Source organism: Rutidosis leptorrhynchoides, chromosome 9, assembly GCF_046630445.1.
Source record: "Rutidosis leptorrhynchoides isolate AG116_Rl617_1_P2 chromosome 9, CSIRO_AGI_Rlap_v1, whole genome shotgun sequence".
Lineage (NCBI taxonomy): Eukaryota > Viridiplantae > Streptophyta > Magnoliopsida > Asterales > Asteraceae > Rutidosis > Rutidosis leptorrhynchoides.
Window position 1 is genome coordinate 302594300 of NC_092341.1, and position 72089 is coordinate 302666388.

General features: G+C 31.7%; 2 protein-coding genes across 2 annotated transcripts; one reads left to right on the plus strand and one right to left on the minus strand.

Moving 5' to 3' along the window:
- The first annotated feature begins 14978 nt into the window (after nucleotides 1–14978).
- LOC139868924 (uncharacterized) lies at nucleotides 14979–15812 on the plus strand. The gene has a single exon (XM_071857260.1). It carries the CDS (start codon nucleotides 14979–14981, stop codon nucleotides 15810–15812), a length of 834 nt encoding a protein of 277 aa, XP_071713361.1.
- A 19246-nt stretch (nucleotides 15813–35058) lies between these two features.
- Nucleotides 35059–39682, minus strand: LOC139867200 (cytokinin riboside 5'-monophosphate phosphoribohydrolase LOG5-like). Its single transcript, XM_071855531.1, has 7 exons — nucleotides 39411–39682; nucleotides 39114–39211; nucleotides 38674–38704; nucleotides 38484–38583; nucleotides 38006–38076; nucleotides 37136–37279; nucleotides 35059–35352 (listed from the first exon to the last, which is right to left on the minus strand). Exons 1-7 carry the CDS (start codon nucleotides 39516–39518, stop codon nucleotides 35254–35256), a joined length of 651 nt encoding a protein of 216 aa, XP_071711632.1. The 5' UTR covers nucleotides 39519–39682; the 3' UTR covers nucleotides 35059–35253.
- Nucleotides 39683–72089: the final 32407 nt, after the last annotated feature.

The window sequence follows — 72089 nt, forward strand, 5'->3', positions numbered from 1 at the left end:
GAGTTTCGTTCAAAAATAAAAGTTTCGACCAAATATAAGTTTAAGTTCCAAACGACACTAGAGCATGGTGTTTGGGGTTAAACTACCCAATCTCGGTCGAACTCCAAAAGCTAACACCCAAAAGCATCCCCTAACAAAACAAGCGGGAGATCACTAATCCAATTGAACGCTCTTACCCTTGTCAATGCCCAAGCCTATAAAAAAAGGTAAACAACGAGAGGGTAAGCAAAGCTTAGTGAATGCAATAATTATACGAATACATATATAATTATACCTACTTGCATACACTTACACAACCGCAAACATGCTAGCAAACAACATTAGCTTATCGTCGCAATAACAAGCTATAATTCACCAATACCCCCAAGCTAGCATAACATCCGCATATAAATATAACTCGAATAATATAATATGCTTACAACACAAATAACCATGTTAACCAATAGTACAAGGGAATGGCGCTCGCGAAAACGCCATCGGTGTTCATAACATCCGTTAGGGCACTTAACACCTCGCACCACTAACCCCTAGGGTGGCACCTTAACACCTCGGCACATCACCCCGAGTGGCATCTTAACACCTCGATGCAACACTCATTATTTTACGGAGTGGTGTCTTAACACCTCGACACTACACTCCTATGTGGCATCTTAACACCTCGATGCTACACCCGAGTGGCATCTTAACACCTCAATGCTACACTCTTCACGTGAAACGTGGTGTCTTAACACCTCGACACTACACCTTTCACGCTACAACAAATAGATACATTATATACATACGCATATAATTATTCCACTCACCTCAAAGTCTTCATGTAAGATAACCGAACTTGCAATGTCAATGTAACGTACCTATTACATTTTAGCACATAATCAATTCACAACTCAAGTCGTTCAAGCAACTCGCTTAACAATCTAGAGTCTTTTGACCCTAAGTGCAATCCCGACCCATTTTGCACCTTTAACCCTAATAATGGGTTAACTTCACCAAAAACCCTAACTTTAGCCAATTAAGGTCTTAACACACTTTTAACCACAAAGTTAACTCATTTTCATACATGCAAGACAACCTAGTCATCAAAGACCCATTTGACCCATTTCTAGGTCAACACACCCATTTGGGTCACCCACAACATTAACTATAAGTGTATTAGTATTTACTTAGGTCTTTAAGACCCATTTACACCATTTACCCTTTCAAAACCCTAAGTTAGCCACCATTTGGGTCTTCATGACCCAAACTTACCCAAAACCCCTAAATCACTCATACATGGGTTTTATGTACAACATTAACCCAAACCCTAACCCTTAAACATATTTACTAGAGAAATCAATTTTAGGGCTTACCACCACAATCAAAACGAAGCTAACGAGGAGATGAACAACTTCAATGCTCGAGCTAGAACCCGAAACAAGTTTCTTCCTCTCCTATTTGAGCTTTCTCACACTTAAGAGCACTCTCTCTCTAGAATTAAAGTAGATGATGTTTGGTGGTTGTGAATGGAGTAATGAGACTCCCAAAACTGATCTAGGGCTTTAAAATTCGTCCAAGAAGTGAAATTACCAAAATACCCATCTAAAATAATTAATAGCAAAAAGACATGCCTGCCAGCCATTCTGGACGGCGTCTTAAAATGTTGGACGGCGTCCAGGTCTTCAAACTGGGACGGCGTCCCAAATGTTTGGACGGCGTCTAAACCTAAAAAGAAAACAGGATCTTACACCATCAGCGTTTAACCATCTAAAAACACAATTCTTTTGAAACCACCTCGAATTGATAACCGACGATTCAGATAAGGCTGCATTAAATGCAGAGGAAACAGTAAAATTGTAGATGGCCTAAATGGCCAAGAGTTTGATGATAAAGAATGGAGTATTGGGAGCGCTCGATAGAAAATTTGGTACTGAAAAATGGATTGAGCTAACCCTAAAGGAAACCAAGGACAAATACAAGGACCAAATTCTATATTCAAAGAATCCAGGTAACGCTAGATCCAATGAAGTCTTCAACGAATATCTTGCTCCTTATTCATGTTAAAATCTTGCGAAAAATTTTTTCTTATCAACTTTTGAACTTAGAAATTCCAAAATATCATCATAAATATCTTCGATATTTCTGAGGATATTTTCATAAATATTCTTGTCCGAAATTACCTACCACTTCGAGTTTTCTGTATTTCATTATATTGAAAACTTCTATAAAATCTAAGTATAAACTATGAATGAATTGTGAAGAAGTGTTGAGAATTGAAGCATGAGTTAGTATAATATAATGGCGCTTGGCCAACGTGATTATATTACAGTAAGTCATGCTAAAAGTTCTATTGGAACATGATGATTCACAAATCATAACGTCATTATGTGCCATGTTACATAACTCTTTCATTCTACTTAACTTCTGAACATATCAAGAAAATGTATTCTTGATGGTTCTATCTTCCGTGATGTTGATAAATTTGAAAATCAAATCGTGCTATCACGTTCCTTTCTGATTAGAACATTATGATCATTTGAAACTCTATATTTATGAATTCTGAACCATTATTCGCTTGGTTTAAAAGCGGGAAGAGAAATTAAGAGCATGGAGCTCCGAAATATAAAGGAAAATATAAAGCCCGATAACTACACATCAATTACAAACCGTGTATATCAATGTTTATTGCAACATAAAGACATGGGAAAATTAAAAACACTATAACCCCAAGGGCGAAGTAGAAGAAAACAGATTCCTCCGGTGGAAGTTGAAAAAGGAGAATGATTGTTGTGATAGTAAGGATAAGGACAAGGATTAGAACAGGATTAAGCATTTTCACAATCTTTTAAATTTGGGAATTGAGTATAGAAGTGATGAAAATAATGGAATGGAAGAAGTGAATTTATAATGGAAATATCCGACAGAGCAATCGAGACAGATGACCGCATTTAATTAAAGAGATCCTAATTCCCTTAAATCCCGAAGAATCAGATCCTTTAGATTTCGAAGATTTTCTTTAAATCCCTTAAATTCTGGAAATCAACCGTGACTACGACACCAATTAAGACAAATTTGCATTTACTCATTCACACTTTTGTGATAGCTTCACTCGTACGTTTCGAGTAATCAAATCATTTTATCTATATTACTCACTAATGATAAAAACTCTATTTATCAACTCATATTCGTCATGAAAACATTTTTATTATTAGCCATGACCACCTCACTCAAATTTCGGGACGAAATTTCTTTAACGGGTAGGTACTGTGACGACCTGAAAATTTCCGACCAAATTTAAACTAAATCTTAATACGTATTCGACGCGATGAGCAAAGTATGTAGTGTTGAGTTTTGAAAATTCTGAACTGTTTACATAGATTCAATTACCCGTTAACTATTCCCGACGATTCACGAACTATTGCTTGTAAATAAATATGTATATGTATATAAATGTAATTACAAGTTAAAAATATATTTTGTATAATTATTATTAATTGTATTATATAAATAATAAATATTCAATGAAAGTTAATATATAATATATATTACATAAGTAATAATACATATATATATATATATATATATATATATATATATATATATATATATATATATATATATATATATATATATATATATATATATATATAATACAAATATAAATATAGACTATATAATAATACTGTTACTACTTCCAATATTAATATCAATATTTATGTTATTAATAAATTATAAATGTGAACTTAATATATATAGATTGATAAAGTATTATTATTATTAATATTATTGATATTAATAATATTAGTATTATTGTTATTAACAATATATATTAGTTATGCATTTGACGGTAATTATTATCATTATCATTAGTAATATTATTATTATAAATTTGTCTTATTTTAATATTAAGAGTATTATTATTATAGTTAAATTTAATATTAAGACTAATTACAATCTATAAAGAAAATAAATAAATATAATAGATATACAAATACGGTGATACGTAAATATATATATATATATATATATATATATATATATATATATATATATATATATATATATATATATATATATATATATATATATATATATATATATATATATATATATATATATATATATATATATATATATATATATATATATATAGGGATATATACAGATATAGATATTTAGGAAATCAGTATTATTTATTACTATTATTATTATTATTATTACTATTATTATTTGTAATATAATTGTAATTATTAATTTTATATATATATATATATATATATATATATATATATATATATATATATATATATATATATATATATATATATATATATATATATATATAACATCAATATCAGATTTAGTTCACATATAAATCATCTGCAGTTGATTTTGATTTTCCTGTCTATAAAATCGAATCCTCTTCACCTTAAGAAATCAATTAAAAACAAAATCAGTTAGGAGTCATATTCGATTCGTACCTTGTGATCTTTTTCAATTTCTGTCAATTTTGTCTGATTGAGAGATTAACACCACGTCCTTTATATTATCGATTAATCTCAGTGTAATTAAATTCATACATTTATCTAACATCAACTATAACACATACATTGCACCCCTTCACTTTAATTGGTTCGAATTAAATCAAGAACAGAAGGGTATCTAGTCACGACCTCTGTTCTTGACTTTTTTTTATCATCAACCCATTTTCTAATCAAATTACAAAAACTAAAAATGTAGAAGGGATCTAATTCAGATCGTGATTCTATCTGCAAAGTTTCAAAAGCCAAATCTTTATATCGTGTTCTAATTTCGAAGTCAAACTTTGGGTCAAACATGTGTTCATCACAAAATTTGAAATCAGTTTTGTGTTTTAAGTTTAAATAAAGTTACAGAAAGTTTTTAATAGAGATTTAACAACTTTTTCATGTTGTAAGTTTAATCTAAAACGTTTTAAAAATTGATTGTGGCATTTGAGTTCATTACCGAATATTACAGCGGTTTTTATATATTTTTTCTTCTTCTTTCGTTAGCTGATTAATCCCAATCAACTATCATTAATTATTTTGGTTTTTATTAACGCAGCTTAATAGTTTAAATAACTGAATTTTTATATTTGTTTCAATTTGGGTTCTTGGTCGACTGGTCCATCAAAAGGAGAAGAAGAAAGAACATTTTATAAGGGTTTAAATATAATCCTGTATTGGTATAAATCGGAAATATACTAATGGAGGAACGGTTAAGGAAGGGTCGGGTGTGCAAGAGGTCGCGGGTTCGAGTTCCGGCCTGGGCAGTTTATTAACTTTTTGCCTTTTAAGGTAGTTTTAATTATTTATTATTATTATTATTATTATTATTATTATTATTATTATTATTATTATTATTATTATTATTATTATTGTTATTGTTATTGTTATTCTTATTATTGTTACAAAAACTATTATTTTTGATTAGGATTATTATTAAATACAAAGGTAAAAGGTATAATTATTATTATCACTAATATTATTATCATTACTAGTATTATCATTAATATTATTAATTTTGCCAAGTATTAGTAAAATAAGTATTAAGGATCAATTATTGATATTATTATTATTAATCTCATTGATATTAGTAATAGTATCATTTTTGTGACTATTAATATTATTATTATTACTATTAAACAAATGTATTATTATTAACAATATCATTACTATTAATAATATTATCATTTTAATAAAGTTACCATTATTATTATTAATAAACCATTAATATCATAAACAATAACATTAATATTTTTACAAGTATTACTATTAATATCAATGTTATTATTCTTATTATCACTAATAGAGTTATTATTAACATAAAAATGATATAACTAATACACTTATACATATATGTATTTAATTACAACTATAAATATTAATAAATATACAAATGATATAGGTTCGTGAATCCGAGGCCAAACCTACAATTGTTCAATGTCGTCATATGTATTTTTACTACAAAATACAATATGGTGAGTTTCATTACTCCCCTTTTATATATATTTTTGGGCTGAGAATACATGTGCTATTTTATAACTGTTTTACGAAATGGACACAAGTACTAAAAACATATTCTACATTGAGTTGTACCACTTTGCATATTTTTCCCTAATAGCTTGGTAACTAATATTTACATGTTGTAAGAGCATGTAAGCGTGAATCCTATTGATAGATCTATCGGGTTTGACAACCCCAACCGGGCTAGTCGCTCTAGTATCGTAAATGGTTGCATAGTACTTCGTTTTTCCTACACTTGGTACAGTGTAGGGAGATTTCATAATAAAGGGAATATGCCACATTAATGGTTAAGTATGGTTACCGAAGCACTCAACAACTTATAGAATACTTTTATACACTTGCTAGTATACGGATATTTATGGAAACTGAAATTTTGTGGTCTATTACTATTACGAAAATGATTGATTATGATAAACTAATGAACTCACCAACCTTTTGGTTGACCCTTTAAAGCATGTTTATTCTCAGGTATTAAAGAAATCTTCAGCTGTGCATTAGCTCATTTTAGAGACATTACTTGGAGTCATTCATGACATATTTCAAAAGACGTTGCATTCGAGTCGTTGAGTTCATCAAGATTATTATTAAAGTCAATTATAGTTGGATATATTACGAGATAGTATGCATGTAGTCAACTTTCGATGTAATGAAAGATTGTCTTTTCAAAAACGAATGCAATGTTGGTTAAAATGTATCATATAGAGGTCAAGTACCTCTCGATGTAATCAACTGTTATGAATCATTTATAATCGATATGGACTTCGTCTGTATGGATTAGGACGGGTCGTTTCACAGATCAAGACATTGGTCAAGAGTATAAGACTGGAGGAAATACTGTTACAACAGTAGAGTACAGTGTTGATGTATTATAGGACCACTTGAGCATGGTCAAGGTTTGAAGCTGTGGAACCACTACAAGTGTAGTACATGGTGGATAACTAAGGGATTTATTGGGTAGATTTAAGTAAGGGCTGGTTTAAATCATAAATGGGAATTTAACGCACTACAATACAAACTAAGCTTATAAATCTTTAAGCATGACTGAGAACTATCAGAGGTTCTAATTTGTCTACAAACCCTTAGATTTTACCCAACCATTGACAGAAAGGAATTAAAAACACAATCATAACCACTCACTTGGGTGATACACTAAGGTGTTAAGAAAGGTTGGATATTATATCTATTTGGCTATGCTACTTTATTCGTGCGCCCAATGTATGCATTACATCCAAGATGGACCGCTTATATCCTTAAACCGGATAAAGCTTCGGGAGTTGAGCATAGTCCATCCGGTCAGAATCACGATAGCCTATTTTCTCGTGACATGCTAATCGAGAGATCAATTATTAGGGAATCTAGTGTTTACACTAAGGTATATCTATCCAATGAGTGTCTTGCAATCATCCAGACACTACGTTATCTTAAATCATGGTGAACCACGTCTTATCTGTCCTTAAGTGCATGTTAGCTAGCTTATTTTAATTATATTGCTTTAATATTTTAAATAAAATTATAAATCAAATCAACCCAACTATTGCCTTTACATAATTTGATATTCCGGATAAAGTGGTGTCTAGAATAAACTAGTTGGACTTGGTTGTTGGATTTTCCAAACAGTCGCCAATTTATTGGGACCAAAAGGATCATGCCTCTCCACACAAGGTGTACCTGGCCACTAGTCTTGGATACTAAATTGTGTACAAACCCAATCTTAATTACTAAATTATTTGAATAAGCTCTGTTTCAAATTCGACCGCTTAAGGAATGACCCTAGGTCATATTTTCCCTTGCTAACCTATGGGAAGGAATAATAGATTTAGGCCCAGCATATATAAATTAAACAATCAAATTCTTCTGTTAATATCCTGAATTGATGTTTTATGACCTAACGACACCGCATAAATAAACCATCTGATTCGGGCATATCAACCAGCTTAGCTTTTATTTTTCGGAGGATATCCCGGCGAGTCCCTGCGATTTTGAGCAGATTTCTTCAGCCTTTTCAGGATTTTATCCGAAATGCTCATCTTATTAATTAAACATGTATTGTTATCATTTATGTTTAATAATGCATTTTGATATTACCATGGTAGCTTAATTAATCTGTATGTTGCCATGATAGAAGTTTGGGTTAGCGTAATTATGTTAAATTAGTACGGTTACTATTGTTATCCTGAATCTGTGACCCCGATAGATTTGTATGCTAGCATCTTAAGGATTGACCAACCTAGGTTGTGATTAGGACTTGTCCACCTATATGAACTTAGCTACTTCATAGGATTAAGACCATTGGTTATACTGTACCTGAAGATTCTATGATCTCGGCATGGCGGGAGTTCCTGAGAGGCATCTAATGCGCTTTTAGGACACGGAACATAGGAATTGAGACATGAATGACCTAGTATGCTTATTGATTGTTCCAAAGAGACCTCTTAGGTGCCATTAAGATCTAGTTAGTACTTTAACTGTGTGACCCAAACCTATTGCATGTTCTTGTTTGATTGTTGCCCTAGGATTAAGTCATATCACATGTTTAGGTATCTATTAGGTTTCTATCTGCTTTACTTTCAGTATATCAATTGTAATGCTGTATAATGTTTAGATTGGTTTGATCTCATTACTCTGATGAAATGGTTGTTAGTTTAACTAATGTTTTGTCAACTTACCCTGACAGAAACCTTCCGTTTGTGATCAGTGTTCACTCAACACAGCACTTGTTATTCAGTTATCTAAACTGATAACGAGCGTTAGGATTAGAACTCAACTCACTAATAAACCTAGTGCTTTACTGAGGATAACCTCTCAGGTATAGTTACCTTTCAATTATACAACCAAGTGACATACTTTTCACTACTCAATGAGAACTCTGAGAGTCTAGAGATAAGTATGTCTGTGTAATTGGCTTATCCAACCAGATCTACACCATTCTAAGCATAGCGTTAACATAACTGATATCTTGGTCAACATTTCCCTGATCTGCATACTCCGGATATCCCTCCATTACCTTTACTATTATGCACTTAGGATTATTAGCTTAAAACCAGCAACTATCTTTTAACTAGGTAACTTAACTAAAGATAATTATCCACTTGATTTTCAATTCGTTAAACCATTTAAAAGTACGACCCTATGTTAACTTACACCTTCTACCTTAAAAAGTTAAAAGTAAATTTAGGTCCCGCAAAATATAAATAATAAATCAGTGTTACCCCTCTCGAATAGCTAATCCTGACGCCTTGCGGCCTAACGACACCACATAAATAAAACCGTCCGTTTCGGTCATATCAATCCATGTAATAGTTACATTGTGTAAGTTGTGGAACAACAAAGAAATATAACAAAAATATTGGAAAGAACTAAAGTTAACCATGTAGAAAAAATTTAAGTACCACCAGAACATATATATGGAATCATCATCAACTTGAAATATCCACTGAATATAGTTATATTGTATGATGATAAGCGACGTTAAGAAATATAATTGTTGTTTATTACATGTAAATTAGCATAAAACATACGGAGTAGAATTGGAACAATCAACAAATCCTATATTCATCCATTACGAAGTGTCAGAATGATTTTCGGGTAGTTATACTTGTTTCATATAAAGGTTCCTTATTTCGATTTCCCCGTACCGAACCGGTACCGATACTGAATTTACAGAAACTGAATTTTCCCAAAACCAAAAATCGAAACCGAAACCGAAACCGAAATCGAATCCCTTTCATTACAGTATTTTGGTACCGGTACTGGTTCAGTTTCAGTATTTCGGTTAATTTGCTCATCCCTAACCGGATTGATAACCTCCTGAAGCCTTGTGTTAAGTTTTTTTATGGGTGTTGATTTTTTCACCATCCAAATTACTCCATCTACCACAAACTGTGTATTAACAGGTTGTATTGTACAATTAAATAATGCATATTTGTGGTGGATGAAGTAATTTCGATGATGGATATATCATTACCCTTTTTTAATAGAAAATAAATGAAAGCAATTAAAGCTATCATTCTTCCTTTAATTTGTAACCAATTTTTCATTTTATTTCATTCTTCTTTTTTCTTTTCCACTAAAAAAAAGGAAGAATGATAGCTTTTGCTTTCGTGTATTTTCTATAAAAAAACTTAATTACGTCAATCTTTTGCAAAGTTTACCATTAATTTCACCATGGTATCTTTTTCATGATAACCCTTAGGTGACGTTTGGTTAGGGGATTTCAAATCCTAGGATGTAAAATCCCATAGGATTTGAAATCTCAAAGGACAATCCTAGCATTTGAAATCTTATCTTTCATTTGGTTCATGTTTTTCATTCAAAGGATTTCAAAATTCATATTCTATCTTTTACAAAACCTTTCATCTTCATTCATCAAAATGAATATATAGACTAAAAACACTTCAAGAAATAACAGTGACAAAAACTCACTTCACGAACTAAATTTCTATTTTATCATCTCTCTCTACCTGTGCGTCCCCTTCTCTATCTTCTCACTTTTTTAAAACACCTACTATTAAAGAAATAAACCAAACCAACATAATTATAACTATAATATTATTATTATTATTATTATTATTATTATTATTATTATTATTATTATTATTATTATTATTATTATTATTATTATATATTATATTTATTTATATTTATGTTTATATTTATATTTATTTATTATAAGAGGTGGGGACTTGTGTCGTCCCCTTTCTTTTTTTTTTGTCGTTTTACTACACCCATTCACACTAGGGATTTTCACTTTACCTCCCTCAATTATCTTCGCCTCTTAAATTTTGCATGGACTAAAATCCTAACTTCACTTTTTAATTTAATTTAAAAAATGATAACCCACCATAAACTTCAACGGGCCATATCTTCCTGCTCATCATGAATTAATTTCCCCCGCTACTACCATTAAACTTAAAATAATTTTACGAACAAAACAAGACTAACTACGTCCGAATGGATACCTTTTCAAAACAGCTAAATACAACGTCATCTAAACGGGTCTTAAGACATGGGTCGTTTCTCTCTCTGTACATACACAACGCTACTTAAATACGAACATGCAGAGCGAAAGCCCCTGCCGCATCGCGCGGGCTGCTCCGAACTAGTTAATATTAATATGACTAAAAATGATATGTAAACGATGAGAATTAGACAATTTCTATTAATAGCAGTGTTGTAAAAGTCGGCCGACTTGGCTGACGCGTCGGCCGATGCGTCGTTTTTTTGGGTTCCCCGTCCCGTTTTTTCTGAAAACGACTCAAAAGACGGTCAAAGCTAAAAGTTCGGTCAAAGTCTGTCAAAGACGGTCAAAGTTGGTCAAAAATGGTCAAAATCAGTCAAATTTTCGTCAAGATGTGATATGTTTTAAAATTAGGGTTTGTTTTCATTTTTTGGGCCGCTCTTTTCTCTATGTCCTTACTGATTATGTACTCGGTAACATTAATTGAGTTTAAAGTTTGATTGTATTTAAATTCAAGTTCTTATTTAAGAAATTTATGGAACAAAATCAACTATTTTATACATATATAAATATATATTGAAGAAATTATTAATAAACTCAACGTTGGTCAACGACCGATGCGTCCCCGACGCGTCCCCGACTCTGCCGACGCGTCCTTTTTAGGTCTCGACCGATGCGTCCCCAACTCGTGACTTTTACAACCTTGATTAATAGAACAAAGTGGGTAGTTTAGATTAATTTTTCCTAAACAGAGAAAAATAAACCCATTTGAGATAGAAGAAGATATTGGTAAAAAGAAGAATCTTAATTTGTGTAATAAATTATAATGAGGGAAAGTGGCGGTGGTACTTACTGGAGATGAATTTAATAATAGGGAAGAATGAAATTTTGTGAAGAGGAAGAAGAAAAAAATGTTAGGTGGGTTTTGTCTAGATGAGGCTACTTTTTGTTTAGTTTTAAACGTAGGATTTGAAATCCTCTCCCATCCTAAAAGATTTGAAAATCCCTTGTCTATGGTATTTCAATTACAAATCCCTCGTATAAAATCTCCAAACAAACATATCATTTCAGGGGATTTTAAATGCAAATTCCATGAAATCTCATAAAATCCTACCAACCAAACACACCCTTAATGTTTTGATTTGGTTTCATATTTGTCTCTAGAATTAACTGACGTTAAGTAATCTCTGTTAAGTTAGTTCTAGGGATGAATTTGAAACCAAATCAAAACATAGGGTTAGCATGAAAAAAATTACTTTAAAGCCTAGAGTAAAATTAATAGCAACATTTAAGGATGTTTGAAGTAATTAAGTCTTTATCATTATGCAATTAAATTTTATGTAACTTTTTTCTTAAATCATATCCAGAATACTAATAAACAAGTATATTGAATTTTTTATTCATGTAATACGTTAATAAGATAATTTTACTCAATTTATATCGTTAATTCTGAATCATTATCAAACAACTTATTTTTATTTAATATAAAGACTTTAGATCATTCAGATTATGAACCAATTATTATTAGTAATAGAAATAGAAGAGAGAGTGAAAATGTGTGAGAGAGAAAATAGAGAGAGAGTGAATGCAGGGACGGCTAGGGCAAAGGGTGGCTACAACGGCGGCGACTTCCAACACCGATTCAAGTTGTCAAGCAGAAACGATCTGACATCATTCATGTTCTTCAACTTTCCGAGAGACTACAAAGTGGTTGATCTTTGGAAGGCATTCAAGCCTTACGGATCTGTTCGAAACGTGTATGTTGCTGGTAACTGTTTAAAAGGTGGTGAGAGATACGCATTCGTTCGATTTGCTGATATTACCGATTCCGATCACATGTTGCTACGATTAGAAGGTATCAGGTTTGGTGATGCTCATATCAAGGTGTTTAAGGCAACAAATCGTAAACCTAAGGTTATCAATGAAAAGGCGAAAATAAACAACAAAAGTAATTCTGGTGATAGGGTTTTTAAGCACAGTTACCGTGATGAGAGAAGATTCGATGAGGTTTTAGGGGGGATGGATTATGACCTTCGTGAAAAACTGAATCACAACAAGGAGGATCTCCGTTCAAAGCTTAACAACAAGAAGGGGTGGGAGAAAGTCCATTCGACTTCTAGAGATGAAAAGCAATCTGGGGAAAAAATTGTGAATATGGTAGATGATGGTTGTAACATTGGTTCATTAAAGTATGCTGTTGTGGGTGATGCAATCAATATGATTGTTCACAAAAACCTTGAATCCATTTGTATGGAGGAAGGGTTTAGTGACATTCATATAAAAAAAACTTGGAGGTTTAAGCGTTCTACTGTTGTTTAGCTACGATGAATCTGCAAGTGAAGTTATCAATCATCTAAATCATCCTCTGAGAAGATGGATTCAAAAGGTGAGTAGGTGTGACCCTTCGTTATGGCCTGAAAATCGCATGACTTGACTACAAATTCAAGGTGTTCCACCTCATTGTTGGAACGAAAAAACTTTTATGTCAATTGCTGAATGGTGGGGGGTAGTATACGAATTGGAAAACTGTGATTTTGATAAAACAATCAATCTGAATTATGGGAGAGTCTATGTTAAATTGTCGTGTACAGATAAGGTCAAAGGGTATGTTCGCTTACAACATAAGAACAGTTCTTATTTTATCAGTGTTAATGAGGAGAAGAAGAAGGCTAATTCCTTTGAAGATCTAGAGAGTAACGATTATAATTCATGTGGTCATAGTACTGAGGTCATAAACTCAGATGAGTTTGCCAGTGAAGACAACTATATCGGTCCTACAGATATAGAAGATGATGATGATGATGGTTCCCTTAAGTCATTTGACGGGTCCGATGAAAGTGATTACCCAGAATCTGTACGAATTCCAGGTTTCAAACCAACCAGATTTAACGCCGGAATTAATGGTGATGAAGATTATAAGGTTTCATTGGGAGAAGAAGACCGACAGTCTAGATGTTATGGGATTAGGAAATTGTTTGAGGATAACATGGAGATGGTAAGTGAAACCCAAGAAAACAGTGAAGCAAACCCTACTTCCAAAAAGAGTAATGATTGCAAGCATGCGGCCATTAATGTTGATAATAGTCCCAATATTTCAATTCATGACACGTTCGATGCCCCTGACAAGACAAATGGGCCAAAAGAAACCTGTAGCCCAATTCTAAAAGAAAATGGGGGCCCAGTTTCTACATAAAAGGAGCCCAATGTGAAGACTAACCACGTTGACAACATTAACAGTGACCCAAATTATTGTAAAGTGGGACCCATTGAAAACCGTAATTCTGGAGGTAACTTAAATGGTGGCCCAGATGTTTTTTGTAATAATCCATCCCATAAGAAACGGGCCCATCGGTCGACTGGTAACGATTCACACATCATAAGGCAATCAAATAGGGCTACAGGTACTAGGACGAAAGTAAATAAAAATTCTGATGTAACAAAACCTCTTCAAAGTTCAAGTACGGCTGAAGTGTCAATTTGCAACGATTGCTATTGGGATACTATTGAAAATTGGAAAGCGTCTTCTCGTATCATGAAACTAAAAAGGATGGCACGTACAGGTAACAAGTCTGTTGATGGACGTTCTCGTATCAGCTGCAAAAATTGTCACAAGATGGGTGTTCCAAAGAGAAGCAAGTCAAGAAAATCGAGTAAGAGTAAAGATAATGGCGTTTCAGTGGGGGGTTCGATCAATAATGTCGAGCTTAAGGAATTTGGCGAGGATATTGGCCTCCAATGGCCTAACCCTTAGTAAGTTTCTAGTTATTCCATATCGTTTGTTATCTTTCTTATGAAGATTCTTTCTCTAAATGTTCGGGGGTTTGGTGTTGCGGGCAAGTTTAATTGGGTTAAGGGCATATGTTTTAGTGAGAAACCGGATATAACGGCTTTCCAAGAAACAAAGTGTAAAAGACTTAGTGATTTTTAGGTAAATCAATTGTGGGGTCATAGTGATATAGGTTATGTTCAAAAGGATGTGATAGGAAACTCGGGGGGGTATGTTAGTTATTTGGGACAATAATCGGTTCAAGGCTCATAGTGTTGTTAGTGGAGATTTCTTCTTAGCAATTAGAGGTAATTGGGTTGGGTTCGGGCATGATTCCATAATTGTCAATGTTTATGGTCCTCATTGTGATGCTGGAAAAAAGAAGATGTGGGAAGATCTTGAGAAACTCGTGGCAGGGGTAGATTCGGGATGTGTATTATGTGGTGATTTTAACGAAGTGCATGACCAAACGGATAGATTAAATTATGTATTCCATGAGGCTAGAGCTAGAAGATTTAATGAGTTCATAATTAGAAATAATCTTATTGAGATTCCCATCAACGGTAGGAAATTTACTCGTATTAGTGATGATGGTACCAAATTTAGCAAACTTGATCGCTTTCTTGTCTCGGACAAATTCATCAACTATTGGAATGATCTTTCAATTAATGTGCTTGATAGAATGGAATCGGACCATTGCCCCTTGATTCTCCGAGATGGTGTTGTTAATTTTGGTCCTAAACCTTTTAAGATATTTGACGAGTGGCTAAATAGGGAGGGGGTTGACAAAGTGATCATTGAAGGTTGGGGTAAAGAGGTTCGGGGGTACAAAAAAGATTGCATCTTCCGTGATAAACTCAAAAATGTTAAACATGTGTTGAGAGATTGGAGTAAGAAAGAATTTGGCAATCTAGATGAAGAAATTACATCATTAAAAAATGTTGCACTTAATTGGGAAGTAAAAGCAGAAAATGATACACTAACGGAGAATGAGCGTTTATGTTGGTTAGAATCTCGAAAAAATTGGATCACCAAAGAAAAGATTAAGGTAGGTATGCTAAGATAAAAAGCTCGTATTCGTTGGATATTAGATGGGGATGAGAACCCCAAATTTTTTCACTCCACTATGCGTCGAAAGTACAACAAAAACAATATCAGGGGTTTAAATATTAATGGTGTTTGGTGCGAGGATCCTATTGTTATCAAGTCTACTGTTCGAGCACATTTTGAAAAACATTTTCATGCAATAAAATTGAGCAGACATGTGTTCAACATCAACCGAAACAGTCCCAACAGTATGTCAACTTTGCAGGCCGTAGGTATTGGGCTGTCCCAAAATGTCTCTGGGCCTAATCAGGCCTCCACAAACAGTCCATATCCAACCATTTCCATCCCAAATCGGGCTGCTCATGTCCAGTTTAATCAGGCCGCTCACCAGCAGGCCAATCAGGAGCATATTGGCCCTGAACAACGACATTTTGGGCCTGATTTAAACACCATCTCAGCTGAAAGTGCATTGCTATTAGAAATTGTTTTTTTCGAAAGTGAAGTTTGGGAAGCGATTAAAGGTTGTGGAAGTTTAAAAGCGCCAGGTCCGGACGGTTTAAATGTTTTGGCAAAGAAAGCGGTTTGTAATGAAAGTTCCTTGGTGTTGAAATTGGCTCCGAAAAAGTGCCCATCTCCCACCTCCAATATGCGGATGATACGATTTTCTTTGGTGAATGGAGTATTACAAACCTTCGAAATCTTTTTAAACTCCTAAAATGTTTCGAACTCACATCGGGGTTGAAAGTAAACTACCAAAAAAGCAATCTATTCGGAATTAGTGTTGAGAAATCCGAAATTGAAAACTTGGCTAATATGTTTGGTTGCAACTCGGGTACACTTCCATTTATTTATCTCGGTCTTCTGATTGGGGGTAGAATGAATAAAATTGAAAGTTGGAATCTGGTGTTTGATAAGTTTTCAAAAAGGCTCTCGGATTGGAAGGCACGTACGATATCATATGGTGGACACTTGACCCTTATGAAATTGGTGTTGAATAGTCTCCCGTTGTACTACTTCTCTCTCTTCCGTGCCCCGCCATGTGTGGTAAAAAACTTGAGTGTGTAAGACGTTCTTTTTTTTTTTGGTGGGTCGGGTACAAATAAAAAAATTTCATTGGTTAAATGGGAGGAAACCCTTCTTCCTTTCGAGAAATGAGGGTTAAATTTGGGTTCTTTAAAAAGTAAGAATCTAGCTTTGATCGGCAAGTGGTGGTGGGGGTTTAAAACCGAGCCAAACGCTTTGTGGGTCAAAGTTATTTCTAGCACTTTTGGGTCATTGGGGGGTTTACTTCATAATTTTGAAACCATTTCATTTCCTTACACTTCGGTGTGGACTAATATTATTAAAGCAGGGAACTACATTGATGATCTTGGTATTCCTTTCCCTAACTCTTTCATCCGGAAGATTGGGGACGGGATGTCAACTTCATTTTGGAACGATATTTGGGTTGGGAATATGTGTTTAAAAAATAGGTTCAAGAGGCTCTCATATTTGGAACAAGATCTGGATGCGAAGGTGGGATCAAGGCTATCAGTTAACGGGTCTGAAGTGTGGTTAAATGGATGCTGGGTCAGAACACCTACGGGTCGGGCAGGCGGCGAGCTAGCCGAACTACAACAGCTACTGTTTTCGGTTCCAGTTAGTCCTGATCGGCCTGATTGGTGGTATTGGGACATGAGCAGTAAAGGAGTTTTCACAACTAAAATTCTTTCGGATCTCATTGACGAAAAGCTTCTTCCTTCGAATGCTTCTATCTCTTCGGGTACTATACGCAATTCACTAGTTCCCAAAAAGGTGGAGGTATTTGTTTGGAGGGTGCTAAAAGGTAGAATCCCGGTGTTAGTCGAATTGGATAAGAGGGGAGTCGACTTATATTCGGTCCGTTGTCCAATTTGTGACAATGACATCGAAAGCATTTGTCACTCCCTTTTATGTTGTGAGAAAGTTCGTAACGTATGGCACAAGATTTTCGATTGGTGGAGCGTACCACGTCCTCCAAATTTGGACTTACGATCTCTACTATTCGACAACTCGTGACATATTAATTCGAATTTAGGTAAACATATGTGGCAAGCGGTGACATGGACATGTATATACCATTTGTGGAAAAACCGAAACGAAAAAGTCTTCAAAAACAAAGATTGGACCGTTCCGGTTGCGGTTTGTGAAATTCAAGTTAAAAGTTTTGAATGGGTTGCGAGAAGGTGCAAAGAAAAAATCATCGATTGGAATGCTTGGCTTCATAATCCTTGTAGTATTTGTGCGTAATCACTTGTGAGATATTTGTATATAGTCTTCTTGTTGCCATCTTGCCATCTTTGTGTTTACTTGAGATGTAACCTTGAGTACTTGGTAGTTTTGCGTTATTGCGCTACCTTGAGTTATTAATAAAATTATATTGCCTTTCAAAAAAAAAATTATGAACCAATTAACGTTAACTCATTTAGCTTTATCAAACGCACCTTTAACAAAAACAAAAATAGATTTATAAACACAAAATTACTTTGATGAAAAATCTCAGATCTACATTTAAATCTTTATTAGTTACTCCGTATTACTTTTTGGCATTTAAGTAATAAATCCCTCTAATCATCAAATAAAAATGTCGTTATTAACCTTGTGTTGTAGCTCATGTGATAGTGACTTGTCTCTCTTAGCGAGAGGTTAGGAGTTCGACTCCTGCGAAATGCAGCATTGCACACAAGGTTGCCCCTTTACCCTTGCATTCCACTCAAGGATGCCGTTCGTACATCGCGTTGCAGGGGCAGTAGGGGAGAGGAGTTTCGCCCATGCCCTCGGATTGGGCCGGGATTCCTCCTGGGCAACAGTTGAGGATGGGTTATGCAACTATGGGAGATGAAAACGTGGATGGTTAAGTCCCCCTGACCTCATGGGTGATCTCGTATTGCTTTTGAAAAAAAGTTCTTATTGGTTACATTAGTATACATACAATATGTTTGATAATGAAGATTTTATTTGCAAAGTAAAATGTGCTATTGTAATTTTAGTTTGCGGGTCTATCCTAGTTCCTTGCTAGGATAGCTCGTTTTTGTTAATAATATTATGTATTTGGCCATTTCAAAAGGAAAAAAATGTGTTGCACTTGTTTAATTGGTTAATTTGCAAAGTCTAAATGCAGTGCACTAGTTTAATTGGTTAATTTGCAAAGTCGCTAGAAAGACTTAAATGAAAAACTAAAATACTCCTAAAATAATTTATTTTATGAGAATTGATATGTACAAAATTTATTTTTATACGTATACAACTAAATATGCATTAGAGTGTTGTATGGTACAACACTTATTCATATTAGTTATGGACATATAAAAATAAATTGTGCATATATAATCACTCATATATTACTTTAATTATTACAAGTCTGTATACCATTAAAAAAATGAGTCAACTACTATGCATGTGAACATCAAAAACCATTCTGTTACGCATGTGAAGCAATGGTACGTACTGCATGGAAACTTGTTTTCGGTGCCAAATACATTTGCACCTCCGATGCATAGATTAATTGTGGACCGTGACAACTTGTATGTTTGCAATGTTTGTTATTGTTTGTACATTTAATCTTATTATCTAATTTTATAAAACTTAAATCGATGTATAAAACCACTCGTAATGCTAAGAGAAATGCCCGTTATTGGTGCATAAAAGACCCAAGTTCGTATCAAGTATCAACTCATACAAAGAAGACTGTCGACCGACAGTCGGGTCAGTCGACCGACTGTTGGGCCAGTCGGTCGACTGTCAGTCCAGATGAGTATATAAGTGAGCTTTTGTATTCATTTGTGGCTAATCTTCTAATTAACCCTAAATAGCTCCTGGTCGTTTTCTCTCCATCAAGGTCAGATCCAAAACCCACCCAAGTCGAATAACAACTCTAGACATCGATCTAATCCTTCATTCATTGATCTGTTCGACTACATTGATACTCGAAAGTTACCGATTAGCTAGAAACATCGATCTCAAGATCCAATAGCTACAACAAAGTGGTATCAGAGCCAAGTTGTAGGATCAAATTGTTTACGGCGAAAAATCGTTTTTGAGTTGTTAAAAATTGATTTTGAGTGTTTTTCACGTTTTTATACTAAAATTGCAAAAATCTATTTTTGGGTGTTAAAATTGAAACTAATTGTTTAAAAACGTTCCTTATCATCATACAAACCTTCTCTAATTTATAGATCTCATTTTGGTTTTCAAAGCGTTGAGAAATCCAAGTTTTTCGGTTTGAAAAAGTTGTTTTTAAAGCAAATCGATTTAATAAAACTAGTGTGTTTTTGGAAAAATTAAAAATGTGGTTATGTTAAGAATTGAATAAGGATTGTTTCTGCATTTTTTTTACGTTTTAATTTTCTGTTTTGAGCCACTGTCATCTTAAGTGTATAGGTTTCCCTGTTGTCATCTACATGAACAATATAAAATTATCACTTTGTACAAAGACAAAACGTTAAAATGAAATCAGACAAAATCATGTATATATATATATATGTTATTATATGCCTTCAAAATCAAGCAAAACATATAAAACCAATCAAATCTGAACTCATAACCTAAAAAAAATCAAAGCCTAGACTAAAATAATTGAACCCTAACAATTCTCGATCATTAATCTGAATAGAATATTTAAGAAAAAGAAAATGAAATGTATTTTAAAATCGAAACCCACAAAAACGCAAAAATAAAAGTTCATGTGAATATCAACTTTTACCATTATCTCAATAGAAAATATGTTTTGATCCAAGACATGAATAAATAATCAAATAACGCCAATAAAAATTGAAACTTAAGAGATTGACTTACCGAATGAAATCGTGAAGAAGCTTAGAGAAGTCACAAAATTCTTTATGAAAAGATGATGAAAGCATAATATTTGTTTCTTAAATATATATACAAAGATAAAACCCTCTAGATGACATTTAAAATTCGTTTTTTTGAACAAGGAGATATCCATAGAAAAAAGCGTGCTTTTCAAGAAAAAATTCCTGAAACTAACAGTATATTTATTTGCTTCAGTATATATCATAAATATGTGACGACCCGGAAATTTCTGACCGAATTTAAACTTAATCTTTATATGTTTCCGACACGATAAGCAAAGTCTATTAAATTGAATCTCAAAACTTTTGAACTATTTTCGTACATTCATTTGACCTTTGACTGTTTTCAATGATTCACAAACCTTTAATTGTAAACAGAAATGTATGTATAGATAATTATATGTGTAAATAGTTATACATAATAAATTAGATATATTAACAAATTATTATGTGATTATGAAAAATTTATTTAAAACTAAAACTTGTCATTTTGAATGCATATAGTATATTAAATATAAAGGAGTTCGAACATAATGGATCTACGATAACGAAATATAAAACGTATAGTATTATATTATGAGTTTATTTATTCAAAATATATCTAATTAATATATTGTGATATTTAAAACATAATAGTTTGAGTTTACACATAATCTCTATACATAATTATTACTACAGGTATATTGTTAAAAGGTATAAATGTTATATATAATATAAACATAAACATTAAATGTTATATAATTAATAATATATAATATTAATATAGGTAATTACAAGTCAAAATATAGTTACTGCATTAATAATGTTATTATTACTTTCCTTAAAATAAATACTAATATTTATATTGATATTAGTATTAATAACATTATTATATGATATAAAGATGTAAAATTTGATACATGAAAAATGTTATATCTTTATTATTACTAGTATTATGAATATTATTAATTCTAAAAATATAATACATAGATATATATGAAAGTTTGATATGATCAAGTTGTATGTTATTATTACTATTATTCATATTAGTGTTATCATTAATAGCATCAATGATATATTAAGTAGTGTTATTACTAGCATTATTATTATCATTTTTTTATTTAAAATTATCAATTGTTATTTAATGTCATTATTAGAATATTTATTAGAATTAGTAATATTATTATTATTTTTGTTAATTAATAAGATTAATTAATTAATATATAAATACAGATAAAAAAGATATATATAGATATACGCGTAAGATATATATACATATATATCATTATCAGATTTACTTGTCTTCTACCTTCTGTACACTCGTGATACAACTAGGTAGCAACCCTACACCTGAATTTGAACGATATTTATTTTTTTGTGATTCAATCATTCGAACCTCACCAATATTCCCACTTCAGATAACTGCAAAATTAAAAGAAAATAGATACATTTTTTTTTCTTTTTCTCCCTGCTCGATACTTCTGTTTCACTTCCATTTTTATCAAAAATTGAAATCGAAGTATTCGTTAAAAATTAGAATTACAGAGTGATTAGGAATCATTCAAGTAATCTATCTGGAAAGTTTGAACACCCAATTCCTTGTATTGATTACGAATTTACGAGTCAAAGTTTTTAATACAAAAAGTCAAACATTTTTCTTCAATCGAATTCGAGCTATGTGTTACGATTAAAGTCAAATTGTTGATTTGGAAGGTTCATAGGAAGTATTTAAAACATATTTCATGTTATAAGTTTCGTCAAATACATGCTCAAAAATTGCAATCAAAATTTTTTTTTGTGTTACAAACAGCGACGGCCTGTTCTGTTCTTTTTTTTATTATTATTTTTTTCGAATTAGTTAAAATAAAACATATTTATAAATTGTTTCCTATTTTTATTACGATTTTAAAACAAACAAGTTAAGGTGGGTACGTGCTCTGGTCGAATTATTTGAGAAGAAGAAGAAGGAAAGGAAACAGATGGATATATGATACATATTTATTTTTTTGGGGTATTGTATCAGATAAAACAGAAGCGGAGTAATGGTTGAGGTTGTTTGTGGGCTAGCGGGTGGTCATGGATTCGAGTCCCGGCTTGAGCAAATTGATATTTTTTTTTATCCTTTAAGGTAGTAAACATTTTTATTGATATTATTATTACTATTATTATTTTCCTTATGATTATTATTATGGTTATTGTTATTATTATTATTATTACTATTATAATCATTATTATTAGCATTAATTAGTATTATTATCATTATGATAGATTTTATTATCAATAAAACGAACATTAAAATAATTTATGATATTATCATTATTATTATTAGTATTATCATTTAAAAATTAAGTAGTATTATCAATTCTAATATTATTGATATTATTAGCATTATTATTATTGTGTTATTATTGTTAGTCTTATTATTATGAGTTTAAGATTACTAAACATGTTAATATCACAATTATAGAATAAAAGACGTTATATTAAAGAGTAAGGAAATTAGTTATAATTATATGAAAACATGTAAAAATTATGATTATGATTACAAATTAATGTTAAAAGGAACTATAGTCACTAGTTTATAAATTAAACGCGGTGGTTATGATCATTATAACTACGATTATGCAGGTTTTAATAATATCGATAAGATAATAAATATAGAAATTTTAGATATAAATATTACTATGGATGGAATTATTAAAAGTCTTATAATTATTGTTATCATAATTATCTTTGTAAAACTTAGTATTATTATCATTATTAATATCATAATTTTCATTTAACATTATTATTATCACTTTTATCATTATATAGTATCAATATTTTTACTAATACTAGTATTATTATAATTATTAATTTCATAAACAAATGATCTTCATATAAAAGAAAAATTTAATATACATAACTTAATTATATTAACATTACTATATATAAAATAAAGATATAAAGATAAATAATGAAACAAATAAATTATTAAAAATAACAATTACATCACTAATAATAATATATAAATTGTTCGATTACAAATATACGTTTTAATATATATACAAATGATATAGGTTCGTGAATCTGAGGGCAACCCTGCATTGTTCAGTTGTTTAATGTCGTTATATGTATTTTTACTACAAAATACATTAGGTGAGTTTCATTTGCTCCCTTTTTAAATGCTTTTGCAATTTATATTTTTGTGCTGAGAATACATGCGCGATTTTTATAAATGTTTTTACGAAATAGACACAAGTAATCAAAACTACATTATATAGGTGAATGATCAAAATCGAATATGCCCCTTTTTATTAAGTCTGGTAATCTAAGAATTAGGGAACAGACACCCTAATTGACGCGAACTCAAAAGATAGATCTATCGGGTCCAACAAGCCCCATCCAAAGTACCAGATGCTTTAGTACTTCGAAATTTATATCATGTCCGAAGGAGGATCCCGGAATGATGGGGATATTCTTATATGCATATTGTGAATGTCGGTTACCAGGTGTTCAATCCATATGAATGATTTTTGTCTCTATGCATGGGACGTATGTTTATGAGAATTGGAAATATGAAATCTTGTGGTCTATTAAAATTATGAAATGATTCTTTATGATAAACTAATGAACTCACCAACCTTTTGGTTGACACTTTAAAGCATGTTTATTCTCAGGTACGGAAGAAATCTTCCGCTGTGCAATTGCTCATTTTAAAGATATTATTTGGAGTCATTCATGACATATTTCAAAAGATGTTGCATTCGAGTCGTTAAATTCATCAAGATTTTTGTTAAGTCAATTATAGTTAGATATATTATGAAATGGTATGCATGCCATCAACTTTCGATGTAATGAAAGATTGACTTTTCAAAAACGAATGAAATGTTTGTAAAATGTATCATATAGAGGTCAAGTACCTCGCGATGAAATCAACTGTTGTGAATCGTTTATAATCGATATGGACTTCGTCCGGATGGATTAGGACGGGTTGCTTCAGTTGGTATCAGAGCGGTGATCTTAGCGAACCAGGTCTTGTATTAGTGTGTCTAATTGATAGTCGTTAGGATGCATTAGTGAGTCTGGACTTCGACCGTGTCTGCATGTCAAAAATTTTGCTTATCATTTCTAGTCGGGAATCATCTGCTTATCATTCTTAGTCTAGACACATCTTACTGCATTGATTGCATGAATAGTGTATAGACAAAATCCATATCTTAGCGTATCTGTCACTGTAGACTTTATCTGACACGTTTCCTTAATTTTCTCCGTAATTCACGGGATCTTTGGAAGTATGTATAGATATTCTATATATAAGTAGAATATCATTCGATATTCGAAAATCATTTCATATCAAAACCCTTTAACTGAACGTGAGAGATGGATCCTACACCTAGCTTGGATTCCATTTGTTCCGGAAGTGATTTCGAGATGTATATTGAAGCAGACTCCGAAGTCAATGAACCAGAAGTGCCTCAACCATTTAGTTATTTTTTCTTTCTGGAGGAGATGGGGGTGGGTCCGAGACTTACTCACTCGATGGAGAAATGAAGAAGGCGAACCCTACCGCAAACCAAACTTACCTCCTAACATCGGAGAAAATGATGTACTCACCGGTGAACCTATGCGCAACACTGTATTCACCCTTCTTGCTAAAGTTTTCCACCTCGAAGGTCGCATTACTGCAATCTCAGAAAATATTCAACCTCTACTTCCGAATACCAATCGAAGGGGAATAGTAGAAGAAGTTAGGGAACTTCGAATTGATAATCAAGATCTATCGAATCAGATGAGTGGATGGATAGAAATGATAGAGGGTAGGATAGAAAACCTGACAAGAATGGTGCGTGATCTACAAGATATACTTACTACACCAACATCATCACCAACCTCAGCACCAACAACACTTGTAGCACCGACAGCAACAGTACCACCATCAGTAGCACCAGCAGCATAACCAGTATCAACAACAACAACATCATCACACGTCTCAACCTCGCAATCTATACCTCAAGTATAATTATCGTTCTACGAATCGTTCTACATAAACTATCTTCGTCCTTCATGACGATTATGTAATCTCTAATGTTTTAGAGATTATGTACTCTAGTTCTAGCCGTAAATCTAATGAGTTTAATATCACATTGACTCATTAAATCCATGATTACGACTGAAGAAAATATATATGTATATATATATTATTTCATAAAGATTGTAATTAAAAATTCTTTCGTACAAACTATTAATGGTGAAAATATTTTAACGGGTAGGTAATACCCGAGGAATATTTAGATTTCACATTAATAAGTACACTGTACATTCTTTCAAATCTAATTCAACAGTCATCTACTATCCTAATTACATCCACCGATATACAAATCCGTTCACCACAGAATAACCATATTCATCCAATTTCATATTTGAATTTTGATTTATCAGAATCCAACAAGTGGCATAATGAAGAAAATATTTGACACAATAAAATTTGTTAGAAACAAACAATTTAACTATGAGGAATTTTGTTAAGAATCCACGCTAACTGTTCCTAACTAATTGTTCATAGCTAACTGATTATATTTTATTTATCGCAATTTAATTATCGCAATTTACATTCTCGCAATTTTATTTATCGTCATTTAATTTTCTGTTATTTACTTTACGCACTTTATTTATCGTCATTTAATATCTGTTATTTATTTTTAAACACTTTAAATGTCAGGACACGTATACAAGGTTTTGACATATCATATCGACGCATCTATATATATTATTTGGAATAACCATAGGCACTCTATATGCTGTAATGATCGAGTTCGCTATACAGGGTTGAGGTTGATTCTACAATAATATATATAGTTTGAGTTGTGATGGAGTCTGAGACATGTACACGGGTCACGATACGTATTAATTAATTCGAATATTATATATTAAACTATATACGAATTATTGGACTGTCAACTGTGGACTATCGACTGTGGACTAATAACATTGGACAATTAAAATAAATTAAAATATTGATTATAATATATGAAACTAAACAATTCTTCAAGTTTGCCACTTGATTTCATCTTAAACTTCATTTGTATTTCGACGATTACAATCTGCGTTCAAATCTGTCATGATTCTTGAAATCTCTCAATTAAGAAACAACTGAGAAGATGAACCAACCGCACTTCATCTACAGAAGAAAGATTTATGCATATAATTATGCACCTGAAAATACTCGAAACCTGAGTAAACGTTTAACGCGTATCTGTGCTAGATCCTTTGGCGTTGTTATTACCGAAAATAATTTGCAATCCCTTTTCAAAATTAGCAAATTATGTCACAGCTCCAGCAAGTCAACTTTGACTTTTCACTCGAATTAGCTTATTATAACCCTGATATATAAGTTTACTTTTCGTCATCAATACTGGAAAACCGTTTATATCTCACTACATTAGCAGTAAACTTACCAGCAACTTCATTGATATTCGACTTTATGAAAATTTATTATATTCATTGGAATCCTATCATCTATTCATCTGCATCTGATAACGAGAAATGCCGTACCAAATACCGAGAATCAGCAATCAGTATTTTGAAATCTCGCAGCATGTCAACATCAATAGTTATATGTAAACATATAACATTTATCTCTTAGAATTATGATCTTTCATTCTGAAATTCTGAAAAGCACCCAGTCTACAAATCAATACCACAAATTCTGAAAAAGCTGAATACAGCGGTACACGACTTTAACCGTCGGAAGTTTGATGATAAAAATGGAGTATTGGAAACATTCAATAGAAAATTTAGTACCGAAAAGCGGATTATGCGAAACTATGAAAGAAGCCGTGGACAAATCACAAAGAATAAGTTTGACTTCAAAGAATCCAAATGATTCAATGCCTGTTAAAGTCTTTAGCGAATATCTTGCTCCTTACGCTAATCGTTGCGGACAATAATTCCTATCATCCTCTGATCTTAGATATTTTGAGATATTATCTTATCTTTCATTATAAATATCCTCCATATTTCTGAAGATATTTTCATAACTATTCTTATCTGAAATCATTAATCTCTTCATGTTATCAGTGTTACATCATATAGAAACTGTTAGTTTCTATATTTTGTAAACTTTCAAGTTTAAAATAGGAATGTTATTGAAATAATGTTGGAAACTGATGCATGAGTTAGTATAATATAATGACACTTGATCAACGTGATTATATTACAGTAAGTCATGCTGAATTTCTAAACGGAACATGATGATTCACAGATTATAACGTCATCATGTGTCATGTTACATAACTCTTTCATTCTGATTAACTTCTGAACACATCAAGAAAATATATTCTTGATAGTTCTATTCTCAGTGATTCTTGTAATATAACCAAATCGAGATCGTGCTATTTTGTCCCCTTTCTACTTAGAACATTAGGATTATTCGAAACTCCATACCTATGAATTTTGGACCATTATTCGCTTGATTTAAAGTCGGGAAGAGAAAACAAAAGAATGAAGATCTGAAATAAAAATGGGAATATAAATCACAGTAAATTGGAGAGAGTATTAACCGTGGATGTCAATGATTACAGAAGGACAGAAGCAGAGACATCGAAATATAAGGGAAGATATAAAACCCAACAATGACGCAGAAATTACAAACTGTGGATATTAATACGAATAGCAATATAAATACACGGTATAATTAAGAATAGTATCACCCAAGGTAATAGTAGAAGTAAACAGAATTCTCGAGTGGAAGATTGAAAAGAAGGATGACAGAAATTATAATTAGGAAAATATCATGGATTAGAACTGGATTAAGCATTTTCACAATCCTTTGGATGTATGAACTAAGAAAGAAAGTATAGGAATGGTGAGAATAATGGAACGGAAAAAGTTTAAATTATAATGGAAATATCAGACAGAGTAATCGATGCAGATCACCGTATTTAATTATAGAGATCTTAATTTCCTTACTCGCCGAAGAGTCAAATCTTTTAGATTTCGAAGATTTTCTTTAAATCCCTTGAATTCCGGAATTCAATCAAGACAATGTCAAAAGCTAAGACAAATCCTTATCCTTTCATTTCACTATTTTGTGATAGCTTCACTCGTACTCTTTGAGTAATTGAATTATCTTATCCATATTACTCAACAGTAATAAAACTTTAGTTATCAGCTCAAATTCGTCATGAAAATATTTTTATTGTTAGCCATGACGACCTTACTCAAATTTCGGGACGAAATTTTTTTAACGGGTAGGTACTGTGATGACCCGGAAATTTTCGACCAAATTTAAACTTAATCTTTATATGTTTCTGACATGATAAGCAAAGTCTATTAAATTGAATCTCAAAACTTTTGAACTATTTTTGTACAATTCATTTGACCTTTAACTGTTTCCAACGATTCACGAACCTTTAATTGTAAACAGAAATGTATGTATAGATAATTATATGTGTAAATAGTTATACATAATAAATTAGATATATTAATAAATTATTATGTGATTATGAAAAATTTATTTAAAACTAAAACTTGTCATTTTGAATGCATAGAGTATATTAAATATAAAGGAGTTCGAACATAATGGATCTACGATAACAAAATATAAAACGTATAGTATTATATTATGAGTTTATTTATTCAAAATATATCTAATTAATATATTGTGATATTTAAAACATAATAGTTTGAGTTTACACATAATCTCTATACATAATTATTACTACAGGTATATTGTTAAAAGGTATAAATGTTATATATAATATAAACATAAACATTAAATGTTATATCATTAATAATATATAATATTAATATAGGTAATTACAAGTCAAAATATAGTTACTGCATTAATAATGTTATTATTACTTTCCTTAAAATAAATACTAATATTTATATTGATATTAGTATTAATAACATTATTATATGATATAAAGATGTAAAATTTGATACATGAAAAATGTTATATCTTTATTATTACTAGTATTATGAATATTATTAATTCTAAAAATATAATACATAGATATATATATATATATATATATATATATATATATATATATATATATATATATATATATATATATATATATATATATATATATATATGAAAGTTTGATATGATCAAGTTGTATGTTATTATTACTATTATTCATATTAGTGTTATCATTAATAGCATCAATGATATATTAAGTAGTGTTATTACTAGCATTATTATTATCATTTTTTTTATTTAAAATTATCAATTGTTAGTTAATGTCATTATTAGAATATTTATTAGAATTAGTAATATTATTATTATTTTTGTTAATTAATAAGATTAATTAATTAATATATAAATACAGATAAAAAAAGATATATATAGATATACGCGTAAGATATATATACATATATATCATTATCAGATTTACTTGTCTTCTACCTTCTGTACACTCGTGATACAACTAGGCAGCAACCCTACACCTGACTTTGAACGATATTTATTTTTTTGTGATTCAATCATTCGAACCTCACCAAATATTCCCACTTCAGATAACTGCAAAATTAAAAGAAAATAGATACATTTTTTTTTCTTTTTCTCCCTGCTCGATACTTCTGTTTCACTTCCATTTTTATCAAAAATTGAAATCGAAGCATTCGTTAAAAATTAGAATTGCAGAGTGATTAGGAATCATTCAAGTAATCTATCTGGAAAGTTTGAACACCCAATTCCTTGTATTGATTACGAATTTACGAGTCAAAGTTTTTGATACAAAAAGTCAAACATTTTTCTTCAATTGAATTCGAGCTATGTGTTACGATTAAAGTCAAATTGTTGATTTGGAAGGTTCATAGGAAGTATTTAAAACATATTTCATGTTATAAGTTTCGTCAAATACATGCTCAAAAATTGCAATCAAATTTTTTTTTTGTGTTACAAACAGCGACGGCCTGTTCTGTTCTTTTTTTTATTATTTTTTTTTGAATCAGTTAAAATAAAACATATTTATAAATCGTTTCCTGTTTTTATTACGATTTTAAAACAAACAAATTAAGGTGGGTACGTGCTCTGGTCGAATTATTTGAGAAGAAGAAGAAGGAAAGGAAACAGATGGATATAGGATACATATTTTTTTTTTTCGGGGTATTGTATTAGATAAAACAGAAGCGGAGTAATGGTTGAGGTTGTTTGTGGGCTAGCGGGTGGTCATGGGTTCGAGTCCCGGCTTGAGCAAATTGATATTTTTTTTTATCCTTTAAGGTAGTAAACCATTTTTATTGATATTATTATTAGTATTATTATTTTCCTTATGATTATTATTATTGTTATTGTTATTGTTATTATTATTATTATTATTACTATTATAATCATTATTATTAGCATTAATTAGTATTATTATCATTATGATAGATTTTATTATCAACAAAACGAACATTAAAATAATTTATGATATTATCATTATTATTATTAGTATTATCATTTAAAAATTAAGTAGTATTATAAATTCTAATATTATTCATATTATTAGCATTATTATTATTGTGTTATTATTGTTAGTCTTATTATTATGAGTTTAAGATTACTAAACATGTTAATATCACAATTATAGAATAAAAGACGTTATATTAAAGAGTAAGGAAATTAGTTATAATTATATGAAAACATGTAAAAATTATGATTATGATTACAAATTAATGTTAAAAGGAACTATAGTCACTAGTTTATAAATTAAACGCGATGATTATGATCATTATAACTACGATTATGCAGGTTTTAATAATATCGATAAGATAATAAATATAGAAATTTTGGATATAAATATTACTATGGAAATGGTTAAAATCTTAATTAATGTATGTTTTACTGGAATTATTAAAAGTCTTATAATTATTGTTATCATAATTATCTTTGTGAAACTTAGTATTATTATCATTATTAATATCATAATTTTCATTTAACATTATTATTATCACTTTTATCATTATATAGTATCAATATTTTTACTAATACTAGTATTATTATAATTATTAATTTCATAAACAAATGATCTTCATATAAAAGAAAAATTAATATACATAACTTAATTATATTAACATTACTATATATAAAATAAAGATATAAAGATAAATAATGAAACAAATAAATTATTAAAAATAACAATTACATCACTAATATAAATTGTTCGATTACAAATATACGTTTTAATATATATACAAATGATATAGGTTCGTGAATCCGAGGCCAACCCTGCATTGTTCAGTTGTTTAATGTCGTTATATGTATTTTTACTACAAAATACATTAGGTGAGTTTCATTTGCTCCCTTTTTAAATGCTTTTGCAATTTATATTTTTGGGCTGAGAATACATGCGCGATTTTTATAAATGTTGTTACGAAATAGACACAAGTAATCAAAACTACATTATATGGTTGAATGATCGAAATCGAATATGCCCCTTTTTATTAAGTATGGTAATCTAAGAATTAGGGAACAGACACCCTAATTGACGCGAACTCTAAAGATAGATCTATCAGGCCCAACAAGCCCCATCCAAAGTACCGGATGCTTTAGTACTTCGAAATTTATATCATGTCCGAAGGAGGATCCCGGAATGATGGGGATATTCTTATATGCATATTGTGAATGTCGGTTACCAGGTGTTCAATCCATATGAATGATTTTTGTCTCTATGCATGGGACGTATGTTTATGAGAATTGGAAATATGAAATCTTGTGGTCTATTAAAATTATGAAATGATTCTTTATGATAAACTAATGAACTCACCAACCTTTTGGTTGACACTTTAAAGCATGTTTATTCTCACGTACGAAAGAAATCTTCCGCTGTGCAATTGCTCATTTTAAAGATATTATTTGGAGTCATTCATGACATATTTCAAAAGACGTTGCATTCGAGTCGTTGAATTAATCAAGATTTTTGTTAAGTCAATTATAGTTAGATATATTATGAAATGGTATGCATGCCGTCAACTTTCGATGTAATGAAAGATTGACTTTTCAAAAACGAATGAAATGTTTGTAAAATGTATCATATAGAGGTCAAGTACCTCGCGATGAAATCAACTGCTGTGAATCGTTTATAATCGATATGGACTTCGTCCGGATGAATTAGGACGGGTCGCTTCAAAATATATATATTTATTTCCTTTTTAGCTGTTAGATTTATTTGAATTATTTTATTTTAATGATAACTTGATTACTACTAATGATATCATAATTATATTTGATAAATAGTGAGAAAATGTCTAAGTGTCCAATTTTATTATTTCTAGCTTTGTTAGGGCTTTTCCATGATATCATCAAAATCCCTTTTTAGTAGATTATATATATTGATTATTGATTATTAATTTTTTTCACTCCATAAATATAATCACACTATATCATTATTATCACTATAAATGATTTAACAACAAGCAGGTTACTCAGATGCGCATTACAATGGTCACCTCTTTATTGTTTATGAAAATTTTGTTATAGTATCTAACTATATATTTTTAATAAAAAAAATTCAAAGTTAACGAGCTTTACATAACCTAAGATATAATAATTTGTTTCATCATATGAAACACTTTTTACAATTGTAAACAAAACGTAGCGTCGTTTTTATTTGTTCTCGTTAGTTTATATACTAGCTATTAATATATGCGATTAATGTGGATAAAAACATAAAAATTGTCATAAGTTGTAAAAAAGGTTAACTAAAAAATTATGATGCTACGAGGGTTTTAAATTTTAATAAATGGAATGGGGGCAGATATAAAAATATGAAGGGCTAAAATTTGGTCAAAAGATAATGGAGGGTTGAAACTGTAGTCAAAGAATATGAAACAGATGAAATAATTGTTCTAAAATGACTATTTATAAATGTTACTCTCGATCGATGAACACACAAACCAAACTCACCCATCCTTTTCGGCACACAGGTATTCAGTTTCTCTTATAACCATAGTAAATTCTGAACTAGTGAATTTTCAACTTAACATATAGACTATCAACATAATAAATTTTCGTAAACCAATAACTGTTAAGCAATTTCACGCAAAAATGGCGTGATTGATCCATCTGTGCTATTCTCTAATTGAGGATTCAAATCAGGCAACAAAAATTTAGAATGGGCAAAGTGTAACTTACCGATTTTTTTTTTTCAAAAAAGAAAATGGATGATGTATTGTGATGCTTGCAATGGTAAAACCGAACCTACTCAACCTATCTGAAGCAGCAACGTGGCATCCAGCCTAGCCCCAAGCAGTGACGGAGCTTGAACGTTGCGTTTGGAGGGGCCAAAATTTGTCTAATGTTTGCTATGTTTTTAGCAAGGAAAAAAACCAACTTTAGTGGAAAAAATTGCATATTTTATATGCATTTTAGGTGACAATATTGATTTTAATGTACATTATCTAAGTTAACTTCTTAACTTTAGCTTTAACATTGATTTCAAGATAAAATGTCCAAGAGATATGAAAGAATGAAGTAGATTGTTGATGAAAACAATTCTGCGGGTCTTCACCATTTTCGTCATATCTTCTTCCTACGGATTCCGATTTAATTGATTCAAAAGTCCAAAGGTCCGTAACTCAAAGGGCCACAAGATACCATTACTTAACAAAAATATTGGAGGGGCGAGGGCCCCCTCCTGCCCCTGGCCCCAAGCCTTTCTCATTTGGTTTTGATTATATGTATATTACACGGATAAAATACTCTCTATTCATTTATTAACCCTTTATCTAAATAATAAAATTCATAAATATACAATTTTTTAGTTTTTACAAAGTAACCACAAACTTTTTAGTTCTTACAATGTAACCACAAAGCCTTATATTATTATTATTATTATATATTACATTAAATTACATTATATTACATTATATTATATTATATTATATTATATTATTCTTTATATTATTATTATTACTATTAAACTTCTAAACCTCGTTATTAAAACTTCGACAAAACGTCTATCTGAACATAAACTATCGATAATTTACATTATATTATTATTTATTACCGTTATTATTATTATTATTATTATTATTATTATTATTATTATTATTATTATTATTATTATTATACCTTTAAAGTTAGTTATTAAAACATCGACAAAACGTCTATCTAAACGTATAATATCGATAATTTATAAACTTGACGCAACGCAAGGCCCTTCCACTTGTTAGTCTTTAGATGTATAATCTTAATAAAAAGAGAAAAAAACTACAACCAACGAACAAATTATTAACAAAATAAAAGATGAGATAGAAAGTAAATGGCATATGCTTCACGTCTCTTATCTTATATCTTATAACTATCATAAAAGATAAATTATAAAATGGGCCAAAGTGGACAATGGCAACATGTCACTACAAGATGCAATTTCAGTATGTGGGAGACCCTTCCCAAAATAAACAGCTAATGTTCGTATGCATTGTACTATGTTTTGTACATCTAAAATATGATAATTGAGATTATTTGTATCAATATTCCAATTTATTTCAAAAAAGAGTTCCAACCTAATTAATCAACCGTCTCCATATCCAACGAACTAAACTAAAAACTGGAAATCTTGGAAACACACTATTTACAATTAAATTTACCCTTAACTTTCTATATAAGAAATAGAAAAAATAAAACAAAACAAAACAAAAGGAAATTAAGTAAAGAAGTTAAAGTTGTCATTTTCATCATCGGGCTAACTCGGAATGCAAAGATGCATTTAGCTCCACTTGTTCCGCCTCCCATCTTGCCTTTGCCACCACTCCATCATGCATCGGTACGTAATCCTACACACCACAATTTTACCATGCATCAGCTAATTGTACCGAACAACTTTTTATAAGTTTGACACTTTGAGAAATGTATTTTTTGAACGGCAAGATTTGCATCAAGAGGGAAGTAACCAATCGGGGGAAGCGGTGGGAAGCAAAAATTTTTTTTTTTTTCGTTTTTTGAAAAAACTTTGTTCACGAACATTATAGATGAGATGAAAATATGAACATTTAGTAGAGACACTTTGTGATAAATGTTTTTATTTTGGCGGGAAACGCTCGAAGAAGTAATATATATCAATTATCGCGTTTTTCGAGCGTATATTGGGGTTTAGATATTAGGGTTTATAGGGTTTAGATATTAGGGTTTAGAAATTTAGGTTTAGGGTTTAGATTTAGGGTTTAAATTTAGGATTTAGATTGGGTTTTTAACACGAACGGTTTAGAGTTTAGGGTTTGGTGTTTTGAATTTATGGAATAAACCCAAAACACCAAACCCTAAACCCTAAATCGGGCTAAATTTTACTTCACAAAACATGAAAAAAAAATCGTTCATATTCTTCACGAACAATATTATCTTGAATGTTATTTTTGTCGATCGTTTTCCCGCATAAATAATAACATTCATCACGAAGTGTCTCTTCTAAATGTTCATATTTTCGTGTGATCTTGATGCCGGAAAAAAAAATAAAAAAAAACGAATTTTTTTTTTGTTGCTTCCCCCCGATTGGTTACTTCCCCATTGATCCTGCCCATATATATATATATATATATGTATATATATATATATATATATATATATATATATATATATATATATATATATATATATATATATATATATATGGGTCCAACGGGTCTTGCGTGTTGATAACACGGGTCAAGCTCTATAGTTTTCAATTTCCATTTTAAGATTCAGTTTTGCATTTCAGTTCTCACATTCGCGTTACTATAGTTTCGCGTTACAATTTCAGTTTCACGTTTTCTGTCTCAGTTTTCAGTTCCGCGTTTCAGTCACTAGTTCATTTTTCATTTTTCGTTTACAGTTTTCATTTTCGTGTTTCAGTTATAGTTTTCAGTTTCACATTTTAGTTTTAGCGTTTCAGTTTTCAGTTTTGCATTTCAGTTTCATTTTTCAGTTTCGCATTTTAGTTTTCAGCTGCGTTTTCAGTTTTGCATTTCAGTTTCAGTTTTCAATTCTGGTTATCATTTTTAAGCTCCGTGATTCAGTTTCAGTTTCGTGTTTTAGCTTCATATTTTAGTTTCACGTTTCAGTTTCAACTTTTTGTTTCAGTTATCAACCTCAAAGCCACTTAACTCGTTTTCAAGAATCACAATCCAACCTCCAATTAATAGAGTGAAATAAAAACTTATAAAGAGTTTCAATTTTCAGTTTCAATTCGCGTTTCAGTTATCGGTTTTTAATTTCGTGTTTTTATTTCAGCTTTCAATTTTGAGTTCATTGTAAGATTTTTATCTCATTTTATAATTTTAAGGCAAAAATTGCTCTCTACCCAAACCCGACCTGACCCGAGTGGGTCTATCCCTTTTGGTCCTTAAAAAAGCTGACTCATTTAAGTTCGATCTGTTTTAACCTAAACTCATTCGGATTCAACCTGAACTAATTGTCGGGTAATATAGAATGAAAAACACTTATTTTAAGATGGACGGATTACCCTATGTTAGATGGATGCCTTTAAACATTATTTTAAAATTGACTTTGTTATTAGACATTAGCTAATTTTGAAAATTTATTTGAAAACTTTAAATTTGTACTCCGTAAAATTTAAATTATTACCTCGAGCTTTTGTACTAGTTCTTTTGCGTTAGGTGCAGAAACAATGATATGACGTTGAGCTGGCATAATAAATCCATCATCCACTGCTTTGTCAATGAAGGTAAGTAGTGAATTATAGTAACCATCCACGTTCAATAAACCCACCTATCAACAATCAACAATCAACAATCGTTATTTATCTTATTACATTTGTACATAACAGAAATTGTGATGTGGTTCAGCGGTTGGTGGCCTGCCACCTTTAGGAGAGGTCAGAAGTTCGACCCCCGTTAGCTACATATTAAAAACACAATTTCATCTCTGTCATGAAGTATCCACCTATGACACCTTTCCCATATCGGTTGGGTTGGGGAGGTCAGGAGTTCGACCCCCGTTAGCTACATATTAAAAACACAATTTCATCCCTGCCATGAAGTATCCACCTATGACACCTTTCTCATATCGGTTGGGTTGGTAAAGGGGATGGGGTTTTACTTGGCCGTGCCCTTGGATCAGTTTCAAGATTTCCTCTCGGGCAGCGATGAGGGCGGGGTTTATCTTATTGGAGGGGCAACTGTATTTTAAGGGGAAAGAGAGATGGACCATTTCAATTGTTCAGTTTTGTGATCATCAGCATATAAATTCGTATTTTTTTAATAATATATATACATTCGTTGCATTTTAACAATATTCTGCATATAATGTAAAATACGTGTGCACCTAAAATGTATTGTTGCGAATTTAGACCCTTAAACAGAAAAAGTAACTAGTGAAGTGAATTACATATATACCCTCCTTATCTCTTATTCCACTTAAAATACAGTTAAAGAAATTATGTTTTTTTCCAAATTTGGAGAAACAAAAAAGTTGAGGGCTGGTTTGGTTACTTACAGGCTTGTCATGAATTCCTAGTTGGGCCCATGTAATAACCTCTAATAATTCTTCCAATGTTCCATATCCACCTACAAACATTTATTTAATATTAAAATATAGAATTAGAATTTAACTTTAAATTACAAGTTTATGTTTATAATTATAATTATTCTCAAAATCAATGATCCTTTGACCGTGACATGTTTGATATTTAGGTACGTGTGATTACTTTAAATTAAAATAAGTAACATTAGAAATTAATTTTGATTATATTAAATTGAAAATGAAGAAAAAAGTTTTAAAAGTGTTGATTGGACAAACAATTTTAGATAAATATCTCGTCATTTAAAAACATTATCCAACACGAATATTGCACTTTAATAAACATTACTAATACTAATGAGTAAACACACAGAGGATATTATCTTTATACTTTTAGAATTAAATTTAAATTTTAATTTATATAATGTAACAAGTAAAGCAAAATAATTAACACCTGGTAAAGCAATAAAGCAATCAGAATGGCGAGCCATCTCAGCTTTCCTTTGATGCATATTAGATACCGCTCTTACTTCTCCTATTGTTTCACCCGTTATCTACAATTTTTGATTTATAATAGTCAAAAGTGATGTTAAAAAAATATTTAAAAAATACGTAGTAATATTTATTATTTTACAATGTCCTACCTCTTTGCACATAAGGGTCTTAGGAATAATCCTGAGAAAAATAAAAAAGTAAATAATCATTAAGTTGAAAAAGAAGAAGCTATAACTATGGGGTGTTTAATTAGATAAGCTTATAATCCTTGTTTTGGTTTTATATATTTTCTAAAAAGCTAATGCACTTCATTTTCGAGATTTTTAACTTACACCAAATAAATAAGTTTATGTTTGGCTAAAAACTTATAACTAGATGCGACTTAATTGATTATGTGGAGCTTTAATACATAAAGTGACATATATAGACAAAGAAGTACATGATATATAATGATATACTCGCTAATTAATTATTTTGATTTTACCATCATAATAAACTTAATAGTTTTTTTTTTTTTTTTTTTTTAATTATACTAATTTCTTTCATAAATTATAAAAAGTTTATGTATATGTATGGAGGTACGTATTACCCTAGAACATGACCACCACCTCTATGAACTTCTTGTGAAACCAATCCCATTAATCCTACACTTCCTCCACCATAAACAAGATTTAATTTCTTCTTTACCTTCAATAACAAACAATCAAAATCAAACAAGAACTTAAATAAAAATAAAATCGTAAGAATTAATTTACTTCGAACGTTTTATGCAATGTGTAACGTACATACATACCAAATTCAAACCCCGTGTTTACTTTGTAATTTATTTTCTAGTATCTTGATATAGTTTTATAAATTGTGTGCCGTTTAAAAAAAACATACGTACCAATTCTTGGCCTAAATCGAGAGCAGCATCTCTGTAACAATCTCTTTTGCCAGCACTGCTACCACAAAAAACACAAACACTTTTGAATCTTGATCTTGCTACTTCCATATTGTTTTTGTTATTTTTATTCCAATTTGTTTGGATATTTTAATTTCTTTTGAATGTGATTGTGGTCAGTATGGTTTGAATAACAAAGGAATAACATAGGGTGGGTTGGTTTATATAAGAAACTTTGAGAAGCAAGACTGGATTCGAGTCTTGGAACTATATTGGGCCACGTATATACAGGGCAAATAGTTACTTCATTATATATTCTTCAAATAGTTAGATACTTGTTTATATATTAAATTAAATATATACTAGTTTATAACCCGCGTTTTCACGGGACTTAAACATAATAATGATCTACGGACGAGATTGCCAACCACTATTACATAATCTCGTAAGTAAGTTAAAGTAGTCATCTACGACAGCTTAGATAAAGTAGTTTTCCATGACGGCTTCGAAATCATAATTTTTATCAACTGTATGAATTATAGGAACCAATAATATGTTAGCGCCCCCAATAATTCTTCTTAAGCTTTCTGGACCGTGTACCCATTAATTGATTACTTTATGTGCCCGTACTTGTAATTCGCCGATACCAAATACCCGCATAATACAAAAATATATAATATAACTAATAAAAAAGGTAACGTAATAACAAAATCAAAGAAATGTATACATATGATTGAAAATTATAATTATAAGTATGATTAATAACAATGTGTAATTAAATAAAAGTTGCAGTTTAATAACCCGCAAATTTTAATGACTCACCCACAACTGTTAACGGACAAAAATCTTTGTCCGTACCCACATATAAAGAATTTTTTAATCAAATATATTAATTATTACCTTAAATTAAATATTAAAATAATTGATTAATAAACTGTGTATATATAAATTTTAGTTGATTGTAAAAAAATCTTTGTCCGTACCCACATATAAAGAATTTTTTAATCAAATATATTAATTATTACCTTAAATTAAATATTAAAATAATTAATTAATAAACTGTGTATATATGAATTTTAGTTGATTGTAAATACTACTTAATTATGTACGTAATTTTTAGATTTAGATTTAGTTGATTCGTATTCGTAATAGAAGCTCAATACAGTTTCAATTTGATATTAACATATCACTCCTTATAATATCTTATCTTATACTTATTTGTATAACTATAATAACTTTTATGAATTTAGGAAAATTATAAAGATAAATATTTGTGTTTATCCATGAAAGGACACTTTGGGAAAAAATAAATTAAGAATTACATATTGGTCTATTAGTCTTTAAACTTAATTTGGATGGTTAGATTAAGAGGGTAATTTATGTAATTTGCAAACCCAATTGTTGATGATGATTTAATTTATTAATAGTTGCTCTATTAAGATCAAGGTTGTAAAAAACGCTATTCGGAGATTAATCGGTCGGGACATTTGAAGGATTAATTGGCAATTCGGAGATTAATCAGAGATTAATCTAATGTTGACCAATGTTAACTTTTAAAAATAAATATAATAAAAATAAATAATAACTATAAATATATTAAATATAACAGTTTAAAAAATGAATAATTGATTAATAATTTTTAACCGAATTAATCCCGTTTAATCCCGAATTATGTCCGTTTAATCTCGTTTAATCGTGTTTGACCGAATTAATCCGCGTTGACCGTTTTTTATAGCGAATTACATTAAACTTAACCGAAGTGTTAGAATTCCGTTTAATCGTCGATTAATCGCCGTTTAATCCCGTTTTTTACATCACTGATCAAGACTTTATTTTAATATATAGTAGGATAGGCATGGTTGCAAAAATCGGAAGAATCGGCAGAGAACTCAGCGATAACTTGTTTCCAGGAGGCTTTCGAGTTCCCGTTTTAAAAATCGGTCAACTTTCAATTTTATCGGTCAACAACCGATGAATTCATATTCTCAGTCAATGTCCGATGAATTGAATATCTCCGTCAACATTTGTTTATAGCTCTATATTATATTATGTATTATAAAAATTATCTCAAAAGTCTAATATATATATATAGTCAACAACCGAGTTCTCCCGAATTTTTGCCGAGTTTTTCGAGAGCTCCCAAAAATTGTCCTGCTGAGAACTCCCCGAGTTCCGAGTTCTTCAACCTTCAGAATAGGATATGATAGTATAGGGAATGATATGATATGATATGATATAGATATATATATATATATATATATATATATATATATATATATATACACGCACACACACACACACACACACTTAGTTTAGAGCCTGTGCGTTAGACGGGTGAGTAAATAACCGTGCAAAATCAACTGAGTTCATCAAACAATTATAGACTATTTATTTAGAGCTAATATTTTCAATAAAATGATAATAATTGAAAAAATTATTAAATTGCTAACACTTTATAAAATAGTTAGTGTATGGAGCCCGTGCATTACACGGTAATTTAAAAAAAATATAGTTAAAAATCACTTTCCAATTTTGCTTTAATAGGTTTTAGAGTCTGTGCGTTACACTGTAGATAAAATAATGGTGCAAAATTAATTGATTTTTCAAACAATCATTCTTTTGAGTTTAAGAGCTCGTGGTATTAAGAAAATTAAAAGTTCATTTTTATTAATAATATTTTTTTGGGGTAAGCGAGGAAATCCTCCTATGAATGAGCACATTGGCTCCCCCATAGAAGGTAAAACCTTGGGTAACCCGAGCGCGATACCTGGTACCAGGTGAATTGCGCATTATGCGCACCCTCTAGTCACACTCCATTTTTGAACAATTTAGCATAGCCAGGAATTGAACCCGGATGGTGTGCTTCATTGGGCAAATCGGTGGCCACTCAGGCAAGCCTGAATGGTTATTTTTAGTTTTATTGATAATATTAATTAGTAAATAACTAACTTAGTAATATTTTTAATAAAATGATGATAATTGATAAAATTATTAAATTACTATCACTATATAAAATAGTGAGTGTATGAAACCCGTGCATTACACGGTAGTTAAAAAAATAGTTAAACATCACTTTCTAATTTTGTTGTAATAGGTTTTAGAGTCAGTGCGTTGCATGGTGAATCAGATAAAATAATGGTGCAAAATTAATTAATTTTTTCAAACAATTATTCTTTTGAATTTAGCGAGAAATTTTAAAAGTTCTTTTTTATTAATATTATTAATTAGTAAATAACTAACCTAGTTGTTTAATTAAATTAGTTATACTTTTATTATTAACTACTCCTTGTTAACTAAATTAATAATTAATAATTAGTAGGATAATAAATAAAAAATATGTAAATAACGCATATTATATATTTTAAAGGAGTACACCTTATCTATTTATATCTTAGGAATTTACGAACTAACATTTATTATTATTGTAACACCCTGATTTTTTTTTAATAACACAGCGGAAGTATTTACATATTTACCAAAACAACCTTAGTTAATATTTACAAACCATAGTTAAAAAATCAACTTAGTTAACATTCCAAAAGCAACGGTGTTACATAAAACAGTACAAAGAGAAAACATAAGAGTTTAGCTCGTAGTCAAACATGTCTTCTAACCCGTCCGCAACACCCGTCCTAACCAGCAGTACCTAAATCTGCAAGGGGAGGAAATGTGGGGGAATTAGCACAACTGCTAAGTGAATGGATACTATCTAACAGACCAAGCATAAGCAACTGAACATGCAAAGGTCACATATATGCTAACGTCCTGAACTAGCATACAAGAACTGAAAATATGAGGACCGGCAGCTTGTACGAGCACACGACTTAGCTGATCAGGCTACAGTCTACCGATAGTCTCCTTTACTGATTCCACTGCATTACTGATGTGCGTAGAGGTGTATACGAAATAGTTATATTTTTGTTACGAAATACTATTAAATACGATACAATTTTACACAAGTTATTTATTTATTTATAGAGTGGATATACCTAAACTTTGCTACAACACTTATAAGCAGTGTACCTAATCGTACAGTAGTGTAGTTTTTAATAAGTCCGGTTCGTTCCACAGGGAGCTAGCCAAGTTTAACGCTATATTTTTAAAACTATATTTGTATATATATATAAATATATATATAAGTAGTATTATTATTATAAAAGGGGATTTTTTACCGTTTAATGACCGGTTTGTCGATTTTAAAATTTTAGTCGCAGTTAAAACCTAATGTAAAATATTAAAAATAAAACTTAATTTAAAGCGTAAAGTAAATGACAATAATTAAAGTGCGATAATTAAAAATGCGATAAATGAAATGACAGTAAATAAAAGTTGCGATAAATAAAATGACAATAAATAAAATTTCGATAATTAAAAAGGTACGATAATTAAAAGTGAAATTAAATAAAATGACAGTAAATAAAAGTGTGATGAATTATGAAATAAAGGAATTATGCTTATTTAAACTTCCGTAATTATGATGTTTGACGTGTTGATTTTAGTTTATTACCATGGGTTAATTGTCCTTTGTCCTGGATTATTCAATATGTCCATCTGGTTTTTGTCCATAACAGTCCATCAGTCATAAATATAAAGTGCGAGTGTCCTCGTCAAATTATCCTTATATCCGAAGTCAAATATTCCAACTAATTGGGGACTAAAACTATAATTACACCAAATTTCCTTATATATAATTCACCCCTGTTTTAATAAGTCCATTGACTATTAATTCATTCCCGTGTCCGGTTAAATGAACGATTATTAGTACTTATAAATATCCCGCCCATCGTGTCCGATCGAGTGTATATGGTTATTTATAGGTACATTCAATTGTAAATCTTTATATTAAATTAACAAACTATCATTCAATTAAACAAATATAAAGCCCATTACTAGCCCATAGTCTAATTTCCACAAGTGTCGTTCTTTTGTCCAAACCCCAATTATGGTACAAAGCCCAATAACCCCGTATTTAATATTTTAGCCCAACATCATGATTACTTCGATTTAAATAAGCATAATAATAACTTAGATACGAGACATTAATTTAAAAAGGATGAACATAACTTACAATGATTAATAATAGCGTAGCGTTACACGGACAGAATTTCGACTTACACACTTACAACATTCTCTAACATACCCTTATTATTATTAAATTAAAATTAAAATTATAATATATATATATATATATATATATATATATATATATATATATATATATATATATATATATATATATATATATATATATATATATATTACGTGAGAGATAGAGAGATTGAATTAGGTGTAGATATTCGGCCGAAAACTGCGAAATATATAGGATGTCAGCTGATACTGTTCACTATGCGACCGCATGGATTTTGCACTTCCAGGCCATGCGATCGCATGGCCTGCTTTTCCAGCTCACAAAGATTTGTTTTCTTGTTTGCCGACGGTTTTATATATAATATAATATATATATAATTTTAAGAATTAATTATATATTATATTATATTCATGTGCATAGTTGACTTGTAATTTTTAGTCCGTTGCGTCGAGCGTTGAGAGTTGACTCTGGTCCCGGTTCCGAATTTTCGAACGTCCTTGCGTACAATTTAATATCTTGTATTTTGCGTTTTGCGGCTCGTACTCATGTAACTTTTAGACGTTTCTCATCAATAATTTGAACCACTTTGATTGTACTTTGTACTTTTTAGCTTTTTGGTCGTTTGCGTCTTCAATTCGTTGAATCTATCTTTTGTCTCACCTTTTATTATTTAAACGAATATCACTTGTAAATAGAACAATTGCAACTAAAAGCTTGTCTTTCTTGAGGGATAATGCTATGAAATATATGTTCGTTTTTAGCATTATCAAATATTCCCACACTTGAGCGTTGCTTGTCCTCAAGCAATATAGTCTTGAAATAAAAATACTAGAATCACTTCTTTATTCTTCACACTTTGTACATCAGTGATTTCTATACGGCGGTATGAACAATGGTAGTAACGATGTGGTTTACAGTCCCACATGACTATGAAAATTTAGATCCTTAAGGATATTGGATCTTTATGAAAACATTTGATCTTTTTGAAAATTCAATCTAGCTTTTACCTTAGATAAGTTTTCCGGAATAACCCTTCACCGGTGTTTACAAATTGTTTTTGTGGGTTTGGTGGGTTTCAGATTTGAAAATTTTAGCTCAAAACTTGCGGTTTTGTGTCACCCACTTGCTAACCTTGTATTGGTAAAGCACACGTCCAGTATACTTGCTCCGTATATTACCTTTCGGTAAACTACCGTCCGGTTGTAAAGGAAAGCGTTGAACAAGCAACTGTTAAGGCAATGTCCCGTGACATGCTTTTGATTATGGTCTATATCGTGTCGGATGCAATTACTATCCTTTGTAGTCGCAATAGTAAAGATCACCCTATAGTTTTTCGGTCTGGCACAAAGTCCTGTCTTTGACCATGCTATACAACCACCGTTCTTACGGTTGACACCCGATTTGGTTCAGGTGACCTAATGAATTCCAGGTAAATTCTTAGGATTTTACGTTCAATGGTAATGAACGCATTGAAAATGGGTTTTTCAGAAAATAAATCGGTTTGTAATTTTGATCAAAATATTTTCTCGTTCAAGCTCGAGTTTAGATATCATCGAATTCCGTGAGTTTGAATTCTCAATCTTTAAGGTCAATCTCAAGGATTGAGTAATATCAGGCTTAAAAGCTGATTTTTGATCTTTAAGAAGATTATCCTTTCTGGGGATCTGATTCATTAGTCTTATCAAGCTAATTTGCACGGCGCCCTCCCTATTTTACGAGACATATCCTCTCATGGTTAGGATAAGTCTGACCACTTGGCGACCCTATTTGATACTGATGTCCGTGGATTTCCAGCTGATTTTAGAGATGACTTTTCTAGATTTTTCGTCAACCTACAGCTGGTCTGGACGACAACTTCCTGACCTAAATCGAGAAGCGCGTTTCTTTTTTGGAAGACTTTACTTCCTTTTAATGATGGAATTGATTTATCGTGTAGATCCATCTTTCTTTCAAATATATTACAATTTACCGGGTAAAACAGTTAATTTTGTCCAAAACAAAAGTATCTTCAATTATTTGTACAAAAATATGTGATATATGTTTTAAATAACTTGGTAAATTTTTCCCACACTTGGCTTTTATTTTCCTTTCTTTGCCTTTTTATTGTCCTCTATTTCATTTTAAATGAATTCTTAACATTTTGGGTTGTTTCTCAATTTATGTCCTTTCCGAGGTAACAATAATTTCGATGTTAGCACCTAGTTTTATCGTTCATAAATATGTATAAACATGATTTTGAATTCATTTATTTAAAAATTTTAAAAATTTTGAAAATTTTTACTAGAATTGGGTAGTCAGTATATAAGACTATGGCTGTTCTTTATTATCAGAGAGCACTAGATTCTAATACAACTACTGCGTTACTAGTATTTTTAATGGTAACCAAGTGTTTAAATTTAAATTTTAAAAATCTAAAAGAATTTAACTCCTTCCCACACTTAAGATCTTGCAATGCCTTCATTTGCAAGAAATCAGTAATAAATTAAATTATTGAGGGTGATTAGCGTAGAAAAATGATTAAATTTTACCAAAGTTTCCAAACATATTGGCGTTTGTTTGCGGAATGATAAATTTTTGCACATCATTTGTTCATCCCGTCTTGTTGTTACATCACATTTGTTTTTCGTTTTGTCGTCAAAATTAGTAGCTTTTGCTGAACTTAATGCCAGTCTTTGAAAATGCGCTGTTTTACTCTGTTGTGTACATGAAATAGAATACATACAATACAAATATAAACATGCATGGTAATTTGAAATGGGACTTAAAATCCCACTTTCAAATCAAATATGAAATATTAGTACAACATAATAAAAATATTAAACATTACATTAAAAGTATCACAATATTATATGTTTAAACATAAATAAATAAAAATAATAAAAAGATAAAAATCACCAACGGGAACTATATCAATCTGGATAGGGGTTCCAGTTCATGTCGTCGGGCGGGTTCCACGGTTGGTTATAGGTGTACTAATAGGCCTGGTTAGGGTCGTATAGAGTAAATGGTGGTCGCATATCGGGCTGGTGTGGAGGATAGTAAGCAGGTCGGGTCGGTACGTAGTTATTTGGTACATGAGGTGATAGCTGGCTCATTATCTGATGCTGATGATAGTGCCATCTATCATGCTGTCGTTGCCTGGAATGCTCGTACACATTCTCGGCTTGCCACTGCTCGTACTGGTTTGTCATTTCTACCTCATCTATATGCTGGTAGACGTCAGTCATAGCCTCCCTAATGACATCCCTAATATCATCTGATTCCTCCATTTCCTCATCTGAACCTCTCTCTACCTGAGGATGACGACCATCATATGGTACTGCCTGATTACGTCTGCTCTTTAATACCTTAGCACCCTGATAGACCTTCAATCCTAAAGTATCCACCTGTTCTCTACACACCATCAGTGGACCCCCTTAATCCCTATCTACACCCAAATACTCTCCAATGAGAGTAACAAAAATACCTCCTCCTATTACTCCCCCGTCCTGTATTCCTGCCACTACTTTGGACAGATAAAAACCAACACAGTAGGGGATATTAACAAAGCTTCTAGGGTTTCGAATACACTTAAGGTAAAATAAATCGTGTAAGGTCATCTTCTCCTTGTTTTTACCTCTTTGTGTAATCGAATTAGCGAAAAATCTATGTATAATACGTAGCTCTGCTTTGTTAATATCTAAATAGGAGTGTCTTCCTCCGAGCGTAAAAACATTATAATCTGACATACGCCTCCAGATGGCGTCCGCGTCAAAATTACTATCTACCCGCTCCCCATGATAAATCAAATTTGTACAATCGGGTAGTAGTAATTCACCAGGAGTGTAAATCTGTAAAGCCCTGGCCATGTCCAGCATGGACATTCTGTACATCCTACGGCCAAGTAAAAATCTAAGAAAACTTCTATCATCTAACCTAACTACATCCGCATTAAGTTAAATAGTACTCATAAGCTCAACACACCATTCCTTATATACAGGCCTACGAATGGTGAATAAACGTTCCCAATCAGGAAAAGAAGAGCTGCCATACCTTTGGATCAGATGCTATCTAACTGAGTTAACTAGTTGGACCCTTTCCAAAGGCTCCCAATCGATTACCCTCGGTACTTCTACATTTTTCGTTACCAGTTTGAATTTGTTACTTTGATACGTCGGGTAATCTCTCCAACTTCGATCAAATCTCAAATTGGGATGCAATTGTTCTTCATGAATCGTTGGGTGCGCTATTATCGGATGAATCGAAAAAATTACGTAGGCATTAACATATTCTTGTTGCGGATCATAATATGGTACGTGTTGATCAGGTTGTTGTTGTTGTTTCTGTTGTTGCTCCGGTACATATTGTGGCTCATATTGCATTTCTAGTTCAGGTTCTGGAGCAGGTTGCCTAGATGATGATGATGTACCATCAGTATCGGTATTTTTCTGCAAAACACATTAAACACAAAATTTGTGCATCCAAATATGCATTAGTGTTAGCAAAATAACAACTTGAAACAATTATAATAACATGTTCAATCAAAATTAAACTTATACACATTTTCACAATTTTAACAATTCTACATTTTTTCAAATAAGCATATATGAAAATGTTTACAAAGTTCAATAGCATTCAACTCAAATAACATGTTAAAGTAACCATTACTAGAAATTAAACAAGTTTCAAATGGCATTTTATATCAAATTAATCAAATTCATGAATTTTAGACCTAAAAAGTCTACTTTAATTCTCAAAAATCATGTTTAGGATTAAAGTTTGGATCATTTAGCTACCTAAACATGTTACACTACTTAATTTAGCAATAATTCATGAAAAAAATCAGCCGTAACCTGTTTATATCAAAAAGCCCCAAATTGCTCAAGAACACAAACCCTAGATTCCTAAAATTTTTGAAGTTTTTGGCTTCAAATCATCTTAAATAGCATCAATCTAGGTTATACATGCATAATATACAAACAATTTAACTCTAATTACACTAAAAATCAACAAAATCAAATTAGGTAAAATATTGGTAATTATCACAAAAACTTGGAAATTTAAGAGTTTATGGGTGTAATTTTTACCTTCTTGCCAAAAAATCCAAACCTAGGCATGATTGTAGCGAAGCTTTGTGAGAAATTTGGTGATATTTGGGTGAAAATTGGTGATTTGAAGAGTGTATGTGTGTATGTGTTCGTGTTTGTGTATGAGTGTGGAGTGAGACAGAAGCAGCGAGCTGCTCTTTTTTGTTTCTGACCAGATTTTTAACACCATGCGATCGCATAGTTCTCAAGACCAAACCCCATGCGATCGCATGGGGTCCTAGTTTTTTTTTTATATAAAATCTTATACTTATAAAACAAAAATTAAATAAATTTAAAATTTTGTTTTCCTTGTTATTTAGGACGAGGGCGTTTCGGATCGTTGTCCTAGTCCGTCCCTCGACAAAATTTTAAAAATTTGTTACTCTTTAAGCGTCGTTTTAAAAGCAAAGATTTTTGGGTTTTTTAAATATTTTTGGCATACTTTAATTCAATAAGATTAAAAATAATGATAATAAAAGTTCTCGTCCCGCCCTCGGGTAAAGCAATTTCGGTTCAACGACCTAGTTTTCAACTTACGACGAATTTTTAGAAATCACATTTTTAACTGTATGAAATAAAGTAAATTTTTTCTTTTTAAATTCACACCAAACTTAAATTTAAAATGCATAAAATTAAAAATTCATATAAATATCATTAATATTTTTATACATTAATTTTACAAACTTATATTAAAAATATTAATTTTAAAATACTTAAAAACTTAAATATATTGATTTTAAAAATTTACATTAATAATTTGATATTTAAATATTAATTTTAAAAACAAGGTAAAAATTAAAATGAAAAATCTTTTTGGTCTTTTATCCCACTTTAATCGATCAAATATTATCAAAAATATACGCCCCTCTTTTCGGTAAAGTAATTTCGGTTCCATAACCTAGTTTTACTCCTGACGAATTTTTGAAATATTTTGGGTTGATTGATTAAAGATATTTATACCTTAAGAATAAACTGTAAATTCTGCAGTGACGTAATAAATTTTTGTATGATATCAATAATTTTGGTTACGCATACCTAATTTTATTGAATACCAATTTAATACTTTATAGCGAACGATTCAGCGTTTATTATCAAAAGGTTAAAAGCAATAAAAATAAAAATAAAAACTGTACATACCTACCTGTGAGATAGAATTCTCAGAGACCTGCTTTAGCTGACTCATAGGAGAGTCATGTGATTTGGTTTTCTATAGCTACGTAAGCGTAACCTCGATTCTTCAATATCTTTTCTTCTAAACATATAAACGGTCCTTCTCTGCATAGAGTAACAAATTCGGTATTTAAATATGTTTGATTATTTGAACATTTACCTTCGTGTGACCATTTTTTGCATTTATAACATCTTTCAAGGTGTCGTGCTCATCTTTTTGTTGCGGATTTTGATTTTCCTTTACCAAAATGTATCTTATGATGATCTTTCCTGAGTTCTTTCCTTACTTCGTCACATCTGCTTCTTATTACTGACACCAGGTCACTCGGGAGTGTGTTATTATTATGTTTAGTAATCAAAGCGTGTAGCATTAGACCATGGTTCAGATCAAAGGAATTCTTCATCTCGTAAAACCTAAAAAAATAAAAATTCTGAATGGAGGGAGAAGACTAGTTCTTTAGGGTCTGCTAGGGAAAGACCATTCGGATTCCATTCTCGAGAACTACACGAAAACAGAATATCTAACTCTAACAAAAATATATATTACCCTAAAAAGATTCGAACCTTCCCACACTTAGTTAGCTGTGGTGTCGAAATTGTGATTAACTTCATCTTCAACTTCCATTGGATTATCTATGTAATGTTTAACTCTGTGGCCATTAACTTTAAATTCAATCCCATTTGAATTTATTAATTCTACTGTTCCGTATGGGAAAACTCTTTTGACTATGAATGGTCCAGACCATCTTGATTTTAATTTTCCAGGAAATAGCTTGAATCGTGAATTGAAAAGAAGAACTCTGTCTCCTTCTTTAAATTCTTTTGAACTTCTGATTCTTTTATCATGCCATTTCTTCGTTCTTTCCTTATAGATTAACGAATTTTCGTATGCTTCATGTCTTAATTCTTCTAATTCGTTTAGCTGACTTAACCGTAAACGTCCAGCTTCATGTAAATCAAGATTACATGTCTTCAAATCCCAAAATGCTTTGTGTTCAATTTCTACTGGAAGATGACATGCTTTTCCGTAAACGAGTCTAAAAGGTGTGGTTCCAATTGGAGTTTTGTAGGCTGTTCTAAAAGCCCAGAGTGCATCCTCTAATTTCATGGACCATTCTTTCGGATTTAATCCTACAGTTTTCTCTAGAATACGTTTTAAAGCTCGGTTGGTATTTTCAAATTGTCCACTTGTTTGTGGATGATAAGCAGTGGAGATTTTATGAGTTACTTCATATCTTTTGAGAACTTTCTCAAGTTGATTATTACAAAAATGAGTACCCCGATCACTTATTAAAGCTTTCGGTGTTCCAAACCTTGCAAAAAGACGTTTTAAAAAGTTGACTACAACTCATGCATCGTTAGTTGGGAGAGCTAGTGCTTCCGCCCATTTAGATACATAATTAATGGCAACGAGAATGTAGACATTATTATGAGATTTTAGAAATGGAGCCATAAAGTCAATACGCCAAACGTCAAATACTTCACATACTTGAATGACATTTTGTGGCATTTCATCACGTTGACTTATTTTTCCAGCCCTTTGATAAGCATCACAGGATTTGCAAAGAAGGTGTGCGTCTTTGAAAATTGTAGGCCAATAGAATCCAGCGTCATAGACTTTTCTTGCTGTAAGTTGAGGCCCATAATGCCGTCCTGTTGGTCCTGTGTGACAATGGTTTAAGATTTGACTGGCTTCATCCCCGAATACACATTGGCGTATTATTCCATCGGGACAACTTTTAAACAAATGTGGATCTTCCCAGAAATAGTGTTTTATATCACTAAAGAATTTCTTTCGTTTTTGGTACGACAACCCTTTTTCAAGGAATCCACATACTAAGTAGTTTGCATAGTCTGCAAACCAGGGAATTTCACTATAATCTATCTTCAATAGATATTCATCAGGGAAGTTATCTTGTATGGCCGATTCATTTAGAACTTCTAATTCAGGATTTTCAAGACGAGAAAGATGATCAGCGGCGAGATTTTCTGCTCCCTTTTTGTCTCGAATTTCAATATCGAACTCTTGTAAGAGTAAGATCCAACGGATTAATCGTGGTTTAGCATCTTGTTTTGAAAATAGGTATCTAAGAGCAGAATGGTCGGTATAGACCACCGTTTTAGCTAGAACGAGATATGAACGAAATTTGTCAAAAGCAAAGACAATAGCAAGGAGTTCTTTTTCAGTAGTTGTGTAGTTTGTTTGTGCTCCTTGTAACGTCTTACTAGCGTAATAAATAGGTTGAAATCGTTTTTCAATCCTTTGTCCTAAAACGGCTCCCATTGCAAAATCACTTGCATCGCACATTAGTTCAAACGGTAGATTCCAATTTGGAGTTATCATCATCGGCGCATTAGTGAGTTTTTCTTTAAGAATATTAGAAGATTTGATGCATTCATCCGAAAAGATGAATGGAGCATCCTTTTCTAGGAGTTTATTCATAGGAGTGGCAATTTTAGAAAAATCTTTTATGAATCGTCGGTAAAAACCGGCATGCCCTAGAAAACTCCTAACTCCTCTAACATTGGTGGGATGTGGAAGTTTAGCAATTACATCTACTTTAGCTCTATCCACTTCAATTCCTTCCTTTGAGATTTTATGACCAAGAACGATGCCTTCTTTAACCATGAAATGACATTTCTCCCAATTAAGAAGTAGATTTGATTGTTCGCATCTAATAAGCATTCGTTCAAGATTAACTAGACATGATTCAAATGTATCACCGAAAACTGAGAAGTCATTCATGAAAACTTCCATGCATTCTTCTATCATGTCGTGAAAAATCGCCAATGCACCTTTGAAAGGTTGCAGGGGCATTGCAAAGTCCAAATGGCATGCGTTTGTAAGCAAAAGTACCATAAGGGCACGTGAATGTGGTTTTCTCTTGATCCTCGGGTGCTATTGGAATTTGAAAGTATCCGGAAAAACCGTCAAGAAAACAATAATAACTATTTCCGGCTAATCTTTCCAACATTTGATCAATGAAAGTTAAGGGAAAGTGATCTTTTCTTGTGGCGTCATTTAATTTTCTATAATCAATACAAACACGCCATCCTGTTACAGTCCTAGTAGGAATAAGCTCATTTTTCTTATTTGTGATGACAGTCATGCCACCCTTCTTAGGTAATGATAATGCTAAAAACGAACATATATTTCATAGCATTATTCCTCAAGAAAGACAAGCTTTTAGTTGCAATTGTTCTATTTACAAGTGATATTCGTTTAAATAATAAAAGGTGAAGACAAAAGACAGATTCGACGAATTGAAGACGCAAACGACCAAAAAGCTCAAAAGTACAAAAGACAATCAAAGAGGTTCCAATTATTGATAAGAAGCGTCTCGAAATTACAAGAGTACAAGATTCAAAACGCAAAGTACAAAATATAAAATTGTACGCAAGGACGTTCGAAAATCCGGAACCGGGACCAGAGTCAACTCTCAACGCTCGACGCAACGGACTAAAAATTACAAGTCAACTATGCACATAAATATAATATAATATTTAAATAATTCTTATAATTATTTATATATTATAATAAATAATAAAAATCGTCGGCAAGAAAGACTCCAAACCAGAGTGAGCTGTAATTGCAAACTCCGCGACTCGCGGAGTTTGAAGGCCAAAAAGGCCGCGAGTCGCGGAGCCCCAATTTCAGAAAATCCCTATAAAGCTCGCGCATTCTGATCGTAATCATAATCTTTTTTCTTCTTCTCCTCATACGTAAAATATATATATATATTTATAATTTATATTTTAATTTTAATTATAATTCTAATAATAAGGGTATGTTAGCGAATGTTGTAAGGGTGTAAGTCGAAATTCTGTTCGTGTAACGCTACGCTATTTTTAATCATTGTAAGTTATGTTCAACCTTTTTACATTAATGTCTCGTAGCTAAGTTATTATTATGCTTATTTAAAACGAAGTAATCATGATGTTGGGCTAATTACTAAAATTGGGTAATTGGGCTTTGTACCATAATTGGGGTTTGGACAAAAGAACGACACTTGTGGAAATTAGACTATGGGCTATTAATGGGCTTTATATTTGTTTAACTAAATGATAGTTTGTTAATGTTAATATAAAGATTTACAATTGGGCGTCCCTATAAATTACCATATACACTCAATCGGACACGATGGGCGGGGTATTTATATGTACGAATAATCGTTCATCTAAACGGACACGGGAATGGATTAATAGCCATTAGAATAATTAAAACAGGGGTGAAATTATGTACAAGGACACTTGGTATAATTGATAACAAAATATTAAAACCTTGGGTTACACTCAGTCGACATCCTGGTGTAATTATTAAACAAAGTATTAAAATCTTGTTACAGTTTAAGTCCCCAATTAGTTGGAATATTTAACTTCGGGTATAAGAATAATTTGACGAGGACACTCGCACTTTATATTTATGACTGATGGACTGTTATGGAAAAACCAGACGGACATATTAAATAATCCAGGACAAAGGACAACTAACCCAAGGGCATAAAACTAAAATCAACACGTCAAACATCATGATTACGGAAGTTTAAATAAGCATAATTCTTTTATTTCATATTTAATTTCCTTTATTTTATATTTAATTGCACTTCTAATTATCGCACTTTTATTTATTGTTATTTAATTGCACTTTTAATTATCGTCCTTTTTAATTATCGCAAGTTTATTTTATCGCACTTTTATTATTCGCAATTTCATTATCGTTATTTACTTTACGCTTAAAATTAAGTCTTGTATTTATTTATTATTTTACATTTGGTTTTAACTGCGACTAAAGTTTTAAAATCGACAAACCGGTCATTAAACGGTAAAAACCCCCCTTTATAATAATAATATTACTTATATATATGTTTGTATTTTTATAAAAGTAAACTAATATAGCGTTGAGCTTTGTTTAAAAAAGATTCCCTGTGGAACGAACCGGACTTACTAAAAACTACACTACTGTACGATTAGGTACACTGCCTATAAGTGTTGTAGCAAGGTTTAAGTATATCCATTCTATAAATAAATAAATATCTTGTGTAAAATTGTATCGTATTTAATAGTATTTTCTGCAAAAATTTAATAGTATTTTATACCCCTTAGCTTTGACATCAAGTATTTTTGGCGCCGCTGCCGGGAACTCTCTTAAAAGCCGGAAGCGCAACGCTAATATAAAAAAAAAAAAGATTTTTAGTTAACTTTTATTAAAATTCGTTTTTGTAAAAATACGTTTTAATTATTCAAAAATATAAAAAGAAAAACAAAAATATAAGTATTTTTAAGATTTTGTTAAATATTTAAGTTTTATAAGTTTCTTTATTTTTATTTTAGTTTATAAAAATATAAGTTTTATTTAAATATCTTTTATTTATATAAAAACAGAAAACAGAAAAAAATAAATAAATAAATAAATAAATAAAGAAAAACGCGTCGAAGATTAAACCTGTCAGTTGAAATTCTGAACCCCGCGACTCGCGGGGTTTGATGCTTTAAATACCGCGACTCGCGGAGGGGACCTAACACACGACAGAAGCCCTAATCCTGCATTTATTACGGAGTATTATTAATTATTATTAATTAAATTGTATTAGGGTTAAATAATTAATTAATTTAGTAGTTAATTTAAGTTTTAATTAATTTGTATTATTTAGTTTAATTAGTTTAATTAAATTATAAAATTAGTAGTTTTAATAAATAAATAATATAAAAATAATATTTTTATAAAAATTATACTTTTTACAACTTTTTGTATATTTTTATATTTTGTCCCTTTTTAATTGTTTTAGCGTAATATTTGTATTTTTAGCTCATATTTAGTTTTAAACTTAGATTTTGCCATAGTTATTTTTACTTCTAGATTTTTAGGCTTTGCCGCAGAATTCCTTAAGTGCTTTTTCTTTAGACTAAGATTTAGGTACTTTAGAATTTTGCGACGCCTTTTTAAGTTTTAGTTTCTTTTTAAGTTAATTCCATTTGGGATTTAGTTTTTCTTGTAAGCTTTAATATTTTTAGACGACTTTTACCTATGTATCAATTATCATTCCAATTAGTAATCTCAATTTGCGATTATAATTTTAAGTTAGTTGTAGTAATAAGGTTAGGTTAGTCAAGTATTTTTAAGTTTTTATAAGTTTCTTTTATTTTTCCGTCACCTTTTATTTTTCAACCATTTTTCTTTTTCAACCTTTTTCCGACGAACTCTTTTTCTTTCTTATTTCTCGCTATTCTAGTTTTAGGACATAGATTTTTATTCTACTTCTTATCTAAATTTCTTAAAATTATGAAAAATTTATTTTAAGTGGTTAAATTAATAGACATCAAAATTTTCTGGTTCGTAGTAATAGTTGGATTTGTACGTGGACCGGGTTATTGGAGCCAAACAGTCCTCAATTATATTGAGACCAAACGAATCCTGCCCCTCTGCTGCATCTTTTGGCTATTCGAAACGTGGGCAAAATCAGAAAAGTCTATTGGTTGGATAACTTATTATAATTTTTCTTTCCTTTTAAAAACTAATAGGATATTCAGTGAATGCACCGAGCAAGACGTTCACCACCTTTTGTACGTTCACCACCTGTAACTAGATCAAGACATTTAGCAAATATAACCGCCGTTGATTTTTCTTTAGAATCGTCATCCAGTCGACCAAGTACTTCAGTTCAAATTTCCGATAATCCATTTTTTGAACCCGACCTCACAATTGAGAATCCGGAGAATATTCAGGAACGGTTCGTAGATCCCGAACCATTAAACTTTCCTCCGGAGCCACCAATCATTCAAACAGAGATTGTTGAGGAACGAACCATTAAATCAAAATCCTCTAGTGATTCCAATTCAACAAATTCAATTATGGAGAATCTGGAACCTTTAAGTATGGAAGACCGAATGAGAGCTAAACGCACTGGCCAAGGTCACGCAATTACTCATCCAGACATTAATGCGCCAGATTATGAAATCAAAGGACAAATTTTACACATGGTGACTAATCAATGCCAATTTAGTGGTGCGCCGAAGGAAGATCCAAATGAACATCTACGTACCTTTAATAGGATCTGCACACTATTTAAAATCCGAGAAGTGGAGGATGAACAGATATATCTCATGTTATTTCCCTGGACTTTAAAGGGAGAAGCCAAAGATTGGTTGGAATCGTTACCTGAAGGGGCGATTGATACATGGGATGTTTTAGTTGAAAAATTTCTTAAACAATTCTTTCCGGCATCTAAAGCCGTAAGACTTCAAGCAGAAATTGTTACGTTCACACAAAAACCGAATGAAACTCTATATGAGGCATGGACAAGATATGGAAAGTTGTTAAGAGGATGTCCGCAACATGGTTTAGACACCTGTCATATAGTACAAATATTCTACCAAGGATGCGACATCACTACAAGAAAAGACATAGATATAGCAGCTGGTGGTTCTATTATGAAGAAAACCGAAACTGATGCTTACAAAATTATTGATAACACTGCTTCCCACTCACATGAGTGGCACCAAGAAAAAGACATCGTTAGATCATCTAAAGCAGCTAGAGCCGATTCTAGCCATGACTTAGATTCCATTTCCGCAAAGATAGATGCTGTGGAGAGACGAATGGAAAAGATGACTAAAGATATTCACTCAATACGAATTAGTTGTGAGCAGTGTGGAGGGCCACATTTGACAAAAGATTGTCTCAGTATTGAATTAACAATGGAATAAAGAGAGAATATTTCATACATAAACCAAAGGCCTGGAAATAATTATCAGAATAATTATCAACCGCCAAGACCGATTTACAATCAAAACCAGAATTATAACAGAAATATTCCATACAACAACCAACAAGGTCCTAGCAATCAACAAGTATCCAATAATAATTACAATCAGCAAAGACCGAATTTTCAAAACAAACCACCACAACAAACCGATGATAAAAAGCCGAATTTAGAAGATATGATGACGAAGCTAGTTGAAACTCAAACGCAGTTTTTCACATCTCAGAAACAAACTAATGAACAAAATGCTCAAGCATTTAGAAATCAACAAGCTTCTATTCAAAATCTAGAACAAGAAGTGAGTAACCTAGCAAGGTTAATAGGTGAAAGAAAACCGGGAAGTCTACCTAGTGATACAAACGCTAACCCCCGGAATGAAACAGCTAAAGCTATTACCACAAGAAGTGGTACAACACTTAAACCACCTGAAATACTTGTAACTTCTGATGAAACTATTCCTACTCCACAAGAACCACAACCTGATCAAGATAAGGAAAAAGAACCAGTCGTTGAAAAGGTTAATGAAGATAACACAGTTAAGGATAAACCTTATGTTAAACCATATCAACCACCACTTCCTTACCCGAGTAAAATGAAGAAAGAAAAACTTGAAGCCGAGCAATCCAAATTCTTGAATATGTTTAAACAGATAAATGTAAATCTTCCTTTCATTGATGTGATTTCAGGAATGCCTAGATATGCTAAATTCTTGAAAGATCTAATCTCAAATAGAAAGAAAATGGAAGAACTCTCGGCTGTTATTATGAATGCTAATTGTTCAGTAGTGCTGTTGAATAAGATACCAGAAAAACTATCTGATCCAGGAAGTTTCACAATTCCATGTTTTCTGGGTAGTCTTAGTTCAATAGAAGCATTGGCAGACTTAGGTGCTAGTATAAATCTAATGCCGTATTCACTATACACTAAACTAGACCTTGGAGAATTGAAATCCAACCAGAATAAGCATACAACTAGCCGATAGATCAATAAAATATCCTAGAGGGATAATGGAGAACATGCTAGTTAAAGTTGGTACTTTAGTATTTCCAGTAGATTTTGTTGTTCTGGACATGGAAGAAGATTCTCAAGTTCCTCTCATATTAGGAAGACCATTCTTAAACACGGCTAAAGCAATGATAGACGTGTTCGGTAAGAAACTGACCCTAAGTATAGAGGATGAGAGTGTTACCTTTTCAGTTGATAGAGCAATGCAACAACCACAATCTGCAGATGATACATGTTATTATATTCAAACTATAGATGCACATGCAGAATTATTAGAAGAATTTCCAGAATTATAAGGAACAGGAGAATGTTCTTTAGGAGAAGGTAATGAACCAATTGATGAAGCTGAAATGTTAGCTACACTTATAGCTAATGGATATGAACTAACAACAGAAGAAATTCAAATGCTAAAAGAAGAAGACAGATATCGATACAAATCATCGATAGAAGAACCTCCGAAATTAGAGTTAAAGCCACTTCCAAACCATTTGGAATACGCTTATTTACATGGTGAATCTGAATTACCTGTAATAATATCGTCTTCTCTTACTAAAAATGAGAAATCACAACTCATTTCTGTGTTGAAAGCTCATAAACCAGCCATTGCATGGAAGATTCATGATATTAAAGGAATAAGTCCTTCGTATTGCACACATAAAATCCTTATGGAAGAAGGTCATAAAACGTATGTGCAACGCCAACGAAGACTAAATCCTAATATGCAAGATGTAGTTAAGAAAGAGATTATTAAACTGCTAGATGCAGGTCTAATTTATCCAATCTCTGATAGTCCATGGGTAAGCCCAGTTCAATGCGTGCCTAAGAAGGGTGGCATGACTGTCATTACAAATGAGAAAAATGAGCTTATTCCTACTAGAACTGTAACAGGATGGCGTGTGTGTATTGATTATAGAAAATTAAATGACGCCACCAGAAAAGATCACTTTCCCTTACCTTTCATAGATCAAATGTTGGAAAGATTAGCCGGAAATAGTTACTATTGTTTTCTAGATGGATTTTCCGGATATTTTCAAATTCCAATAGCACCCGAGGACCAAGAGAAAATCACATTCACGTGCCCTTATGGTACTTTTGCTTACAAACGCATGCCATTTGGACTTTGCAACGCCCCTGCAACCTTTCAAAGGTGTATGATGGCGATTTTTCACGACATGATAGAAGAATGCATGGAAGTTTTCATGGATGACTTTTCAGTCTTCGGTGATACATTTGAATCATGTCTAGTTAATCTTGAACGAATGCTTATTAGATGCGAACAATCAAATCTAGTACTTAATTGGGAGAAATGCCATTTCATGGTTAAAGAAGGCATCGTTCTTGGACATAAAATTTCAAAAGAAGGAATTGAAGTGGATAGAGCTAAAGTAGATGTAATTGCTAAACTTTCACATCCCACCAATGTTAGAGGAATTAGGAGTTTTCTAGGGCATGCCGGTTTTTACCGACGTTTCATAAAAGATTTTTCTAAAATTGCCACTCCTATGAATAAACTCCTAGAAAAGGATGCTCCATTCATCTTTTCAGATGAGTGTATCAAATCTTTTAATATTCTTAAAGAGAAACTCACTAATGCACCGATCATGATAACACCAAATTGGAATCTACCATTTGAACTAATGTGCGATGCAAGTGATTTTGCAATGGGAGCCGTTTTAGGACAAAGGATTGAAAAACGATTTCAACCTATATATTATGCTAGTAAGACGTTACAAGGAGCACAAATGAACTATACAACTACTGAAAAAGAACTCCTTGCTATTGTCTTTGCTTTTGACAAATTTCGATCATATCTCGTTCTAGCAAAAACAGTGGTCTATACCGACCATTCTGCTCTTAGATACCTATTTTCGAAACAAGATGCTAAACCAAGATTAATCCGTTGGATCTTACTCTTACAAGAGTTTGATATTGAAATCCGAGATAAAAGAGGAGCAGAAAATCTCGCCGCTGATCATCTTTCTCGTCTTGAAAATCCTGAGTTAGAAGTTCTAAATGAATCGGCCATACAAGACAACTTTCCTGATGAATATCTATTGAAGATAGATTATAAAGAAATTCCATGGTTTGCAGACTATGCAAACTACTTAGTATGTGGATTCCTTGAAAAAGGATTATCGTACCAAAGACGAAAGAAATTCTTCAGTGATATAAAACACTATTTTTGGGAAGATCCACATCTGTTTAAAAGTTGTCCCGATGGAATAATACGCCGATGTGTATTTGGAGATGAAGCTAGTAAAATTTTAAACCATTGTCACACAGGACCAACAGGAGGGCATTATGGGCCTCAACTAACAGCAAGAAAAGTTTATGATGCTGGATTCTATTGGCCTACAATTTACAAAGACGCACACCTTCTTTGCAAATCCTGTGATGCATGTCAAAGGGCCGAAAAAATAAGTCAACGTGATGAAATGCCACAAAATGTCATCCAAGTATGTGAAGTATTTGACATTTGGGGTATTGACTTTATGGGTCCATTTCCAAAATCTCATAATAATCTATATATACTCGTAGCCATTGATTATGTATCTAAATGGGCGGAAGCACAAGCTCTCCCAACTAACGATGCACGAGTTGTAGTCAACTTTTTAAAACGTCTTTTTACAAGGTTTGGAACACCGAAAGCTTTAATAAGTGATCGGGGTACTCATTTCTGTAATAATCAACTTGAGAAAGTTCTTAAAAGATATGGAGTAACTCATAAAATCTCCACCGCATATCATCCACAAACAAGTGGACAAGTTGAAAATACCAACCGAGCTTTAAAACGTATTCTAGAGAAAACCGTAGAATCAAATCCGAAGGAATGGTCCATTAAATTGGAGGATGCACTCTGGGCTTTTAGAACAGCCTACAAAACTCCAATTGGAACCACACCATTTAGACTTGTTTATGGAAAAGCATGTCATCTTCCAGTAGAAATTGAACACAAAGCATTTTGGGCTTTGAAGACATGTAATCTTGATTTACATGAAGCCGGACGTCTACGATTAAGTCAACTAAACGAATTAGAAGAATTAAGACATGAAGCATACGATAATTCGTTAATCTATAAAGAAAGAACGAAGAAATGGCATGATAAAAGAATCAGAAGCTCAAAAGAATTTAAAGAAGGAGACAGAGTTCTTCTTTTCAATTCACGATTCAAGCTATTTCCTGGAAAATTGAAATCAAGATGGTCTGGACCATTCATAGTCAAAAGAATTTTCCCATACGGAACGATAAAATTGATAAATTCAAATGGGATTGAATTTAAAGTTAATGGTCACAGAGTTAAACATTACATACATGGTCCGATGGAAGTCGACAACGAAGTTAATCACAATTTCGACACCACAGCTAACTAAATTTGGGGAGAATCAAGTCTTTAAAGGATAATATGTATTTCTGTTAGAGTTAGATTGTCTGTTTTCGTGTAGTTCTCGAAAATGGAACCCTAATGGTCTTTCCCTAGCAGACCCTAAAGAACTAGTCTTCTCCCCCCATTCTGAATTTTTATTTTTTTTAGGTTTTTACGAAATGAAGACTGCCTGTGAACTAAACCATGGTCTAATGCTACACGCTTTGATCACTAAACGTAATAATGACATACTACCGAGTGAATTAGTATCAATAATCAAAGAAAGAATGAACGGAGTTAGAAAAGAATCCAGATGCGAAGATAATAAGTTACAATTTGGTAAAGGAAAATCAAAATCCGCAGCGAAAAGAAGAGCACGACACCTAGAACGATGTCACAAATGCGAAAAATGGTCACATGGAGGTAAATGTTCAAATAATCAAACCTATTCAAACACTGAATTTGTTACTTTATGCAGAGACGGACCGTTCATATGTTTAGAAGAAAAGACACTGAATGCTCGAGGTTACTCCTATGTAGCCATGGAAAACCAATTAAACCGACTATCTTATGAATGGGATAGATCATATAACTAAGAAATCTATTTCACAGGTATGTCTGTACAGTTTTTATTTTTATTTTTATTTTTAACCTTTTGATAATAAACGCTAATTTGTTCGCTAAAAAGTATTAAATTGGTATTGAATAAAATTAGGTTTGGCGACCGAAATTATTGATATCATTCAAAAATTTATTACATCACTGCGAAATTTAACGTTTATTCTTAAGGTATAAATATCTTTAAACAATCAACCCAAAATATTTCAAAAATTCGTCATGAGTTAAATTAGGTTTTGGAACCGAAATTACTTTACCGAAAAGAGGGGCGCATATTTTTGATAATATTTGATTGACTAAAGTGGGATAAAAAGCCAAAAAGATTTTTAATTTTATTTTTACCATGTTTTTAAAATTAATATTTAAATCTTAAATTAATATTGTAAACTTTGTAAAAACAATATATTTAAAATTGTAAATATTTGAAAAATTAATATAAGTTTGGTATGAATTTATAAATTTTTAAATTAAGTTTGGTGTGAATTTTTAATTTTTAAAATATAAATTTTTAATTTTATGCATTTCAAATTTTAAGTTTGGTGTGAATTTTTAATATAAATTTTGAATTTTATATTTAAGTTGTGTGAATTTAAAAACAAAAATTTACTTTATCTCATTAAGTTAAAAATATGATTTTTAAAATTCGTCGTAAGTTGAAGACTAGGTCTTTAAACCGAAATTGCTTTACCCGAGGGAGGGACGAGAACTTTTATTATCATTATTTTTAATCTTATTGAATTAAAGTATGCCAAAAACATTGGAAAAAAAAACCCAAAAATCTTAGCTTTTAAAACAATCGCTACAAAAAGACAAATTTTAAAATTTTGTCGAGGGACGGACTAGGACATCGATCCGAAACGACCTCGTCCTAAATAACAAGGGAAACAAAATTTTAAAATTAAGTACTTAATTGTTTTATAAGTTAATGATTATAAAAAAAAAAAAAATAGCAAACTCCGCGACTCGCGGAGTTTGAAGAGTAATTCACCGCGAGTCGCGGAGGGGTCGGATTACAGAAAAAATAAGAGCTGAAACAGCTCAGTCCACACAAAACCCACAGAAGAAAAAATACTGCGAAAACCCACGAAAAAACCCGAGAAAAAACCCCCAAAATCACAATTTTTAACCGTTAATCACCAAATCTTTTACTAAAATCATGTTGAGAAGGATGCTATCTAGGAATTACTCAAGAAAAACGGTAAATTTCTACACCTAAACACCATTTAATCTGAAATTTGGTGTTCTTGAGCAATTTTTCCCCAATTTGATTTTGATGCTTTTTAGTGTAATTATGCTTAAATTGTTTATGTATTATGCTTGTATAACCTAGATTGATGCTGTTTAACATGATTAGAAGCCTTAAACTTCAAATTTAGAGTAATCTAGGGTTTGTGTTCTTGAGCAAATTTGGGGCTTTTTGATATAAACAGGTTATGGCTGATTTTTGTCATGAATTGTTGCTAAATTAAGTAGTGTAACATGTCTAGGTAGTTAAATGATCCAAACTTTGAGCCTAAACATGATTTTGAGAATTAAAGTGGACTTTTTCAAGTCTAAAATTCAAGAACTTGATTTTTGAAAGGTAATGCCATTTGAGACTTGTTTAATTGCTAGTAATGATTATTTTGACATGTTATTTGAGTTGAATGCTTATGAACTTGACGAACATTTTCGTATATGCTTATTTGAAAAAGTGTAGATTTGATAAAAATGTGAAAATGAGCTTAAGTTTGATATAAATTGATCATGTCATTGTAATTATTTTGATTGATGATTTTGCTGACACTAATGCATATTTGGATGCACAAAAATTGTGTTTGATGTGTTTTGCAGACTGAAAGGGGTGAATCTTCATCACAAGCCCGCAATGCTCCTTCTGAGAATGCGGAACAATAGGAGGTGGATAACTACTACAAGCAGGATATACCTCATCCAGTCATGACCTTTTCTGATATGCACTTGGAAGAGTTGCACCCGAACCTGAGATTTGACAGACTTTGGATAGATTATCCAAAATATCAAAGGGGTTTGCATACTCTTCATTCTAAGGTTGTTGAGGTACCAAGGGTCATAGAATGGGGACCCTTAGAAGCTGTAGAATTGGCCGGGCCAATTAGGGAATTACTTGTACAGAGGTATGGTAATTCTACTTTTAATGACTGGGTACGTTTATTCACCATGCGTAGACCTGTATATAAAGTATGGTGTGAAGAATTGTTATGTAGTATAGAGTTGAATGATCGGGTAGCTAGTTTAACCGATCGTTCTTTTATTAGATTTTTGTTAGGCGGTTCGATGCGCCACATGTCTTTACTGGACATGGCTCAGGCTTTACGTATATATACGCCTGAGGAGTTAGCATCTGCCGATTATAGAGGGTTGATACTAAACGGTAGAAAGATAGATGAAAATTTTGATACACACGGTGTGTGGAGTCAAATGACAAGCCATCACCGTTTCAAAGGGGGAAATTACTCTTATTTGGATATAGATAGAGCCGAATTAAGAGTGATTCATAGGTTTTTAGCTAATTCGATTACACAAAGGGGTAAAAACAAGGAAAAGGTAAATGAACAGGATTTGTTTTACCATATGTGTATTCGAGACCCACAAAGCGCTGTAAGTATACCATATTGTGTGGGTTATTATTTATCAGCTATGGTTCGGGGGATGCGACCGCATAGCATAATAGGAGGTGGTATTTTTATTACTTTGATTGGTGAATATCTCGGTGTGGATATAAGTCGGGGGGGATTATTAGTAGAAGAACCAGAACCCCGCGATACTATAGGTTTAAATGTATACCATGGTGCGAAAGTTTTGAAAAGGCGAAATAACACCGCAGTACCATACCATGGTAGACATCCACAGGTTGAGAGAAACCAACAGCAAGGTAATGTAGGAGGGGGGAATGAGATGCAAGAAATGCAAAGGTTTATAGCTTCTCAGGAGTACGAAAATGCTAGACAGAGAGCATTTGAAGATTGGCAAGTTCATCAGAACCAAATCATAGCTCATTGCCAACATATAGGTAGAAACTATATTCCTACACCGAAACCCATCTTCCCTCCCTGGTCTATAGAGATGCAGCCACCGTATCCTACGTATGACCCTGCCGAAGCATTCTATAGCACCTATGGTTATGCCTGGAACCCCTATTGGTACCAGTATCATCCCTAGTATACTTAGTTTTATTTATTTTGTAATTTGTAATGATTGATACGTTTAATACTTTTGTTAATATTGTAATAGTTTTTATAATTGTCTAACTTTTATTCTCAGATTTTAATAATTTTTGATTGTGGGGTAATATACCAAACTTCAAAAATATGTATATATGTTTGCAGTTTATCTTATGTACACAACAGGGTAAAACAACGCATTTTCAAAGACTGGCATTAAGTTCAGCAAAAGCAACTAATTTTGACGACAAGATGCAAAATATATGTGAAATAACAACAAGACGGAATGAACAAATGATGTGCACAATTTATCATTCAGCAAACAAACGCCAATATATTTGGAAACTTTGGTAAAAATTTAATCATTTTCACACAAATCACCCTCAATAATTTAAATTATTCCTGATTTCTTGCAAATGAGGGCATTGCAAAATCTTAAGTGTGGGAAGGGGTTAAATTCTTTCGGATTTTAAAATTTTTTACTTTATACACTTGGTTACCATTAAAAATACTAGTAAAGCAGTAGTTGTATTAGAATCTAGTGCTCTCTGATAAAAAAGAACAGCCCTAGTCTTATATACTAACTACCCAATTCTAGTAAAAATTTTCAAAATTTTCAATTAAATGAACTCAAAATCATGTTTATACATATTTATGAACGATAAAACTAGGTTTTAACACCGAAATTATTGTTACCTCGGAAAGGACATAAATTGAGAAACAAACTAAAATGTTAAAATTCATTTAAAATGGAATAGAGGACGATAAAAAGGAAAATAAAAGCCAAGTGTGGGAAAATTTACCAAGTTATCTTAAACATATGTCACATATATCTGTAACAAATAACTGAAAATACTTTTGCTTTGGACTAAACTAAACTGTTTTACCCGATGAAAGAAAAGAAAAGATGGATCTACAAGATGAATGAATTCCATCATTAAAAGGAAGTAAAGTCTTCCGAAAAAGACACGCGCTTCTTGATTTAGGTCATGAAGTTGTCGTCCAGGCCAGCTGTAGGTTGACGAAAAATCCAGAAAAGTTATCACTAAAATCAGCAGGAAATCCACGGACCTCAGCATTAAACAGGGTCGCCAAGTGGTCAGATTTATCCTAACCATGAGAAGGATTTATCTCGTACAATGGGGGGGCACCATGCAAATTAGCTGGATAAGACTAATGAATCAGATCCCCAGAAAGGATAATCTCCTTAAAGATTAAAAATCAGCTTTTAAGACTGATATTACTCAATCCAAGAGATTGACCTTAAAGATTGAGAATTCAAACTCATGGAATTCAATGATATCTAAACTTGAGCTTGAACGAGAAAATATTTTGATCAAAATTACAAACCGATTTGTTTTCTGAAAACCCTATTTTCAATGCGTTCATTACCATTGAACGTAAAATCCTAGGAATTCACCTGGAATTCATTAGGTCACCTGAACTAAAACGGGTGTCAACCGTAAGAACGGTGGTTGCATAGTGGTTAAAGACAGGACCTTGTGCCATACCGAAAAATTATAAGGGTGAGCTTTACTATTGCTCCTACCAAGGATAGTAATTGCGTCCGACACGTTATAGACCATAATTAAAAGCATGTCAGGGGACATTGCCTTAACAGTTGCTTGTTCAACGCTTTCCTTTACAACCGGACGGTAGTTTACCGAAAGGTAATATACGGGACAAGTGAACTGGACGTGTTGCTTTCCAAATACAAGGTTAGCAAGTGGGTGACACAAAACCTTAAGTTTTGAGCTAAAATTTTCAAAACTGAAACCCACCAAACCCACAAAAATATTTTGCAAACACCGGTAAAGGGTTATCCCGGAAAACTTATCTAGGGTAAAAACTAGATTTAATTTTCAAAAGATCAAATATTTTCATAAAGATCCAATTTCCTTAATGGATCTAAATTTTTATAGTCATGTGGAACTGTAAACCATATCGTTACTACCATTGTTTATACCGCCGTATAGAAATCACTGATGTACAAAGTGTGAAGAATAAAGAAGTGATTCTAGTATTTCAAGACGATATTGCTTGAGGACAAGCAATGCTCAAGTGTGGGAATATTTGATAATGCTAAAAACAAACATATATTTCATAGCATTATTCCTCAAGAAAGACAAGCTTTTAGTTGCAATTGTTCTATTTACAAGTGATATTCGTTTAAATAATAAAAGGTGAAGACAAAAGACAGATTCGACGAATTGAAGACGCAAACAACCAAAAAGCTCAAAAGTACAAAAGACAATCAAAGAGGTTCCAATTATTGATAAGAAACGTCTCGAAATTACAAGAGTACAAGATTCAAAACGCAAAGTACAAAATATAAAATTGTACGCAAGGACGTTCGAAAATCCGGAACTGGGACCAGAGTCAACTCTCAACGCTCGACGCAACGGACTAAAAATTACAAGTCAACTATGCACATAAATATAATATAATATTTAAATAATTCTTATAATTATTTATATATTAAAATAAATAATAAAAATCGTCGGTAAGAAAGACTCCAAACCAGAGTGAGCTGTAATTGCAAACTCCGCGACTCGCAGAGTTTGAAGGCCAAAAAGGCCGCGAGTCGCGGAGCCCCAATTTCATAAAATCCCTATAAAGCTCGCGCATTCTGATCGTAATCATAATCTTTTTTCTTCTTCTCCTCATACGTAAAATATATATATATATTTATAATTTATATTTTAATTTTAATTATAATTCTAATAATAAGGGTATGTTAGCGAATGTTGTAAGGGTGTAAGTCGAAATTCTGTCCGTGTAACGCTACGCTATTTTTAATCATTGTAAGTTATGTTCAACCTTTTTACATTAATGTCTCGTAGCTAAGTTATTATTATGCTTATTTAAAACGAAGTAATCATGATGTTGGGCTAATTACTAAAATTGGGTAATTGGGCTTTGTACCATAATTGGGGTTTGGACAAAAGAACGACACTTGTGGAAATTAGACTATGGGCTATTAATGGGCTTTATATTTGTTTAACTAAATGATAGTTTGTTAATGTTAATATAAAGATTTACAATTGGACGTCCCTATAAATTACCATATACACTCAATCGGACACGATGGGCGGGGTATTTATATGTACGAATAATCGTTCATCTAACCGGACACGGGAATGGATTAATAGCCACTAGAATAATTAAAACAGGGGTGAAATTATGTACAAGGACACTTGGTATAATTGATAACAAAATATTAAAACCTTGGGTTACACTCAGTCGACATCCTGGTGTAATTATTAAACAAAGTATTAAAATCTTGTTACAGTTTAAGTCCCCAATTAGTTGGAATATTTAACTTCGGGTATAAGAATAATTTGACGAGGACACTCGCACTTTATATTTATGACTGATGGACTGTTATGGACAAAAACCAGACGGACATATTAAATAATCCAGGACAAAGGACAATTAACCCATGGGCATAAAACTAAAATCAACACGTCAAACATCATGATTACGGAAGTTTAAATAAGCATAATTCTTTTATTTCATATTTAATTTCCTTTATTTTATATTTAATTGCACTTCTAATTATCGCACTTTTATTTATTGTTATTTAATTGCACTTTTAATTATCGTCCTTTTTAATTATCGCAAGTTTATTTTATCGCACTTTTATTATTCGCAATTTCATTATCGTTATTTACTTTACGCTTAAAATTAAGTCTTGTATTTATTTATTATTTTACATTTGGTTTTAACTGCGACTAAAGTTTTAAAATCGACAAACCGGTCATTAAACGGTAAAAACCCCCCTTTATAATAATAATATTACTTATATATATGTTTGTATTTTTATAAAAGTAAACTAATATAGCGTTGAGCTTTGTTTAAAAAAGATTCCCTGTGGAACGAACCGGACTTACTAAAAACTACACTACTGTACGATTAGGTACACTGCCTATAAGTGTTGTAGCAAGGTTTAAGTATATCCATTCTATAAATAAATAAATATCTTGTGTAAAATTGTATCGTATTTAATAGTATTTCCTGCAAAAATTTAATAGTATTTTATACCCCTTAGCTTTGACATCAGGTACGCATTGAACTGGGCTTACCCATGGACTATCAGAGATTGGATAAATTAAACCTACATCTAGCAGTTTAATAATTTCTTTCTTAACAACATCTTTCATATTAGGATTTAGTCTTCGTTGGCGTTGCACATACGTTTTATGGCTTTCTTCCATAAGGATTTTATGTGTGCAATACGAAGGACTTATTCCTTTAATATCATGAATTTTCCATGCAATAGCTGGTTTATGAGCTTTTAACACAGAAATGAGTTGAGATTTTTCATTTTCAGTAAGAGAAGACGATATTATTAAAGGTAATTCAGATTCACCATGTAAATAAGCATATTCCAAATGGTTTGGAAGTGGCTTTAACTCTAATGTTGGTGGTTCTTCTATCGATGATTTGTATCGATATCTGTCTTCCACTTTTAGCATTTGAATTTCTTCTGTTGTTGGTTCATATCCATTAGCCATGAGTGCGGCTAACATTTCAGCTTCATCAATTGGTTCAGTTCCTTCTCCTAAAGAACATTCTCCTGTTCCTTGCAATTCTGGAAATTCTTCTAACAATTCTGCATGTGAATCTATAGTTTGAATATAATAACATGTATCATCTGCAGATTGTGGTTGTTGCATGGCTCTATCAACACAAAAGGTAACACTCTCGTCCTCTATACTTAGGGTCAGTTTCTTACCGAACACGTCTATTATTGCTTTAGCCGTGTTTAAGAATGGTCTTCCTAATATGAGAGGAACTCGAGAATCTTCTTCCATGTCCAGAATAACAAAATCTACTGGAAATACTAAAGTACCAACTTTAACTAGCATGTTCTCCATTATCCCTCTAGGATATTTTACTGATCGATCGGCTAGTTGTATGCTTATTCGTGTTGGTTTCAATTCTCCAAGGTCTAGTTTAGCGTATAGTGAATACAACATTAAATTTATACTAGCACCTAAGTCTGCCAATGCTTCTATTGAACTAAGACTTCCCAAAAAACATGGAATCGTGAAACTTCCTGGATCTGATAATTTTCCTGGTATCTTATTCTATAGTACTACAGAGCAATTAACATTCATTGTAACAGCCGAGAGTTCTTCCATTTTCATTCTATTTGTGATTAGATCTTTCAGGAATTTAGCATATCTTGGCATTCCTGAAATTACATCAATGAAAGGAAGATTTACATTTATTTGTTTAAACATATCCAAGAATTTGGATTGCTCGGCTTCAAATCTTTCTTTTCTCATTTTACTCGGGTAAGGAAGTGGTGGTTGGTATGGTTTAACATAAGGTTTAGCCTTAATTGTGTTATCTTCATTAACCTTTTCAACTACCGGTTCTGTTTCCTTATCTTTCTCAGATTGTGGTTCTTGTGGAGTAG

Excerpts from the sequence above, each read along its gene's own strand:
- LOC139868924 (XM_071857260.1), top strand. The coding sequence starts at position 14,979 with ATGTTAGTTATTTGGGACAATAATCGGTTCAAGGCTCATAGTGTTGTT.
- LOC139867200 (XM_071855531.1), bottom strand. The coding sequence starts at position 39,518 with ATGGAAGTAGCAAGATCAAGATTCAAAAGTGTTTGTGTTTTTTGTGGT. Across the intron at positions 38,705-39,113 it reads GGTGGTGGTCATGTTCTAGG|GATTATTCCTAAGACCCTTA; the intron begins GTAATACGTACC and ends TATTTTTCTCAG. Across the intron at positions 38,077-38,483 it reads TTGCTTTATTGCTTTACCAG|GTGGATATGGAACATTGGAA; the intron begins GTGTTAATTATT and ends AAATGTTTGTAG.